The 71,795-nt window shown below is 45.7% G+C and overlaps 3 protein-coding genes across 7 annotated transcripts; 1 reads left to right on the forward strand and 2 right to left on the reverse strand.

Moving 5' to 3' along the window:
- Positions 1-12,590: 12,590 nt before the first annotated feature.
- LOC149460624 (uncharacterized) lies at positions 12,591-15,053 on the reverse strand. The gene is made up of 3 exons (XM_089679449.1): positions 14,958-15,053; positions 12,867-13,073; positions 12,591-12,743 (listed from the first exon to the last, which is right to left on the reverse strand). Exons 1-3 carry the CDS (start codon positions 15,051-15,053, stop codon positions 12,591-12,593), a joined length of 456 nt encoding a protein of 151 aa, XP_089535575.1.
- Positions 15,054-24,007: 8,954 nt separating this feature from the next.
- LOC149460625 (uncharacterized) lies at positions 24,008-28,670 on the forward strand. The gene is made up of 4 exons (XM_089679450.1): positions 24,008-24,180; positions 24,267-24,390; positions 24,507-24,559; positions 26,940-28,670. Exons 1-4 carry the CDS (start codon positions 24,076-24,078, stop codon positions 27,747-27,749), a joined length of 1,092 nt encoding a protein of 363 aa, XP_089535576.1. The 5' UTR covers positions 24,008-24,075; the 3' UTR covers positions 27,750-28,670.
- Positions 28,671-39,359: 10,689 nt separating this feature from the next.
- On the reverse strand, positions 39,360-53,981 carry LOC149460626 (uncharacterized). Of its 5 annotated transcripts, none has more exons than XM_089679420.1 (8): positions 53,934-53,979; positions 47,676-47,775; positions 44,859-44,911; positions 43,973-44,770; positions 43,796-43,882; positions 43,644-43,709; positions 40,704-40,768; positions 39,360-40,162 (listed from the first exon to the last, which is right to left on the reverse strand). In XM_089679420.1, exons 4-8 carry the CDS (start codon positions 44,673-44,675, stop codon positions 39,716-39,718), a joined length of 1,368 nt encoding a protein of 455 aa, XP_089535546.1. In that variant the 5' UTR covers positions 44,676-44,770; positions 44,859-44,911; positions 47,676-47,775; positions 53,934-53,979; the 3' UTR covers positions 39,360-39,715. The 5 variants fall into 5 exon arrangements, with proteins under 5 accessions (XP_089535546.1, XP_089535548.1, XP_089535549.1 ...); XM_089679425.1 differs by lacking the exon at positions 39,360-40,162 and adding an exon at positions 40,208-40,605; XM_089679422.1 differs by lacking the exon at positions 47,676-47,775 and having other exon boundaries at positions 53,934-53,981.
- Positions 53,982-71,795: the final 17,814 nt, after the last annotated feature.

The following is a 71,795-nucleotide window of genomic DNA, read 5'->3' on the forward strand; positions in this document are numbered from 1 at the left end:
CTGAGATCACTTCTCACATAGAGACAGACACAACCCCCTTTCCTATTTCCCCCGTCTCTCCGAAAGAGAACCTAGCCAGGAATATGAATGGCCCAGTCATGTGAGGAATGAAGCCAAGATTCAGCAATACCAATTCAATCCTAGTTCTCTTCATGCACCAAACCTTCCAACTCACCTATTGTGCTGGGCACACTTCTGGCATTGGGGAACAAACACTTTCATTCACTGACACCTTGTCCATTCACTGACACCTTGTACATTCACTGGCACCTTGTACATTCACTGACACCTTGTTCACACGGATTTTGTGTATTTTTTATTTTCCTACAAATGCTACCAATTCCACTGGTTGTTTGTAACATGGGAACCTTCTTATCATCTCCCATAGCCCTCCCCCCATTCCATCCCCTAGGGGTACTGACCCCTGTCTGATCTGTCTACCTCTTTATAATCCCAGATGTATAGGAAGACAGGACTTCAGTGAGGAACATTTCCCTCACTCTGGACAGGAAAGTGGCTTCACCCCCAAGTGAGTTCTCTGATGTCTGTAAAGATTGGACTTATCTGAAAAACATTTTCCACACTCAGGACAAGAATATGGCTTTTCCCCCGTGTGAGATCTTTGATGTGTGTAAAGATGGGACTTCACTGAAAAACATTTCCCGCAGTCAGGACAGGAATACGGCTTCTCTCCCTTGTGTGAGATCTCTGATGTCTGTAAAGGCTGGACTTCAATGAAAAGCATTTGCCACAGTCAGGACAGGAATACGGCTTCTCACCTGTATGAAATTGCTGATGTCTATAAAGATTGGACTTCTGTGAAAAACATTCCCCACACTCAGGACAGGAATACGGCTTCTCTCCCATGTGAGATCTCTGATGTGTGTAAAGATTACAGTTCATTGAAAAACATTTGCTGCACTGAGGACAGGAATACGGCTTCGCCCCCGTGTGAGATCTCTGATGCTTGCAAAGGTATGACTTCAGTGAAAAACTTTTCCCACACTCAGCACAGGAATATGGCTTCTCCCCAGTGTGAGATCTCTGATGTCTGTAAAGATGGGACTTCCTTGAAAAACATTTCCCGCACTCAGGACAGGAATACGGCTTCTCTCCCGTGTGGGTTCTATTATGCACATTAAGATGGTATGTAGAATGGAACCTCTTCCCGCACTCAGTACAGGATAACCTCTTCCCTGTTGGAAGGCCGGCCCGGTCCCGCACAGTCTGAGGTTCCTCAGGATACGAGGAATCCGATGGTCCATCTACACTGGGTGGTGCCGGATGGACATTGGAGGGAGCCGGGTTTTCTCCTGGACTAGACTGTGTGATGTCCTCATCTTCTACTTTCCAGTCTGGAGTCAAAGTGAGACAATCCTCGGAGGTTTTCCTCATCTCCCGGCCATGGACTAAAAGACAAAGAGGATTATTAGACAGGAGCTGATTGGTTCCCCCAAACCAGGACTCCGCCCACATCAGGCAGCTTGGTATCTGAGGAGCTTACAATTCCACCCTCAAGGGAACTAGGAAATGGCTCCTCTGATCTCCTACCAGGTCATTTCTTTATTCATGGACCTTAGTCAGAGAGTGAGGAAACAACCTGAACTGTCTTTTATAGGAGGGACAGTGATGAGGGGATTATAGGACGAGGGTCCCCACCCCCTCTATCACTCATCGCCATCTTCCCAACACAAGAAGTACTGCACTTCCTTATTTAGTCCATGATTTAGTCATGAAGAACAGCGGGGCTGAGCCCCACCAGAGGTCAGAGAGTGAGGATGGGGGGGGGAACAACCAAGATGAAGACTGGACTGATCCTGAAGACCACCATCATTGGGGTATTGGCTCCTCCCTCATTATCACTTTCTGTTTAAGGGTCCAAAGTTGGAGGATGTTATCACATTATTATCACCATGTAAAAGTCTGTGCTCCAATCACATCATCCGATATAAAATGTCCAGCTGGGAGGAAATGGGGGGAACAAAAGAGAATCCATATTATGTGTATATATAGCAGTGGGGGAGGGGGGAGAGCAGAAGTCAGGACTATGGAATGTACAACATAGAGTATATAGTGCAGGGGTCAGGAGTATGTAATGTACAACATAGAGTATATAGTGCAGGGGTCAGGAGTATGTAATGTACAACATAGAGTATATAGTGCAGGGGTCAGGAGTATGTAATGTACAACAGAGTATATAGTGCAGGGGTCAGGAGTATGTAATGTACAACATAGAGTATATAGTGCAGGGGTCAGGAGTATGGAATGTACAACAGAGTATATAGTGCAGGGGTCAGGAGTATGTAATGTACAATATAGAGTATATGGTGCAGGGGTCAGGAGTATGTAATGTACAACATAGAGTATATAGTGCAGGGGCCAGGAGTATGTAATGTACAACAGAGTATATAGTGCAGGGTCCAGGAGTATGTAATGTACAATATAGAGTATATGGTGCAGGGGTCAGGAGTATGTAATGTACAATACAGAGTAGATAGTGCAGGGGTCAGGAGTATGTAATGTACAACATAGAGTATACAGTGCAGAGATCAGCAATATGTAATGTACAACAGAGTATATAGTGCAGGGTCCAGGAGTATGTAATGTACAATATTGTGAGGGGAGTGACTTTGGGTGGGGGGCACAGCCTCCTTTGGAGTGGTGGGTAGACCCCTGCTGCAGCTCCCCATATCCCTCTTATGTGTAAATCACCCTGTGCCTGTTAGGGGTACAGGGTGGAATGTCCTAGTATTGTGTAGACATGTATAGGTGGGGTGTGGGGGTTGTTCATTGTTTACTGCCATGTGGTTTCTCCATTGTTCTATTGTGTCTTCCTTGCCAGCAAACTATTATGGGATGTATGTGTTCATGTATTGTCTATTGCCACATGGTGTATCCCATTGTTCTATTGTGTGTGTATTGTCTACTGCCACATGGTGTATCCCATTGTTCTATTGTGTGTGTATTGTCTACTGCCACTGGGAGTATCCCATTGTTCTATTGTGTGTGTATTGTCTACTGCCACTGGGAGTATCCCATTGTTCTATTGTGTGTGTATTGTCTACTGCCACTGGGAGTATCCCATTGTTCTATTGTGTGTGTATTGTCTACTGCCACTGGGAGTATCTCATTGTTCTATTGTGTGTGTATTGTCTACTGCCACATGGTGTATCTCATTGTTCTATGGTATGTCTTGGTTTGGTGGGGGGTGTTTCCAGCAGCCCTTCCCCCTGATGGGATGGCCTGCTGATGTGTTTCCTGTTACTGGTTGTATTTCCCCACCCTGTGTATATCTTGTGTTTGTGTTAAAATAAAGCAGTCTCACTTCCTGTCTTAAGAAGAGTCTGGTGCTGTCTATTTCCTGTATGGTCAGCGGTGGTGTCCGTGGATAATGTTCGGACAGGGAAGCGAGAGTCTAACAAAAATATCTAGTGCATTCGGGGTCCGGTTCCGTTACAAATATAAATTATACAGTGTATATAAAGCGTAAATGTGAGCGCAATATTAAAAGTGGAAAAAAAGCAGCCAGCATATAAAGGTAAAACCTCAACACCTTAAAATGATAAATAGAAATAAATATGCAGCGCTAAAAACATATATCTTATAAAGGTAAGGGGGGCGCATGCGCGACCAGGACAGGTGATGGCCATGTTCCCCTGAGGCTCCCTGCTTCCCTGGCCTTAGCGACTCACCCATGGCGCAGCATCGGCCTCCGAGCGTCCCTGGGTGAGTCACCTCAGCTCTGCACCCGGCCCCCACGATAAGGGAAGAGACAATGGGGAAGATCGGGCGCTGGAAGCCCTTCTCCCTGCCGAGTGACCCGCGGCCATCCCCGCGGCCATCCCCGCTGCAGTGGTTCCTCACCAGGCCGCAATCCCCGGCCTCTATTACAGCTGAGACCCGGAGAACGAGCTCCGGGCCCCCAGTGGTGGCCGGAGGTACTGCAGCCACCAGCTCTACAGTGCAGCCAGCATCCCCTGCATCCCCACGGTCTCCTAACCCCCAGATGAAGGATCCCGAGCCCCTGACACTGGTAGGGGGGGCAATAGAACACCATTCGTTGAGCCATCCTTCCACTGTTCCTTTCACTCCTCACTCCTCATCTTCTCTCACGGTGTTTGCGTTGGAGGAAAAACGTCAAGTTTTTTTACGCAACATTACCGCCTCTATATCCACCGAAGTGGGCAAATTGGCTTTGGATCTTCGAGGGGAAATAGCTCAGATCGGTGAGCGTGCGGATCAATTGGAGAACAAATTTGATGAATTGGTGCAATACGTCCATGTCTTAGAAGAAGATAACGCGTATCTGAAACACACCATGTCACAAATCCAGCTCCAACAAGAAGATTTGGAAAACCGGGAACGTCGGCAGAACATCCGTATTCGCGGTATATCTGAATCTATTGCCGATTCCCAACTCCGCCGACATCTCTTATCCTTTTTCATCGCAACCGCCCCCATGGTCCCAGAAGCAGATTGGCGCATGGACAGGGCCCACCGATCACTAGGCTCTAGACCTGCTGATGGTACCAGACCTTGTGACGCCATCGTCCGTTTTCATTTTTTTGAAAGCAAAGAAGCCTTGCTAGCCTCCGTACGCAACAAGCCTTCCTTGGAATTTAAAGGGGACAAGCTCCAGCTCTTTTGTGATCTTTCTCCGATCACCCTGGCCAAACGGCGGGCACTGAAACCAATCACCACGCACCTTCAACACCACTGTGTCCCTTATCGCTGGGGATTTCCCTTCAAGCTGGTTGTCTCCAAAGACACTTCCCAAGTTATTCTATGTGATCTCCAAGAGGCGGACTCCTTTCTGAAGCAATTGGGACTACCTCCTCTACCAGAAGACGCCTCCTCATCACCGCCTACTCCATCTCGCCCTTCTGTTACTCCCAAAAAGATTTGGACACCAGTTTGTAGGGGTCGGAAGCATTTTTCACGTACTCCACAATGTCCTTGTCCTCATTCCAGAGATGAGCCTACCTGATGCTCTTCTAGAGTGTTCTCCTGCGGATACTTCGGGGTTGTCCTTTATTCCCTCCCTTCTTCCCTTCCCTACCCCCCCCTTTTTTTTTTCCCCTGGCTGAGCCCTTGCTGGGTGCTTTCATTTGCTCTGATTTTCTGGTTTGACGACTGTTATGTTCGGTTGTCGTGTTGCCCCCGATCCCGTCCAGCCACTGGCCTGGACGACTTGGGTATAGTTGTTTTTCCCAAGTGTATATCCTCACGGATATCTATGTCTTTTATTGTTATGTTTCCGGTTTATCTATTAATGTCATTTGTTTTTTGTTTAGTTTCATCGATGGTTTTCCATTTACCTTTCCTGCTGGTACACATGCTATATCTATTGTTATTTTGTGATGGCTTTGCAACTTATGTCATATAATGTCAAAGGCCTTAATTCTGTTCAGAAGCAGTGGATGGCTTTGAAGGAATTCCAATCTTCAGGAGCAGACATTATTTTTGTCCAGGAGACCCATTTTAAATCAACAGGCTCCTTTCGTTTTGCCTCAAGGTTTTTTTCCCAATCCTACTCGGCCTTTGACCCATCTGGGAAGGCTGGAGTGGCAATTTTGATTCGGATACATTGCTCCCTTCGGGTCGTTTCCTCCAGGGTCGACCACCATGGTCGCTTCATTATTTTAGAATGTACACTCGGTGATCCTCCTCTTATCTTGATGAACTTATATGCCCCGAATTCAGGTCAGTTACAGTTTCTGACACAAACACTCACCAAATTAGGTTCCTTCCTTACTCCACACATGATTATAGGGGGTGATTTTAACTTAATCCTCTCACCACATAAAGATAGGAAGGCTCTTTTTGAGTCTACTCCCTCGAAGCGGCAATGTTCCTCTTCAAAATCTTTTCGTAAGCTGATCAGGGAAAATCGTCTCTTTGATGCATGGCGGATCCGGCACCCCCTTCACAAACAATTCACCTTTTACTCCACTCCTCATCGTAGTTATTCACGCCTAGATCACTTTTTTATTTCAGCTCCTCTGCTCCCCCTTCTGGTTTCCTCTGATATCAACCGTATCACATGGTCTGATCATGCCTCCTTGACCTTAAATCTCCTTTTCCCTACTGTTAGGCCTAAGGTGGGTCATTGGCGCCTTAATGAAACCTTTTTAACCATGGAACATCTCCGTGCTGAGCTTTCACAGGGACTTGACATGTATTTCTGCCACAATGTAGGCTCTGTACCATCCAACTCAACCGTATGGGAAGCCCACAAGGCGGTATTTCGAGGTCTGTGTATCTCCATGGGCTCTCGCCTGAAGAAATCCTCAGAGTGCCAGGACTACCTTAGTCCGCCAGTTAACTTTGGCTGAACGTAGACTTCTTGCAAAACTGTCTATTTCTGGGCTGCGTAAAGTGACCTCTCTCCGTGACCGAATCAAGGCTCTTAATGCCTGTAAGTCCACTAAATCTCTTCTCTGGGTCAAGCAGAAGTTCTATGAATTTTCCAACAAACCTCACCGCATGCTCGTTATTAGACTCAAAGCCCAAACTCCCTCTACACTGCCGGACCATCTCATCCAACCGAATGGGGACCCTACTTATGACCCCCATGTAATGGTCTCCCTTTTTGGCTCCTATTACGAGTCCCTTTACAACTGTTTGACCCCAGATCTCCATCCTCCCCTCACAGAGACTTCTTTCGATAGGTTTTTTAATCCTCTACTATTGCCGAAGCTATCGCCCTCTGACATCTCGGCCCTTAATGCTGACATTTCCTCTGAGGAACTATTTGATACCATACTCTTACTACAAGACTTTCATTGGTATCCTGGCTCCACATCTTCTCTCTCTCTATAAGGATTTTTTCAAGGGTATTACTCCCCAGGTTGACTTTTCCCGTGCATACATTTCCGTAATTCCCAAACCGGACAAAGATCACTCTATTTTAGATAATTACCATCCTATTGCCCTACTTAATTCCGATTACAAGATTTTTTCTAAAATCCTAGCCAAGCTCATACACAGAGACCAAGTAGGCTTTGTTCCTGCCAGACATGCAGCGGACAATACTAGGAGATCCATCAACCTGGTTGACTTGGTTAATCGGTCTGCTACGCCCACCATTTTATTGAGCTTAGATGCCCAAAAAGCTTTCGACCGCCTCAGCTGGCCTTATATGTTTATGGTCTTGGAGAAGTTTGGCTTCCGTGGCCCCTTCGTGGCAGCTTTAGAAGCTCTTTATTCTTATCCTTCCTCACAGGTCAGATTGGCCTCCTCTCTCTCCCCTCCTTTCCAGATGTCGAATGGTACGCGACAGGGATGCCCACTCTCCCCTCTATTGTTTATCCTCTGCTTGGAACCTTTGGCTATTGCAATTCGGTCTCACCCCGACATACAAGGGATATTATCCCATGGCCATGAATACAAACTATCTCTATTTGCGGATGATATCCTCCTTACACTCTCGAATCCCCAAATCTCTCTTCCAGTACTGCAAAACATTTTATGTCAGTTTGGGACTCTCTCGGGTTACAAGGTTAATACTTCCAAAACTGAAGCACTTCCACTCCATATCCCACCAGCTGTTCTCACGTCTCTCCAGGAATCCTTCCCTTATCGATGGTGCACTCATTCTCTAAAATACTTGGGTACTAGTCTCACTTCTACGATTCTATATATGACGCCAATTTCCCCCCCTTATTTACAGCTATTTCTCGCTCCTTGAAATTTTGGGATACCCTTCCCATATCCTTCCTAGGACGCATCAATGTCATAAAAATGACTGTACTGCCCTAACTTCTGTACTTATTTGTGACCCTCCCCATTCCTGTTCCTATGTCCAGACTACACTCCCCCCAGAAATCCCTTCTACATTTCATCTGGCATAATAAGCGACATAGAATTGCACGTAGTGTACTACTCTCTCTGCACTCTAGGGGAGGCCTAGGGGCACCGGATATCGTGACCTATTACTATGCTACTCATCTCCGCTTCCTCGCATCGTGGTCTTATAACCCTCCCAACCTGTGGACTGAGATCCTCTGGTCGACCTCGGCGGTGGACCTTGTCCCTATCTGTCATTTTTTCCTTGGCCCCATGCAATTCTCCATGAGTATCTGGCAGAAATGTAAGACTAGGTTTGCACTGACATCGGATTGCTCCGCACTGACTAATGTCCTCTTCAACCCCAGCCTTCCAGACAGTTTGGCCGTGTCCCGGGTGCTCCCTTGGGTCACAGGTAACCTCTTCCAACTACGTCATTTAGTACACCCCGTGACTCGGAGGCTGCAACCATTCACTTACCTGCAGAAAAAGGATCTACCTTCCCAACACTTGTATATCTATCTCCAGATGTGCCACTTTTTCTCTACCATGTCCCCCACATTGACTCTTGGGAAACCCACTCCCTTTGAGCGTCTGTGCATACAGGGTCCACATCAAAGGGGCTCGATTTCTAATACAAATAAACTTCTTATGGATGCCTCCCCCCTCTCTGACACTCACCACTACATGCGCAAGTGGTCCCAGTTTTTACAATGTGACATCGATCTGATGCAGTGGAGGAAAATTTGGGAAAACTCATGTAAATCTTCTGTCTGTGTGGTTTATAAGGAAAATACATACAAAATGATGATGCTGTGGTACAAAACTCCTGATGTAATCCATGCCTTTAATGCGAATGCTTCTTCCGCTTGCTGGCGTTGCGGGAAAGACCTTGGCTCTCTCTTCCACATTTTTTGGACGTGTGGATCCATCGTTCCCTTTTGGGAAGAGGTTTTGTCCTTTTTACAATTGCTATTGCATACCTCCCTTCCCTTTGAACCTCTGTACTTTTTATTGAGTCTGCCATTCCCAGGTCTTCCCAAAATGGCCAGGAAACTCGCCACACATATCCTGACAGCGGCTAGAAGAAGCATTCCTATGTGTTGGCTATCCTCTATACCTCCTTCGATGCCAACTCTGTTTAAAATTATTGCTGATGTGAGACAGATGGAGTACCTGACAGCTCCACACGCCTGTTCGATTGCTGTGTTCGAGGCAGTGTGGCACCCATGGGATAATTTCACTTCCTCCCACCTTTCTCTAAATGTACGGTTTTGATGGCCTCCTCACTGTTGCTATGTGACACTATGTCTGTATGTATATATATATACACAGTGGGGCAAAAAAGTATTTAGTCACCACCAATTGTGCAAGTTCTCCCACTTACAAAGATTAGAGAGGCCTGTAATTGGCATCATAGGGAGACCTCAACTATGAGAGACAAAATGAGAAAACAAATCCAGACAATCACATTGGATGATTTAGAAAAAATGTATTTGCAAATTATGGTGGAAAATAAGTATTTGGTGAATATGAAAAGTTCATCTCAATCCTTTGTTATATATCCTTTGTTGGCAATGACAGAGGTCAAACGTTTCCTGTAAGTCTTCACAAGGTTGGCACACACTGTTGCTGGAATGTTGGCCCATCCTCCATGCAGATCTCCTCTAGAGCAGTGATGTTTTGGGGCTGTCGCTGGGCAACACGGACTTTCAACTCCCTCCAAAGGTTTTCTATGGGGTTGAGATCTGGAGACTGGCTAGGCCACTCCAGGACCTTGAAATGCTTCTTACGAAGCCACTCCTTCGTTGCCCGGGCGGTATGTTTGGGATCATTGTCATGTTGGAAGACCCAGCCACGTTTCATCTTCAATGCCCTTGCTGATGGAAGGAGGTTTGCACTCCTTATTTTCCACCATAATTTGTAAATAAATTCTTTCCAGATCAGCCAATGTGATTGTCTGGATTTGTTTTCTCATTTTGTCTCTCATAGTTGAGGTCTCCCTATGATGCCAATTACAGGCCTCTCTCATCTTTGTAAGTGGGAGAACTTGTACAATTGGTGGCTGACTAAGTACTTTTTTGCCCCACTGTATATATATATGTGTGTGAAAACTAATAAAAATTGTTAATACAAAAATAAAAAATAAAGGTAAGTATAACCGTATATTATAAGTGGGCGCTGATATGAGCGCAAAAGTAGTGCAGTGGAAATACGTCTATGAATTACGTAACAGTAATAACATGACAGTCCTAGTGAGTCCAATCACAAAATAATGATGTCCATCATGCAAGGTGATCCGTGCTTCGTGACCATCAATACTGGTGCCAAGATCTGGTGAGGTGATGCACTTACCAGAAGTACATATAATATGCGCATTATATGTAAATCCTTATGATGGGGTCATCGGATCTGGTCCGAGGCTACGGGGTCATCAGGCTCAGCAGTGAACAGTCAAGATGATAACTCACACTCAGGGGTCTCACTCCGCTCACAGACTCATCAGGCAGCTCTAAGCATTGACTCCACACTCCTAAATGGCTCCACCTTGTGAGGCTCGCAATAATCAAGCCAAGATGTACTTTGCACCATTTTGCGCTCATATCAGCGCCCACTTACAGCTGCAAGAAAAAGTATGTGAACCCCTTGGGATTACGTGGAGTTTTGCATGAATTGGGCATAAAATGTCTGAATGTCATCTAAGTCACAACAATAGAAGAACACAGTCTGCTGAACATAATACTACACAAACATTAGATGTTGCCATGGTTTAATTGCACATAACATGTAAACATTCACAGTGCAGGGAGGAAAAAGTGTGTGAACCTTTGGACTTAATAACTGGTTGACCCTCCTTTGGCAGCAATAACCTCAACCAAACGTTTCCTGTAGTTGCAGATCAGACCTGCACAACGATCTGGAGTCATTTTGAACCACTCCTCTTCACAAAACTGTTTCAGTGTCGCAATATTCTTGGGATGTCTGGTGTGAATCGCTCTCTTAAGGTCATGCCACAGCATTTCAATGGTGTTGAGGTCAGGACTCTGACTGGGCCACTCCAGAAGGCGTATTCTGTGCTGTTGCAGCCATTGTTTTGTTGAATGACTTGTATGCTTTGGGTCATTGTCCTGTTGCATCACCCATCCTCTGCGGAGCTTCAGTTGGCGGACAGATGGTCATACGTTTTCCTGCAAAATGTCTTGATAAACTCTGGAATTCATTTTCCCATCAATGACAACAATCCGTCCAGCCCTAAGGCAGCAAAGCAGCCCCAAACCATGATGCTCCCTCCGCCATGTTTCACAGTGAGGATGAGGTTTTGATGTTGGTGTGCTGTGCCTTTTTTTCTCCACACATAGTGTTGTGTGTTCTTCCCAAACAACTCAATCTTGGTTTCATCTGTCCACAGTATATTTTGCCAGTAGTGCTGTGGAACATCCAGGTGCTCTTTTGCAAACTTCAAACGTGCTGCAATATTCTTTTTGGACAGCAATGGCTTCCTCCGTGGTGTCCTCCCATGTACTCCATTCTTGTTTAATGTTTTCCTTATTGTAGATGTGTCAACAAAAATGTTAGCATGTGCCAGAGATTTCTGTAGGTCTTTAGCTGACACTCTGGGATTCTTCTTTACCTCATGCAGCATTCTGCGCTGTGCTCTTGCAGTCATTTTTACAGGACGACCACGCCTAGGGAGAGTAGCAACAGTGCTAAACTTTCTCCATTTGTAGACAGTCTGTCTTACCGTGGACACATGAACATCAAGGCTTTTGGAGATACTTTTGTAACCCTTTCCAGCTTCATGCAAGTCAACAATTCTTGATCGTAGGTCTTCTGAGAGCTCTTTTCTGCGAGGCATGGTTCACATCAGACAGTGCTTCTTGAAACCAGTAAACCCAAAACAGGTGTGTGTTTTTTAAGGGCAGGACAGCTGTCAGCAACACATCCAATATCATCACACTGATTGGAGTCAAGGTTGGCTCACTCCTGGCTCCAATTAGCTCTGGGAGAAGTCATTAAGCTAGGGCCTCACATACGTTTTCCTCCCTGCACTGTGAATGTTTACATATTATGTGCAATTAAACCATGGCAACATCTAATGTTTGTGTAGTATTATGTTCAGCAGACTGTGTTCTTCTATTGTTGTGACTTAGATGACGTTCAGAGCACATTTTATGCCCAATTCATGCAAAACTCCATGTAATCCCAAGGGGTTCACATACTTTTTCTTTCAACTGTATGGTTATACTTACCTTTATGAGATATATGTTTTTAGCGCTGCATATTTTTTTCTATAAATTATACAATGTAAGGGTCAGGACACATAATATTGGTATTCAGTAATCAGTGGAAGATTAAATGTTTACTGTAGACAAGTTGCAGAGATCCCACACCGCTGCCTCCCATCTCCTGAGACTGCACTCAGTGACTTGGGTCTGAGACACTACAGACATATCCCTCCACCCGGCACAGCCAGCAGATAACAGAGAAGGTCCCCTGGAGGAGTCAGGCACAAGGCAGGAGACCCCAGTCACATGTCCTGGGTGCCTACATTATGCAATGCTTAGAGTAAAAATCAACATTTTGCTGCCAGCTGAACCCCAGAACCTCCATAAATCCAGTCTAGAGACATAAATTGTGTCTGCAGCACAGAGAAGGAAGATTATCCGAGAGAAATCCAGGAATACAGGACGGGGAACACAGCTCAGGAAAGTGACCAGGGGATTACAGGCTGATATCACCCAGTCCCCGCCCTACTCTGGACCAATCAGTGAGCAGTATGGGTGGAGGAATGGATTTAGTGTTCATGACCCACCTGTGCTGATCTCTGTAGGAGTGTCCTCCTCTATAAATGTCCCCGTTATTCCATCCTCCTCCATAGACTGCTGATCATCCCTCACATACGCCTCTTCTTCTTCTGCTTTAACCTCAACTTTTATATCTATCAGATCTTCAACCTAAACCAACGGAAGAAAAGAAAATAACATCTGTAAGACATAAGCATTAATATTGTTACATCACATAAAAAATCCACACATTGTCTCTATGAACCCATGCTCTAGATGCTCCATCCCACCAACCTTGTAACAATGAGGGATGGTGTGATCTTCCTGTGTGGAATCTCGGGAATACAGGGGACGGGGACATCTCTCTGGTGGGTTCCTGGTATTAGGTGGCTCCATCATCTCCTTGTGTCCTTCTGAAAACTCCTCCATCACTCCATACTCCTCATCCTCCTCTTTATACTCTTCTTTAACATCAATATTATCATCCCCGAGGATTCCACTCTGAAAGATATAATAAAACATTCATTGTAACAAACATGCTGTGTATAAATCACAACTACCAATAATTGTCATCATCTACCTGATGATGGTGAGGGATGGTGTGACCTTCCTGTGTGGAATCCCGGGAATACAGAGGACGGGGACATCTCTCTGGTGGGTTCCCATGACTGGATCCATCTGTAGGAAACACACACACTGACTGAATCCATTGTTTCTATGTGTTTATCAGATGATGGGGGATCTAGGTGGATCCTCCGTACTGCTCTCTCCTTTACAATAAAGTCTCCTCTTACCCGGTGATGTGAGGGGCGGCTGATTGTCCATCATGACGTCCTTGTAGAGATCCTTGTGTCCTTCTAAATACTCCCACTCCTCCATGGAGAAATAGACAGTGACACCCTGACACCTTATAGGAACCTGACACACACAATGATACAGTCACCATCCAGACACATCCCTTGTCTGTTACTGGAGAATGTCCCAGAATTCCCGGCACCGCTCACCTCTCCTGTCAGCAGCTCAGTGATCTCTCTGGTGACTTCTAGAATCTTCTTCTTCTTTCTCTCTTCTATCAGGGAGGGAGGTGGAGGCAATGTGATGTCATATGATCTCCAGACTTCACAGGAGGAAAACTCTACATCTGAACACAAATAGTCACATCAAATGATATTCCCAGAATCCTCCTCACCTCTCTATTCAGGTCTCCATTTATTATAGCCCCACTTGACTCTGGATGGAGGGACATTGGGAGGAGGAGCTGTGAGGTCAGTGTGATGTCATAGGATTCTCTGACTCTGGATGGAGGGACATTGGGAGGAGGAGCTGTGAGGTCAGTGTGATGTCATAGGACATATAGACTCTGGATGGAGGGACATTTGGATGGGGAGATTTGAGGGGTCCTCTGTATGAGGCTCCCATACAAACCAAATCATAGTTCCTGGGTGCGTCCTACCTCTCCTAAACTGAAGAGTGACCTTTGACCTTTACCATCCAGAAATCTATCCGGAATCTGTGGAAGTAAGCTGTCATGTGATCAGGTGACGTGTGGAGGAACGGAGTGTAAATAGCAGACAATTGTCTCCAGAGCCCCTAATGGTGGGGATGGATTTGGAGGCGTGCTGGTGCCAAGTTTCCTCCCCCCAGGGTCACTGCAGGTGTGGAGAAAAGCTGTGTAAGAGGATATGGAGGAGAGATGAGGAGGAGATCCAGGAATCAGGAGAAAGGTCAGGGCAGGCAACAGACAAGTATGAAGACAAGGCGGTTGGCCGCACAAGCAGTGATGTAGGGGATAAAATCCTTTATTGGAATCCTTTACACACAATGTAGTAACACATGACAGCTCCAGGACAGGACAGAGGAACAGAAGACGCGTCACACCAATACAGGCTTAGTCATTACTGATTTTTATTTGTCCAGAACAGCTTTAAATAACATGTAACAGCTGATAAGGATTTGTCTGGAATCCGGGATAACAAAGTATACAACAACATGACATCATTAATATCATGACACATAAAGTGACAACAATCCCTGTAATATATGTGGTTCCTCGGACAGGTCACAGATATATGAAATGGAAACCAGCATGATAAGGAAGGATGAGTGACACCTTTTATTTGTTCAGTCCAAGCAGGGAGGTGGAGTCACTCACAATATAATGAGACAATGAATGAAACAATCCTACATAGACATGATAACATCCCACTCAGCACTCAGCCCTGGAGGGAGGTGTCTGCAAATGACAAATCCAAATCCTTCTGTTTGTATAGAACACAAAAGCCTGTATTGGTGTGACGCGTCTTCTGTTCCTCTGCTCTGTCCTGGAGCTGTCATGTGTTACTACATTGTGTGTAAAGGATTCCAATAAAGGATTTTATCTCCTACATCACTGCTTGTGCAGCCAACCGCCTTGTCTTCATACTGCCCCTGTGACCACGGATCAGGCCGGCACCTACGTGTCTGTGGAGGGGTCATACACATTCCGCACTCACTACAGACGTCTTTTTGTTTTTCCTGTAAGTCAGCTTTGGGAACAAAATATATTATCATCAACTCCTCCCCCTGAAGGGGTTCATCTACGTATTACCTCCTCTGCCGCCAGATCCAGGAACCTCTCCTCTCTGCTTCCTCATTCATGGAACTTCCTGCCCGTACCTGACATCACTTCCTGTCTGTACCTGACATCACTTCCTGTCTGTATTACATAGAGACTTCCTGTCTGGGTAGAAGTGAGATCCTCACCTTGTGGAGCTCAGATAGGTCCAAAACCCCTCCGCTGAGCAGTCATATATTTCTGTCCCCCTTGGTGGGAGTGGAGGTGACCCCTCTATAAGGATCTACAGTCCATACACACCCAGCACAAGGCCGGGGTCACACTACCAGACGCTTCCCAGGGCTGCAGTTCCTCTGAGCTCCACAAGGTGGGGATCTCACTTCTACCCAGACAGGAAGTCTCTATGGAAGACAGGAAGTGATGTCAGGTACAGACAGGAAGTAGAGAGGAGCCATTGGTGGAAGTGGCAGCAGAGGAGGTAATAAGATGTCATGTTCTATTTACACCCAGTAACCCCCATCATGTCTGTCCTCTTCCTCCATAGTCATGTCTGTCCTCTTCCTCCATGGTCACGTCCATCCTCTTCCTCCATAGTCACGTCCGTCCTCTTCCTCCATAGTCACGTCTGTCCTCTTCCTCAGTAGTCATGTCCGTCCTCTTCCTCCATAGTCACGTCCGTCCTCTTCCTCCATAGTCACGTCTGTCCTCTTCCTCCATAGTCACATCCGTACTCTTCCTCCATAGTCACGTATGTCCTCTTCCTCCCTGGTCATGTCCGTCCTCTTCCTCCATAGTCACTGTGACGTCTTTTATCTCCAGCAGATGATGATACACACATATATAGTGTGGGAACCCAGATGAACCCCTTCAGGGGCAGAACATCCCCCACTTCCGGGGCCGGAACATTCTCCTCATTGTGGTGAGGTGGTCTTCTCATAGGAGTGAGCTGAGCTCTCCTGGGTTCGGTTCCAGTGTTGCTCAGTGAACTGGCTGAACTCAATCCTTCCTGAAGTCAATGGCAGCCAATGCACAATAGTTGGGCTAATAGACAAGGGGGTGTCAGACAATCACCCTGAGGGACATGTACAATGCAGGAATCCAGTTGGCCGGGAGCAGGGAGGTTTTAAATGGTTAAAGTGAAACATTATAAATGTCCAACACCTTTAAATGGCATTTCTGGGGAGTGTCCTAATCTTGGGGGGTTTCCTAATAATAGGTGTGTCCTTATCCTGGGGGGTGTTCTTAATCTGGGGCAGTAGCCTAACCCTGGTGGATGTCCTAATCCTGGGGGTTTCCTACTCCTGGGGGGGTTGTCCTAATCCTGGGGGTTGTCCTAATCATGGGATTGTCCTAATCCTGGGGGTTGTCCTAATCATGGGAGTGTCCTAATCCTGGGAGGTGTCCTAATCCCCCCTGTGAAGGGACATCTCTCTGATGTACAGAAAGTGCTGCAGCAGTGCTGACACAAAGGAAATAGTGTTTAACCATTTGCCTACCAGCATCTTCCTGGTTTACAGGAGAGCACGCTGCCCCTTGCTGCTCACGCTGTGGTTGGACACAGCATGAGTTTGTCATCAGGCTTGCAGCCAATGATTGTGGCTGTGAACCTGCTGATAACTGTGGCCAACCACAGCACAGAGATCAGGGTGTTAGTGATCACACATGAAGATCTGGCTGCTTCTTCTCCCTGATCTCACTTACCGTTCAGAGCTGAGATCAGGAAGAAAATCCATCCAGTCTGGGAGTACAATCAGCACACATACACTTGTTAGGCACACAGTGAACCCCTTGATTGCATTCCTGATCACCCATCACCCAACCAGAGTCATTAGTACAGTGACAGTGTACAGTATTATCACAGATCTCTGTATTAGTGTCACTAGTGACATCAGTTAGTGTCCCCCCCAGTCAGTGTCAGTTACTGCCAGTCTCTGATTGGCTGCCACATTATCACAGTCACACTATAAATTGCTGATCACTAGTATACTGTTTCTCTGGACTGGTATCCTGGTCACGGTCAGAACTATACTAGTGTCCCCGATGGAATGGTAGAAATTCTGAGGCCCCTCTGCACTCTGGTATATACCCTTCAAGTAGACTATGCAATAAATAGGGACATTTAGTTCACACATATTACAATACAGGCTTAAGCTGCCAACTGCGTCAAAGTGATCCCTCTATGGCCAGTCCTACACAATGGGGAGAGCTACAAGGTTCAGGTCTGGCTACTGACCCAGCAATACAACAAACAAGCTGGCCAACTGCGTCAAAGTAATCCTCTATGGCCAGTCCTACTCTGCTCTGCGTACGCGAGTGCTACTGTGGACACAATGCCAACATAGGGGAAAAGACACAATGGGGAGAGCTACAAGGTTCAGGTCTGGCTACTGACCCAACAATACAACAAACAAGCTGGCCAACTGCGTCAAAGTGATCCCTCTATGGCCAGTCCTACTCTGCTCTGCGTACGCGAGTGCTACTGTGGACACAATGCCAACATAGGGGAAAAGACACAATGGGGAGAGCTACAAGGTTCAGGTCTGGCTACTGACCCAACAATACAACAAACAAGCTGGCCAACTGCGTCAAAGTGATCCCTCTATGGCCAGTCCTACTCTGCCCTGCCTACGCAAGTGCTACTGTGGACACAATGCTAACATAGGGGAAAAGACACAATGGGGGAGAGCTACAAGGTTCAGGTCTGGCTACTGACCCAGCAATACAACAAACAAGAGATCCATGTGCTCAAATCCCAACAGCTAGTGTGTGCTCAAATCCAAACAGCTAGTGCATGCACTAGCTGTTGGGATTTGAGCACATGGATCTCTTGTTTGTTGTATTGTTGGGTCAGTAGCCAGACCTGAACCTTGTAGCTCTCCCCATTGTGTAGGACTGGCCATAGAGGGATCACTTTGACGCAGTTGGCAGCTTAAGCATGTATTGTAATATGTGTGAACTGATTATCCCTATTTATTGCATAGTCTGCTTGAAGGGTATATAGCAGTGTGCAGAGGGGCCTCAGAATTTCTGGTGTTAATATGCGGTTACACCCCTTTAGCACCTGATGGATAAATGCATGCACTAGCTGTTGGGATTTGAGCACATGGATCTCCCGATGGAATGGTGTCCCCATAAATGCAGTGTTAGCAGGATCAGCCCCGATCACTGCCGCCACTTGCATTTAGCCCCCCCCCCAATAAATGCAATGTCAGTATAATTTTTCAGATCACTGCCATCTCTGATACATTGTCTGCAAAACCAGAGTCAGCAACATCTGAGCCTGATCTCTCCTACCACTAGCAGATCATTTTATTTCTAGCACACAAGCAGTCCCTGATTGCTAGCCAGGAGCTCTTTTTCCCATAGTCATCACTACGTACCTGTAAATTTAGTGCCCAAAATGTCTAAAAAAAGGTTCCCTAGGGAGGCGTACAGGATTCCCAGCATGACAGATGAGAGTGAAGGGGAAGCCTCACTATCAGAATCAGGCTCAGATTATGAACCTGTAGAGAGCAGTGACACCCCAGCAGGTAGGTCTGATGATGGTGAAGAGGTCCCTGCTAAGATCAGGCACACCCAACCCCATTCCCAGGTTGCTGAGGTGCTAGAAATGCAGGATTATTCTCATATGCAGCACAGTGACAGTACTAACACTGCACTACCTTTTGGTGGATTGACAAGCACCAGTGTCCTAGTACTTCCTAGCCTTTTATACATCAGCACTGCAGTATTTCATGGTGACGTGGTGAGTCCCAAGTGCAGTACAAGCTGGCGACGTGGCTAGCACTCGTAGCATTATGCAACTGCATCCACCAAGAATTCAAGCACAGGCCTGTAGAGCCCATGGTGTCCTTCCAGAGGTGCCTGCAAACCTTAATTGGCTTCCCCCAGATTCAGCAGCATCCATCATCCCCCATTCACAGCCCAGGGTTCAGGTGGAACCAGCGAACTTAACAACGCCCCTTGATTTATTTTAGCTGTTTTTCACTGAAGACCTCTACAATTTGATTGTGAACAAAAGCAATCTTTATGCCCAACAATACATCTCTGCCAAATCAAATTCAAAGTTTGCCAGCCTATTCGAGTTCAAACCTGTCACGGTTTCTGAATTTAAAGATTTTTTGGGCCTAACCCTTGACATGGCCCTTACAAAGAATGAATTGTGCTCATTGGTCCACAGACCCGATTCATCATATGTCTGTGTTCTCTGCTGCAATGGCCCCCGATGGCCAGACTACATGGAGAGCAGTGGTAAGATAGTGTGGGACTTGTCACCCTTGTTGAATATGGGGTACCATTTGTACGTGGACAACCTTTATGCTAGCATGCAACTTTTTAGACATTTGTTCCTTCAAGAAATTGGCTGCTATGGCACCATGCGATCTAATCACAAAGGCTTTCCCCAGTGGCTTGGTAACACCCCACTTAGAGAGGGGAAGAATTCTGCTTTTGCATGAAGAACTACTCGAGTAAAATGGAAGGACAAATGTGATGTATTTATCCTGTCTTACATTCACTCAGACACAACGATCCAAATTTACATGGCCTCTGGTGTTGTTGAAAGGCCTATCTGTGCCAGCGTCAGAATACACCGATCAATGCTGCAGCTGACTGGTGTTCCTGCAAAGCAAATAGTTAACAATAACAAAGTAACAATATAACATTAATTAAAAAAAAATATATTTTTTTTTCCTGACTACCTATGATCTTTAGAGACCTGTCCTGTGCTGAATTGTGTGGACCCCTATACTGTGCCATGCTGTACCCTGGAGTTTCTCCCTTTATTCCATGTTTACCACAGATACATAATTTTTGGGGCAACTTTTGTGTTGAGGTAGGTGGGAGGACAGAACAATGCCTCTCATGCAGCCGGCTAACTGCATCTGGATTTGGGCTTTGGGGCCACAGTGCCTTCTGGATACTAAAAGGCCGTGATGATCTCTTCCTGATATTTTAGGAAGGATCTGGTTCTTCCAGTAGCTTTGTAAATAACAAAAGCATTGTATAGAGCCAATTGACATAAATATATAGACACTTTTTTGTACCAATGTCTAGCTCTGCAGGTGGTTAAAAATGGCTTCATTATTTGGTAGTTGAAGTCTACACCTCCCAGGCTTTTGGAAAATGAAGAAAAAAAAATTTTTTTTTATTTTCATCTTTCATTCCTCAAAACCTTGTGACAATAAAATGAGATCTGCAAAATACTCAGCATGCCGCTGGTTAAATACCTTGGAGTGTCTACTTTCCAAAAAGGAAAAAAGGGGTCATTTGGGGGTGCTTGTTCTATCGGAGCATTTTAGAGTCTCCAAAACTGTGATAGGTAGTCAGGACATCCAATGCATAATTAAGGCCCCTTGAAAGACTGCAGGTGATGATTGGATTTTAGGCCCCTGTATGTGGATAGGCTGTACCTGTTTTGGGGTGTAATTCCACATATACTAATGGTATATGTGCAAAATATCTCATTAAAGTGACAACTTTTGTAAAGAAAAAAAAATTGTCATATTTCAAAAACTTGTGGCAAAAAATAAAATCTTCCATGGATTCAACATGCCCCCCCTGCACATACCTTAGACTGTCTACTTTCCAAACAAGATGTCATTTGGGAGGTGTTTGGTGTCCTGGCATTTTAGCTTGAAATGTGATAGGCAGTAGGAAAGTCAGAGCTGCTTAAAAGCTGCGTAGATTCTAGAATATATCCCGTAGTTTGTAGACTCTATAACTTTCACACACAACAATTAATATACACTTACTGGGGATTGTTTTCCAAAGACAAGTAGTGGAATACATTTTGGCCTAAATTTATGAAGAAATTTGATCAGATATTTTTAATAACAGAAAGTAGAAAATATTGTTTTTTTTTATTTTGGTCTTTCTCATTTATATGTAGCGCTACCCCCTCAAGAGCCGCTGAGTATTTTAGGTTCCCTGTTCACTTCTGAGCCCTGGCTGGAGCACATCCCCTGCTGACACCATTGTAATACCTTGGTCAGGTGTCCCCCCTGGCTATAACACACAATAATCACATAGCATTGAATGAATAGTAAATCGACTGATGTGAGAAACTATGAACCGTTCAGGAGAAATAAACAACATATTACAGCACAATACCACGTTAAATAGACCAAATTGTCCTCCAGGACTCAGAGTTTAATTGTTTCTCTCCTACCCAGAGAACGTTCCCCAAACAGGCAGAAAAGGGGAGATTAGGAATGTTAGGCTAGCTCCCTTGTGGGCTCCCAGTAAACAGAACCAGTGCTTAACTCTCTGAGGGTTTCAACAAGCAGAAAGTCCCATATAAACCCCATCACCCAATGCAGGAAAGACTCTCCTGCTGGCTTTGGTGGAGCTCTTTACGTTGGTGTACAGTGGAGGGGTCATCCCTTTTCTTCATGAGAAAATGTCCCTTCCCTGGTGATGAGGACACAGCAAGCAGAGTTCCCCTTCAATAAAGGCAGCAATCTAGGAGTTTACTTGGGTATGGAGGTTACTCAAACTGAGGAGGGTGAGAGCAGACTTCATCAGAAGTATGTCCCTTTAGTGTGAGACTTGGCTGGTGGAACTTTGTGTAGAACAGGCCGGAGGTAATATGATTTTACCTTTTTCCAGTTCCTGCCAATCAGGCCACAGAATCTATTAGGGCTGATATACTGTGTGTGATACTTCAATGGGCTTCTGGTGTAGATAGGCCGCAGCACTGATTGGGCTACGGAGACTGTGTCTCTATGTGGCAGTCTGCATTGTAAGAATCCTGGACTTAAGTAACCGGCAACAACAACTATGGACCCTGTATCACATGGTGGTGTGGTGTGGGTTAGGAACTCTCTCACCAGTCCTTCAAAGTAGTGGTGTGAAATGATGTCCTTGTTGCTGGGGGGCCCCTTTTCTGGCTGTCTTCCCATGGAGATAGTGGTGCCAATGCAGATGTCTCGATCCACCTACATGCAGGATTGACTATCCTGCCTCTCAGTACGATCAACAATCTGGAAATTCCCTTCTCCATTCTCTGATTCAGTCTGATCCAGCCTGAGGCCTCCTGGATCGGCACTCTGTTCTCACACGCACCCAGCCTCTCTTCTCCTCTCCTCCTGGGCTTTTCTCCTTTTATATGCTCCAGCCCCTTTACTTACTGACTTGGGATCTGTAGTTCTATGTCAGCTGAACTGAATGAAGAAATCCTGCTTGCAGCATACAAGTCCCAGCATTCTCAGCGTTGCTGTACAATTTCCTGTGTCAGCTGAACTGCAGAGCACAGCCATCTTGTGGCCATTTAACAATCTACAATTAGTAACAATGCAGTGTGTTACATACATACAAAACCCCCAGTGGTGATCAAATACCACCAAAAGAAAGCTTCATTTGTGTGAAAAATGATATCAATTGCATTTGGGTTCAGTGTTGCAAGACCGAGCTATTTGCCATTAAAGTAGTGCCGTGCTGAACAGCAAAATATAACCTGGTCATAAAGAGGTAATACCTTCTGGAGGTCAAGTGGTTAAACTGTGTGTTATGTCCTTTACTGTTGGAGCGGTAAGGATGTGGAACTCCCTTCCAGAGTTGGTGTGTCAGCGGGGAGTGTAGATACATTCACAAACCTTTTAGATGTGTTTCTTAGGAAACACAATGTAAAGGGATATGGAAGAGGATGGTGCCATAGACACGCAGATACACGCAATGCGGCTGAACTGGAGGGACGAGTGTCTTTAGTCAACCTTACCGACTATGTAACCATTTATCATTCCTTGTCTGCAGATCTAAAACTCATCAAAACCAGTTCAGAGACCAAACAAACCCAACAGAGAAAAGGGGATTTCTGATCCGGCAGACCAAGAGAGTTCTGGGGTCTAAACACTAAACAGTCTAAAGTAAACATGTTCCCGTGGGGGGCGGTAGTTCTTAAGGTATAACTAAAGGTAAAACTTTTTTTTTTAGGTTTAGATTAGAGAGGAATTAGAGCATCTGTCAGTTTTGTATTGTGGTTTGTGCCCCCATTTGTCCCGGTGACCATTATAACCAAGAGTGAAAGAAAGCCCCAAATTTTGGGTTGACATCAGAACACTAATAGAGGGTATATCGTCCAATGAGGAAACTAGTTCTGGTGACACCAGAATTCCCTCACTTTGGGGGATTTCCTCTCACTTCTTGTTTTGACTTAGAGACAGGAAGTGAAGGGAAATCTCCCCAATGGGACGCAGATGGCAAAAACACCTGACAGAGGTTATAACCCTCCCTTACTCTATACAAAATGAAACAAGTGGTTTGTCTTTAGTTACACTTTAAATATCCAGCAACCCTCCTATTCCCCCCTCACATCCACATCCTATTATTGTGTGACCAATACCATCCAAATCATTCTTACTTTCATTTCCCAAAGTTATCCGTCTACAAGGAGACCTGTATAGATCACATGATGGCACCAATGAGGATGGAGGAGGACCGGAGTCACATGACTGAGAAGATACTAAACCTCACCCTGGAGATCATCTACCTGCTGACCGGAGAGGTGAGGATTCTGGGAGGTCACATGACATCACTCTTATCTCTATTAATAAAACACAGACCTGACCGGAGAGGTGAGGAGGATTCTGGGAGGTCACATGACATCACTCTTATCTCTAATAATAAAACACAGATCTGACCGGAGAGGTGAGGGGGATTCTGGGAGGTCACATGACATCACTCTTATCTCTAATAATAAAACACAGACCTGACCGGAGAGGTGAGGAGGATTCTGGGAGGTCACATGACATCACTCTTATCTCTAATAATAAAACACAGATCTGACCGGAGAGGTGAGGGGGATTCTGGGAGGTCACATGACATCACTCTTATCTCTATTAATAAAACACAGACCTGACCGGAGAGGTGAGGAGGATTCTGGGAGTCTAACATGATATTCCTATTGGCTCCTCAATACAGAGATTTCCTCTTCTGAAGTCAGGTGATCATATGACCATCACAGTGCCTCCATGTGACTCCCTAAACCCTGAGAGACACAACATGCAGAAGATTCTAGAAGTCACCAAGAAGATGATGGAGCTGCTGACAGGAGAGGTGAGCGGTGCCGGGAATTCTGGGACATTCTCCAGTAACAGACAAGGGATGTGTCTGGATGGTGACTGTATCATTGTGTGTGTCAGGTTCCTATAAGGTGTCAGGGTGTCACTGTCTATTTCTCCATGGAGGAGTGGGAGTATTTAGAAGGACACAAGGACCTCTACAAGGACGTCATGATGGACAATCAGCCGCCCCTCACATCACCGGGTAAGAGGAGACTTTATTGTAAAGGAGAGAGCAGTACGGAGGATCCACCTAGATCCCCCATCATCTGATAAACACATAGAAACAATGGATTCAGTCAGTGTGTGTGTTTCCTACAGATGGATCCAGTCATGGGAACCCACCAGAGAGATGTCCCCGTCCTCTGTATTCCCGGGATTCCACACAGGAAGGTCACACCATCCCTCACCATCATCAGGTAGATGAGGAACAATCACTGATAGTATCATTAGGATCTGTACATTATCTGCATTGTTACCATTGATGGCATTTTTATTATATATTCAGAGTGGAAACCTGAGAGATCCTAAAGTTGAGGTTAAAGAAGAGATAAAAGAGGAGGAGGATGAGGATGGGGGGATGGAGGAGTCAGAGATTCTAAAGGAACACAAAGATCTGTACCAGGACACCATGGTAGAGTCATCCAGCTACAGGAACCCACCAGAGAGATGTCCCCGTCCTCTGTATTCCCGGGATTCCACACAGGAAGGTCACACCATCCCTCACCATCATCAGGTAGATGATGACAATTATTGGTAGTTGTGATTTATACACAGCATGTTTGTTACAATGAATGTTTTATTATATCTTTCAGAGTGGAATCCTCGGGGATGATAATATTGATGTTAAAGAAGAGTATAAAGAGGAGGATGAGGAGTATGGAGTGATGGAGGAGTTTTCAGAAGGACACAAGGATATGATGGAGCCACCTAATACCAGGAACCCACCAGAGAGATGTCCCCGTCCTCTGTATTCCTGGGATTCCACACAGGAAGGTCACACCATCCCTCATCATTACAAGGTTGGTGGGGCGGAGAACATGGACTTGGGACACTATATGGATTTTTTATGTGACCTTATATTTTACAGATGACATCTTCTATCATTCTTTTGGTTTAGAGTGGAGATCCAATCGATATAGAATTTGAGGGTAAATCAGAAGAAGAAGAGGCGTATGTGAGGGATGATCAGCAGTCTATGGAGGAGGATGGAATAACGGGGACATTTATAGAGGAGGACACTCCTACAGAGATCAGCACAGGTGGGTCATGAACACTAAATCCATTCCTCCACCTATACTTGTCATGATTCCCTTCACATTGATCCAGCACCGGGTTTTGCCTCCTGTCCGTGTTGCTCGGGTTCCTGCCTATCCCCCCTGAACCTAGGTATTATCAAGTCTTTGTACCTGTGTATTAGTGTTCCAGCAACGTGTCTTCATGTGGAAGCCGCACCCCTCTGGTTCCTGTGGTGTTCACTGCTGCTTGAGTATTCCCATATTCTGTGTGCTGTTGGATCCTGTCTTTGTTCTCAGTGTTTTCCCTGTGGCTGTGCAGTTATATTCCCTTTGGTTTCTGTCCGTGGATCCCCTCATTTCCTGTTGCTGTGTGTGTCCTTCTCAGCATTGTTTCCTGTTGTTTGCCTGCAGCCCTTTCCATCTTGCTGAGTCTCTGTCTGCACCATTGCTCAGCATCCCTCCCTCTCCTGCACTTTACACGTGTTCCCTGCATCCTCTCCCCCGGAGCCCCTTCCTAGGTTGCTGCAGTAGGTGACCTTGGTTCCTAGTATCCTGTGTGTACCGCGTGTCCTTCCAGCATGCTATTTGGTTGCACTGTGCCTGCACGGGTGTGTTAGAGAGCCGCAACCTGGGGGCTGCCATGCAGCACAACATCCACCCCTCCAGTGGCTCCGGTGAAGACCGGATGGCTCCTTAGATCCTGCGACTCTTGTGTGCGGTCACACTGCTCCTGTATATGTGAGGACCGGTACCCAGCTACACCTGTTTAGTTGTTTCCACTGGCCCACTATAGATCCTGAGGTTACAGTCCCAGGTATTATTATTATTATTATACAGGATTTATGGCACCAACAGTTTGCTCAGCACTTTACAATATAACGGGAGACAATACAGCAACAATACAGATCAATACAAGAGGGATAGGAGGGCCTGATCCTGGGAGCTTACAATCTAGGTCTTCTCCTCTGATCGTGACAATACTGCTCACTGATTGGTCCAGAGTAGAGCAACCACTGCAATATCATCACGTAAGACACTATTTATGTATCTAGATGGATTTATATTGATTCTGGAGTTCAGCTGGCAGCAAAGTGTTCATCTTCTTCTTAGGTGTTGCTCTACCTTGGCACTTGGGGCATTTGTCTTGGGGTTCTTACCAATGGCCGGATCTAGCAAGATCTGTGGTCTGCTGGCTGTGCCGGGTGGAGGGATATGTCTGTAGTGTCTCAGACCCAAGTCACTGAGTGCAGTCTCAGGAGATGGGAGGCAGCGGTGTGGGACCTTGTACATTCCATAGTCCTGACTTCTGCTCTCCTCCCTCCCCCCACTGCTATATATACACATAATATGGATTCTCTTTTGTTACACCCATTTCCTAGTTCCCTTGAGGGTGGAATTGTAAGCTCCTCAGAGACCAAGCTGCCTGATGTGGGTGGAATCCTAGTTTGAGGGAACCAATCAGCTCCTGTCTAGTAATCCTCTTTGTCTTTGTATTTTAGTCCATGGCCGGGAGATGAGGAAAACCTCCGAGGATTGTCTCACTTTGTCTCCAGACTGGAAAGTAGAAGATGAGGACATCACACAGTATAGTCCAGGAGAAAACCCGGCTCCCTCCAATGTCCATCCGGCACCACCCAGTGTAGATGGACCAACGGATTCCTCGTATCCTGAGGACCCTCAGACTGTGCGGGACAAGACCAGCCATCCAACAGGGAAGAGCTTCTCCTGTCCTGAGTGCGGGAAGGGTTTCAGTTTTAAATCCCATCTTAATTTGCATAAAAGGTCTCACACGGGGGAGAAGCCATATCCCTGTCCTGAGTGTGGGAAATGTTTTTCGCAAAAGTCCAACTTTCAATTACATCAGAGATCTCACACGGGGGAGAAGCCATATTACTGTTCTGAGTGCGGGAAATGTTTTTCAGATAAGTCTAATCTTTACAGACATAAGAAATTGCATACTGGGGACAAGCCACATTCTTGTCCTCAGTGTGGGAAATGTTTTTCAGAGAAGTCCCATCTTTACATACATCAGAGATCTCACACAGGGGAAAAGCCATATTCCTGTTCTGAGTGCGAGAAATGTTTTTCACAGATTTCCCATCTTTACATACATCAGAGATTGCACACGGGGCAGAAGCCGTATTCCTGTCCTGAGTGCGGGAAATGTTTTTCAGGGAGGTCCGGCCTTAACACACATAAGAGATTTCATACAGGGGAAAAGCCATATTCCTGTTCTGAGTGCGGGAAATGTTTTTTGCAGAAGTCCGATCTTTACAGACATCAGCGAATTCACACAGGGGAGAAGCCATGTTCCTATCCTGATTGAGGGAAATGTTCCTCACTGAAGTCCTGTCCTCCTGTACATCAGGGGTCCCACACAACCCTGGAGGTGTATTAGTGCCTTGAGTGCGGGAAATGTCTTCTAGATGAATGTTGCTGGACATCCCAGCTCTCATGTGGGGAAGAAGCACACCCTGATATACACCTCAGATATACTCCATGGCTGATCTTCATCATGGAAGAAACAGTCCATAAGGAGATGAGAGGCCCCCAAAGACGTGGATGAGGTGTGGGACCGGGTTGGCCATTGATAGCAGGAGAAGAATAAAAATGGAGTCATTACCTTTCATTGGCTGAGTACATATTTTTTAAACATTCTATATTGAGTTTTCTAAAGAGATATAGAAAGAAGCAATATGTCTGGGGTGAAAGAGGAGACGAGTACCTCACACTTCTCTCCATGACTTCTGAATTAAAGATAAATCACAGTAACCAATGAAATAATTATAATCTCTCCAATAAAGAAAGAGGAAGGAATCTTCTGGCAGGAACTGACCTGGAGGTGTGACCGGGTGTGATACCTGATCAGAAAACATGGATGGACTCTCTCCTGAGACTTTGTTCCCAACTCCAATAAGTGAGAGGAGCAGAATGTCATAATGTTCCTAGATGTCATGATAAAGCCAAGGAAGTAAGGTTCGGCCATGAGTGCGCACAGACACATCAGGAGAGCAAAAGAATGACAACGTCATGAACCAGAAAACCAAGATATACACGGCCAGATGGGGAACAAGTAACACCTGTTATGTATGCGTGTCCTCAATGCGTGTTCCATACACGGCTGTCTGATCTCTACAATGTAACCACCTTGACAAACCCATCCATAGAAGTAAAAGAAGACAACATAGAGGATTGCTCCAAGGATGTAAGTGTTGCTGCAATAAAAGTGTCCCATCTATTATGGAAATGTTTGACTGAGGCTTGGTTGTTGAGCTCCATATCTACCTTCTCTCTGTAAATCAGAAGACGTAGATCTTTTTAGTGTCTGTGATGGTGGGGGACAAGGCGATAGTCCATTTCTTAGGAATAGCCCTGTGGGCCACCAGTAAACATAATAATATCCACTGCAAGCTCCTGCAGGATTTGTGGATGTGGGTTTTCTCGGCTGAATGGAGAGTTGTAGCTGAGACGAAGAGTAGAAGAACAGGGTCCATGGGCCATGGGGAGTGAGCAGCCACAAACTCCTGAGATGTAGGCTAACACTTGTTCCCAAAAGGTTGAGATACGGGGCCATTCCTGAAATCGGTGGAAGAGAGAGGGCGGGTGCTCACTATATAGTGGATTTGTGGAGAGTTCTTGGTGGATAGAAATGGGATGATGGCCCCATGGAAGAGCTTACATTGAGACTCTCTAGGATTCATTCACCACAAGCCTTTGCACTTTGTTCTATCCTTCCAGTATGTTGCCCACCAGGTTCTCCCCCAGTATGACCTTGCTCTAAGATTTCACAGATGTGGGATGTAGAGGTTTAGTAAAGAGAGAGTGTAAAGGTCGATAGATGTCTGATATGGAGTATTTCCATTCCTGTAGGAAGCGATCCAATATGGAAGTTTGAAAACATTGTTGTTTGGCTGGGCAGCACCAGTTTATACAACCTGAGAGGTGTAGGTAGTAGAGAGAGGGATGGCTTGGCAGGGCATAAGTTGATGCAAGGGTTGGGAAAGATTTCAAAGTTCCTGATGGTTCAAATATGCGTCATACATGGAGGCAACACAGGAGAGCCCCTTAGAACTCCAAATGTTGAAAGCTGCATATTGAACAGCTTGTGGAAACATTGGATTGCCTCTTATGGACAAATATTGGGAGACATGGGGTGACAGGCCCAGTTTGCTCTGTATGTCCCTCCATGTAAGAATCAGATCCCGTATCAGAAGGTTGTGTTGAATACTTGTGGGGAACAATTATATTTTGCAATGCAGGAGAGCAGCTAAGTCATATGGTTGCCCCACTGCCAACTCCAAATCATAATTGGTGTATGAGGAAGCCTGAAGTATCCAATCTGTCCCTATACACAATAAACAGACAAGGTCATACAATCGAATATTGGGAAAGTTTGCTCCACCCTCTTTTTTTGCTCCCCCTGTTTATGCAGTAACAGAATTGTTTGAAGAGGGTACAATAGGCGAGCAATGTTCACCATTTTGAACAGGTGGCATCCCCTAAAAAGCGATAGGAGAAGGTACATCCATGTTTCCATCTCATTTCCTATTTTACATATCAGTGGAGGGTAGTAATGATAGACCGAGGATGGCTCCTTCCCTATCGTAATGCCTGAATATGTGATCTGAACATTTGCTACGTGAAGAGAGACTGCTGGGCCCAGGGAGGGGTGTTGGTTCGAGATAAGGAAAGTATTCCACTCTTAGCAGAATTGATTCAAAGGCCAGAGCACTGTAGGCAGCTTGTGAAGACCTGATGGAGAATGTGAATATCTGCCACAGGATCCGCCATAAAATATAAGAATATCATCGGCAAATAGGACTACACAGAGTTCTTCTTGACCTGTCTGAATCCCATGTATTGGGGCTCTGGAGGAAAGGTAACGGGAGAAAGGTTCCAGGGCAAGGTTGAAAAGAAGAGGTGAAGGGGGGGGCAACCCTGGTGAGTACCCTTCGTGCAGCAATATTCACCTGATATGAGACCTGCAGCTACCACCCTGGGTGAAGGTGCAGAATCCATACTGCTGAAAAGCCATCAGAAGAACCAGAGCAAGCCAATGATAGCTGACATTATCCAAGACTTTTCCAGCATCCAATGTAATAATAGCTCGATCCTCAGACGGGTGTACCTTGCCTTGTTCCAGCTCTGCAATAACTTTCCGAATGTTGGAAGCCACTGGTCTTCCATTAACCTCTTCACGCCGTCCAAACGCAAATGTGTGGCCTTCCGGCATCTGGGCCTAAATGCCAAGCGGCTGTACATTTGCGTTCTATTGAAAAAGTACACATGTGCCGAGAGCGCACGCTCTGCCCACTCCCAGCACACATCCTCTTTCAATCGGGACCTTTCCCAATCATGTGACCGCCGTGATGACTTGTCATGGCGGTCACATAACCCCTAAACCCCGTCCTGTCTCCCGGATTCTGAAACTCTTAAAGGGCCAGGAGGCGCCGGCATGAAGGGGTTAATAAAGCTAACCTGGGCAGTATGGATAAGGGAGGGTAATATTGCAGCCAAGAGGGATGTGACTATTTCAGAGAGTATTTTAGTGTCCACATTTAGGATGGATATAGTTCGGTACGACCCCGATTCAGTGGGGTACTTGCCCTTATTGGAAATCAATTTCATAGTCTTGGTGACCCATTGGAAGGTATGGGCCCCCTCCCAAACCTCGTTATATACTGTCGGTAGCTGAGGGATGAAGAGAGTCCATCATCTTATACAATGCTGGTGTGTAGCCATCAGGACCAGGTGATTTCCCACTAGGTAAGCCTTTAATCACCTCAGACCCTTCCTTTAATGAAATAGGGGCATTTACAGATTGCAGGTGGGAGGGGCCAATAGTGAGTAAATGAAGTGAGTCTAGGAATTCTGTGGTCACCTCAAGGTCTTGGATCTAGATATAGAGCGGCACAAATATCTTCCAGTATTTTATTGGTTTCTTCTGGGGAGGAGACAAGGGTAGCAGAAGTATCCTTTAGGGAGGCTACAGGAGTTGGTTGGAAAGACCCTTTGCTTACCCACCTTATCACCATATTTACACAATTGTGAATCAGCAGAGGAACCATTTACTGTATATGATTACCCAGCCAAGTCCTTCCTGTGTTAGCGCCTCCACTCTGCTACGCAGCCAAGTCCTTCCTGTGTTAGCGCCTCCACTCTGCTACCCGGCCGAGTCCTTCCTGTGTTAGCGCCTCCACTCTGCTACCCAGCCGAGTCCTTCCTGTGTTAGCGCCTCCACTCTGCTACCCAGCCAAGTCCTTCCTGTGTTAGCGCCTCCACTCTGCTACTCAGCCATGTCCTTCCTGTGTTAGCGCCTCCACTCTGCTACCCAGCCAAGTCCTTCCTGTGTTAGCGCCTCCACTCTGCTACCCGGCCGAGTCCTTCCTGTGTTAGCGCCTCCACTCTGCTACCCAGCCGAGTCCTTCCTGTGTCAGCGCCTCCACTCTGCTACCCAGCCGAGTCCTTCCCGTGTTAGCGCCTCCACTCTGCTACCCAGCCGAGTCCTTCCCGTGTTAGCGCCTCCACTCTGCTACCCAGCCGAGTCCTTCCTGTGTTAGCGCCTCCACTCTGCTACCCAGCCAAGTCCTTCCTGTGTTAGCGCCTCCACTCTGCTACCCAGCCAAGTCCTTCCTGTGTTAGCGCCTCCACTCTGCTACCCAGCCGAGTCCTTCCTGTGTTAGCGCCTCCACTCTGCTACCCAGCCAAGTCCTTCCTGTGTTAGCGCCTCCACTCTGCTACCCAGCCAAGTCCTTCCTGTGTTAGCGCCTCCACTCTGCTACCCAGCCGAGTCCTTCCTGTGTTAGCGCCTCCACTCTGCTACCCAGCCGAGTCCTTCCTGTGTTAGCGCCTCCACTCTGCTACCCGGCCGAGTCCTTCCTGTGTTAGCGCCTCCACTCTGCTACCCAGCCAAGTCCTTCTTGTGTTAGCGCCTCCACTCTGCTACCCAGCCAAGTCCTTCCTGTGTTAGCGCCTCCACTCTGCTACCCAGCCAAGTCCTTCCTGTGTTAGCGCCTCCACTCTGCTACCCAGCCGAGTCCTTCCTGTGTTAGCGCCTCCACTCTGCTACCCAGCCAAGTCCTTCCTGTGTTAGCGCCTCCACTCTGCTACCCAGCCAAGTCCTTCCTGTGTTAGCGCCTCCACTCTGCTACCCAGCCAAGTCCTTCCTGTGTTAGCGCCTCCACTCTGCTACCCAGCCAAGTCCTTCCTGTGTTAGCGCCTCCACTCTGCTACCCAGCCGAGTCCTTCCTGTGTTAGCGCCTCCACTCTGCTACCCAGCCAAGTCCTTCCTGTGTTAGCGCCTCCACTCTGCTACCCAGCCAAGTCCTTCCTGTGTTAGCGCCTCCACTCTGCTACCCAGCCGAGTCCTTCCTGTGTTAGCGCCTCCACTCTGCTACCCAGCCGAGTCCTTCCTGTGTTAGCGCCTCCACTCTGCTACCCGGCCGAGTCCTTCCTGTGTTAGCGCCTCCACTCTGCTACCCAGCCAAGTCCTTCTTGTGTTAGCGCCTCCACTCTGCTACCCAGCCAAGTCCTTCCTGTGTTAGCGCCTCCACTCTGCTACCCAGCCAAGTCCTTCCTGTGTTAGCGCCTCCACTCTGCTACCCAGCCGAGTCCTTCCTGTGTTAGCGCCTCCACTCTGCTACCCAGCCAAGTCCTTCCTGTGTTAGCGCCTCCACTCTGCTACCCAGCCAAGTCCTTCCTGTGTTAGCGCCTCCACTCTGCAAACCCAGGAGATGTTCACCTGTCCTTCACTCCAGGCCAGGACCCCCAGAAATCCCCCCTGTACCCATCTCAGGCTCTCTCCTTCCATTCACAGGACTTTTCAGAGGACATCTGACAGGGAATGAGGACATGTTATTACCACCCCCCACCACCTGATTTCACCCTACAATGACACACTACCACATTGTAATTGTGTGCATTGTACATAGTGGTGGTGTGGCCCCATTGAGCCCAGTGGGGGAGCTTGATAAGAGGTGCTGCTTGTCAGACTCTGCACCCCGAGGTAATAATGCTGCAGACACGGCCTGTTAATAGCCCCATCTGGCTGTTATTTTACAGTTCGAGGGCAGAAACACTGTGGCTTAGCTGTCCATTTTTACCACCCCCAAAACCCAACTGAAAGAGACCAATCTCATGAGCAGTGGTATCTAAAATAAATTGAATAACTAGCGCTAACTATGGTGAAATGAAAACAAAAAATTACAATTAAATACTGTAGCCGCTAGTGCACACAACCCATGTCTCAGTGCGGGGAAATTATACATTCATAATATGAAGTGAAAAAATGCTGCGCTACATGAAACAATGGCACAATCCTTATATAACCAAAAAACAAAGTGAAAGAATAAAAAAAATAAATATTAGAAGATAAAATAGTTGAAAAAATATTAATATTGAAAATTGTATTTATATATATATATATATATATATATATATATATATATATATACAAAAAACACACAAAAAATAAAGAATATTTTTAAGTATGAATAAAACAAAAGTCATTCAAAAAATCAAGTTCAATCAATAAAGTGTTCATTCAGTGAACCTTCCTTTGAATAATGAAAAATATGTGCATCTGTCATCAATTTCTGTGCCGAGACATTCTCCACCATGTATCTGCTCCCCATCCTCCACCATGTATCCGCTCACCATCCTCCACCATAAATCTGCTCACCATCCTCCGCCATGTATCTGCTCACCATCCTCCGCCATGTATCTGCTCACCATCCTCCACCATGTATCTGCTCACCATCCTCCACCATGTATCTTCTCACCTTCCTCCACCATGTATCTGCTCCCCATCCTCCACCATGTATCCGCTCACCATCCTCCACCATGTATCTGCTCACCATCCTCCGCCATGTATCTGCTCACCATCCTCCACCATATATCTGCTCACCATCCTCCGCCATGTATCTGCTCACCATCCTCCGCCATGTATCTGCTCACCATCCTCCACCATGTATCTGCTCACCATCCTCCACCATGTATCTGCTCACCATCCTCCACCATATATCTGCTCACCTCACGCAGTGTGACCGCACATTATACAATGTTACGGTGTAGCTGCACTTTTGGTCCCATATGGACTCAGAAGATCAGCTTGCTGAATGAAGACTCCAAAGTAATCTCCCTCCTGATAAGCGTCTTTGTATCAGCCGTATTCCTCATTAATAAGAACTCCACATGGTGCTTTATCCTTTTATACTTTTATTCATCAATTACACATAAGAAATGCTCTCACGTTCCGGAGTTCCGGATTGCACCAGGTATGGTGAACATCCAGTGATGTACTGATCAGACACAAGGTGGCAGTATCATCTCAGCAGCAGAGTCCTGCACATGCTCAGAACAGACACCATCCATCGGGGAGGAGTGTGCAGATGACGCCATGATGTTGCAATTCATCGGGACAGCGGTTGTAGTACTCTCTAACCGACCCTTGGAAGGACATTACAGCAGGCAATAGCATTCACTAAGGGGCCCCCGTGCTTTGCCTTGCCTCATATGATGGATGGTGTCTGTTCTGAGCATGTGCAGGACTCTGCTGCTGAGATGATACTGCCACCTTGTGTCTGATCAGTACATCACTGGATCTTCATCATACATGGTGCAATATACACCTCCGGAACGTGAGAGCATTTCTTATGTGTAATTGATGAATAAAAGTATAAAAGGATAAAGCACCATGTGGAGTTCTTATTAATGAGGAATACGGCTGATACAAGACGCTTATCAGGAGGGAGCTTACTTTGGAGTCTTCATTCAGCAAGCTGATCTTCTGAGTCCATATGGGACCAAAAGTGCAGTTAGACGGTAACATTGTATAATGTGCGGTCACACTGCGTGAGGTGAGCAGATATATGGTGGAGGATGGTGAGCAGATACATGGTGGAGGATGGTGAGCAGATACATGGTGGAGGATGGTGAGCAGATACATGGTGGAGGATGGTGAGCAGATACATGGTGGAGGATGGTGAGCAGATATATGGTGGAGGATGGTGAGCAGATACATGGTGGAGGATGGTGAGCAGATACATGGTGGAGGATGGTGAGCAGATACATGGTGGAGGATGGTGAGCAGATACATGGTGGAGGATGGTGAGCAGATACATGGCGGAGGATGGTGAGCAGATACACGGCGGAGGATGGTGAGCAGATACACGGCGGAGGATGGTGAGCAGATACACGGCGGAGGATGGTGAGCAGATACACGACGGAGGATGGTGAGCAGATACATGGTGGAGGATGGTGAGCAGATATATGGTGGATGATGGTGAGCAGATATATGGTGGATGATGGAGAGCAGATATATGGTGGAGGATGGTGAGCAGATACATGGTGGAGGATGGTGAGCAGATACACGGCGGAGGATGGTGAGCAGATACACGGTGGAGGATGGTGAGCAGATACACGGTGGAGGATGGTGAGCAGATACATGGGGGAGGATGGTGAGCAGATACATGGCGGAGGATGGTGAGCAGATACATGGCGGAGGATGGTGAGCAGATATATGGTGGAGGATGGTGAGCAGATACATGGCGGAGGATGGTGAGCAGATACATGGCGGAGGATGTCTCTGCACGGGAATTGATGACAGATGCACATATTTTTTGTTATCCAAAGGAGGGTTCACTGAATGAACACTTTATTGATTGAACTTGATTTTTTGAATGACTTGTTTGATTCATGCTTAAAAATATTTTTTATTTTTTGTGTGATTTTTGTTTATATAAATTATTTTATTTTTTTTATTTCAATATTAATAGTTTTTCTACTATTTTTTATTCTAATATATATATATATATTTCACTTTGTTTTTTGGTTATATAAGGATTGTGCCATTGTTTCATGTAGCGCAGCATTTTTTCACTTCACATGATGATCATCAATGGACAGCCAGAGAGTTTGTCAGCATTGTAGGATATGAGCAGCTTGCTGCAGTGTGGGTGCCAACAAGTGGCCATATGAAATTGGCCTTAAGCCCTTCTGGTTCTGGTCATCTAGTTTAGTAACCCAAACTGAAAGAGGACTTTGCAATGTTGGTTAGGGCTAGGACTTACTACCAGGGCCTGTACTATGTGACTGTTTAACATCCATGTGTTTCTTGAATGTCAGGGCTCTCATCTTTACTGTGTCTTTTGTTTACTCTTCATGTATTTGTACCTCAGAATGCCCGGGGTGCTATGGGGGAGCTCCAGCCCCCTCTGGATGCAAAAGCCAACATCCCTGAAGGTCAGTTTCTAAACTGCTTACACATATGCACATGTAATGTATGAAGAAGGCTTCCCCTCCCCCTTACTTGTCTCCATTGGTTGGCCTCATCCTGAGTTTCGGATGCCCCCCCAAAGAAATAAAACATTCACACTAAACAACACATCAGGCAGATAGGGGCTTAATCTTCACACTTAGACCTGACAGCTGAGTTGGTCTACATAGGAATACATTAAAGTGTTTTTCTAATAAAGAAAGGACAATAAACCAAGAATATGACACAATAGTCAAGCACTAACCTGACACTCCAGTGAGCAAAAACCTGCTTCCCAATTAACAAGTGTTTGTTCCACTCTGGTCTCTCCACCATCTTAAAGAATCACTCTAATAGATGCAGCTGACACATCCAGCTTCCTGGGAGATGGACTGCCTCCCTTCAAGGACACACCTGGTTAATCACACCGCCAGATCTATAGGAATCTCTGGACCTGTGTGGAGGGAGTTGGGCCACTACCCTCCAATAGGCTCACAGAGTTTGATCAGCTCTGTGCTCTGGCTGTGTAGAATGTGTGTAGGGATCCCCTCCCCTCCCCCTCCCTGCAGCTAATAGAAATCTAGGATAGATGTCTTTGGGAACTCTGTGGAGGAGATAGGTGTGCCAAAGTCATCTGTTGTCTTTACTGATGAGATTGCCCTTTTCACTGTTGTCCACAGATCTATTTGTAGTCAGTGAGCAAACACTTTAATCTAGGCCTAAGGATTCCAAGCTCACTCCCTGGGCCATGAAATCCTCCCAGGCAAGAAATGTAAGTTCTGTGTTCCAGTTATGAGGTGACAACAGCATAGAGTGCTTTCAGGATAATGGACAAAGGTAGACAAGCATTGCATGCTGTTGTTGGTTTTTATTGCAGATAATACATTTTGTTTGGCTTTTTCTACATTGTTCCCCGATCCAGACATTCGTGGCCTCCTGGGCTGGGTGTGCCGACACATCCAGACCCTGGAGCAAGCCCTGGAGGTGGACCCAGCCGAGGACCAGCCTGGACTTGTGGCCTATATTAAGCAACATTTTTAGTTTTTTTTTTGGTTTTAAGATGTTTTATAGTTTTCTATTGATTGTTGGTAATACATTTTCTATTTCTCTTGGACAGTGCCCTGTGTTGTGGCCTTCTTCAGCCTTTGCAGGTCGGCAATCTTCTTCATTGCAGTTGGAGCTGATCTGCATGTCCCTAAAGCATTGCAGGACTCTGCTAGCTCCAGCTGCACTGGACAATCTTGCTTACCTGGAATTTCTGGTAATGTCCAAATGAAGTGTTTTCTGGCAAGTCCAGCTTTAGGACTGTAGCAGATAGGATTGCATGTTTCCGAGAGGTAAACCAGCTCCTTCAATCCTAAGCTGGGATACATAAAGATTGAAGTTGTCTGCTTGCTGTCTGCAGCTACTCCCAATCTTGGTTTGCTTCCTCTTGTGAAATGCTGCAACAGTTACACAGAACACTCCATTCACGTTACATTGTTCACGTTTGGAGTAGATCTTCATTCCATCCAGGGACTTCTACATAGCTTGGTGGAGTGGAGTTGTGCAGACTGCCAAAAGGGGGTGCAGCCAAGTAGACAATGTGTGGGGGGATCCTGTGGCCCAACTCTGTCAAGATGTCTCCTATCACCTCATCTCTAGTTGGGATTGGCATTACACAGAAGTCACATGACTTGAAAGCTGCTCTTGGAAGGACTATCAGTTATGGATGAGACCAGTTACATGCAATGTCCCCTAGAAAAGAAGGGGCCCTAATAGGCAAATTGTCTATCTGCTCCACACATACCACTTGGATCCAACTTGTTGCTCATTCACATGTCAGTGTTTTGGCAACAAGAGGTGGGGAGGGAATGAAGTGAGGAACAAGTGTCCACTGGGCACATAAATTCCATAGGCACACACATCTAGAATCAGGCAGCTAAAGATCCTATGCTCCCCAACCAATCTCGGGGCAAGATGTTACACGGGGTGTAAAGCAAACTTAGTCTGGGTCCAGTTAGTCCAGCATAATGATAGTCCAAACAACAGAAGGCCTTCTTCTTATCTCCCAACTTTTCTGTGTCTCTAGCATTCCTTGGCAGGCTTACTGTGTGTAAGTTGTGTCCTGGTGTCACGCCTGGTGTCCTGGATATTACACACTTCTTGTATAGTGTGTGTCAATGAAGTAGCACAGGGAACATATTTGGACAGCAGTGTCAGTCTCTGGGGGGGTGAGTGTTCCATGCAGGAGTCTTGGCCAAAATCAGCACCCCAAAAAGACAAAAGCTAGCCGACACTTAGAAAACAAGCTGCAATATTGTGTGTTCCCATATTGGGGAACGTTAGCCTTGCCCACAGAGTCCACTGATAATTCTAAGCTCCCTTGGGGCAGCCAAATGGTTAGCAGATAATGGCCAACCGCTACATGTGCCAGAGAACTTGTGTGATGGGGAACAGCTAAAACTATTTGCAGGACAGACCACCAGGTGAAAGCAGCAGAAAGGCCAAAGAGTCTCACCACCAATGCCTCTGGAAGGGTCACCTTTTAGTTTTCTTTCTGAAGTGCTGCTTTTTTAGTGTTCGCTATTTGGAATTATTGGCAGCCATACTCAGAAAAGCGCCTGTGTTGGATTCCCGACATGACCAAGCCACCATTATTACCCCAAATGCATTTCTGACAATTTGAAAGACACGTTCTGCTACTTTCCAAATAATGTTTATTATAAAAAAAAATACAAAATGAATGGGAAGGAGGAGGCGGCTGCAGAGGGGGTGGGTGTGAGGGTTGGGGAGGTACAGTGTGTGGAGGGGCTGGGGAAGAGTGGTGGGGAGGGAGTGCTGGGGGAGAGGTTGAATGGGGGGAATGGAAGACAGGGAGAATGTGGGGAGGGGCATTTGAGGGCTGAGGAGAGTGGGCAGCACGTGGAAGGTAAGGGTGGAAATGGGATTGAGAGGAGGGGCGTGTAGAAACAAGGGGAGAGGATGTGAAAGTGGGGGTGTGGTCAAGGGGAGTGTGAGGAAGGTGCAGAAGAGGGATCCATGGGGAAGGAGGCATACTAGTCTTCGGGTGGGGTTTCTTGAGGGGGCTGCTCCAGAGTGGGTAGTTCCAGAATTGGCACCTCCAAAGCTTGTTCCCCTGCTGCTTCCCGGGTACTTTCTACAGGGGAACTCTGTGGCAACCTTGGCATTGGCCCCAAACAACTACTGCACAGGGGTTGGGATCCTCTGGCCGAAGGTGCATTTTGTTCAGGCCCTGCTTGACATAAGGCCCGGATATCATGACTAAGGTCCTGCAACGCTGCAGTCTGCTCCCTGACCGCGGTGACAAGTCCAAGCAGGGTTTCATGTTGGAGCACCAGTAACCTTTCTATATTACTGGATGCATTAGAAAGCCTCCTTTGCTCCCATAATCTCTCCATGTTGAACAACAGCCTTTCCCCAAGCTTGAGAAGGGGGCCGGGTCCAGGTAGATGGGGTGCCGATCCAGCTGGATCCAATGTTGACTGCAAGGAGAAACAAACGAAAAATGAAAGAGTGTTTAACACACAGCACAAGCGTACAGTAGGACAGGGGGCTCGTCTGACACCAAACACTAGATCATGTTCTTGTCCCACCCCTAGGACCAGGTATTGGTGAATGCCTTTCCCTGACACATTACACTGGATCAGCATTTGACCAAAATGAATGGTTTGGCATCTTTCCCCAGACTGATACCTTCCTGCTGATTTGTCACATGCACATCACTCCCTCCAGCTCCTGACTAAGCAAGGATCCAAAAAAAGTAAGTTACACATCACCTTGCCAAATCCTGCCCAGCCAGGAACGGAGTTATACTCTAAATGGGTGACTCATTAGGGAGAACATCTGTACCATCTCTTACCGGAGGTTCAGGCAACTCAGGTGGAGGTGACGGCATTTCACACAAGTTTGGAGTGCCTGAACTTCCCTGCACCACAAAACAAAAAAAAAAAAAACATGCCATTTCCCAAATACACATGCAACATGCATTTGTACATCCCCCACCCATTACAGCAGTTCCCGTACCCCAACATCAGATGCAGATTCTTCTCCCACTCCAACAGCTGGGGCCTCCAGGGGCAAAAGATGATCTGCAAATAGAGTTCAAGATGCTGATTAGTAACAGATACTAGTTAGGCTGTATGTATGATGTGACATTTGTGACCAAGGTTTGAGGGATTGCTCATTGGTATGTTCTTCACCCAAGTTTATCCAGAGAAATAGGACACTGGCAGCCACAGCCCAGGAGACTGGTAGGGAGTAGAAAGAGGCATGGTAAGGCTCAGGAGCAGGGGCCATAAGAATAAGGGGCCACCTTTCCTGCCAAACAAGGAGGCAGCTGTGTTAGGATGGCTCCATTATGCCCATAAGCTACTGCAGCCATTTTGACCATGGGCTTCAAACATTAAAGCAAAAGATATAACATTTGTCATTAAGGCAACATTCCAAAAAGGATTCAATAGGTTATAGAAGGGTCACCCAGGGAAAAAAAGGGGTCGGGTCAAATCTAAATGTTCCCCAAAATATTTCCAAAACCAAATGCATGTAAATGCACTGAAAAGAATTGTTGATATAACTGTTGATCTGAAGAGACCAAGAGCAATGCATCCAAAACTCCTTTAATCACTTTTAAACCGCAGGTCTCCTGCAAACTCAATGTGAAAAAGAAAATAATGAACTCATGTGGCAGTCTCAGAGTATCCAAAAACATTAAACAGCCTTTCCAGATGATTGGAAGCTGAGCTACAAAGGGCGGGGCCAACTCAATATTGAACCCTACGGACTAGGACTGGGATGCCATTCAAGTTCATGTGTGCGGAAAGGAAGTCATCCCAGCAGTGTTGGCAATATAGTGTATTTGTCAATGAACTATAGATTAGTCTTTATGATGCCTTTTGGGCTTTCCACCGAGATTCTCGGTGGATAAGTCTGGCAAAGGAATAGATCTTCCTGCTAGTCATGTGATGTGCCAAAATGAAGCAGTCTAATTATTGGCCCCAAGTTTACATAAGAGGCCCAAAGCATTAGTTAGGTTCTATTTTTTTTTGGGGGGGAGGAGCACTTTAAAATGATTTGCCCCTGGGGATTCCTTTTTCAAGAATTAGAAAAATGAAAATTTTGTGTAATTTTATTTGGATCTGGTTGGGTTTTTGGACTCCGGGAAAATGGCCCCAAGAATTCTCAGTCTTGGTATGTATTTGATTTGGCCTCTACATTTTGAGCAATGGGAGAATGGTCGCCGTCACTTGGAACTTGACGATTGGGTGAGTAGCTACATTTCTTGATGTTGACCAAGTTTTCCTATGCTGAAGTCCCAGATCACATGATGAAACAAGTCAGGAGAGGGGCCCACTAGATGTTACTGCCAGCAGTGTCAGCACAGCTTTTATAACCACTAGCCTACCCGGCACTTAGACCCCCTTCCTGCCCCGGACAATTTTCACCTTTCAGCGCTGTCACACTTTGAATGACAATTGTGGTCATGCAACACTGTACCCATATGACATTTTTATCCTTTTTTTCACACAAATAGTGGTTGCTTCTGGTGGTATTTAATCTCTGATGGGTGTTTTGTTTTTTGTGCTATAAACAAAAAAAAGAGCTAAAAATTTTAAATCGAAAAATTTTTGTCCTTGTTTCTCTTTTTCAAACAGGTAATTTTTCTCCTTCACTAATGTGTGTTGATGAGGCTGCACTGATAGACAGCACTGATGGGCACTGATGAGGTGGCAGAGATAGGCAGCACTGATGGACACTGATGAGGTGGCACTGATAGGCAGCACTGACTGGCAGCACTGCTGGGCTCTGATCATCAGGTCAATGATCATCAGTGAGCTGGTGATCGGTGCCGATCCGTCCTCTGCCAATTGTCGGTTATCTGCAGTACTTTCCTCACACTGTGACAGCATGAGGAAAGTGCAGCCGATAACCGGCAACTGCATTTACTGGTGATCTGCCGTGATCACGTGGTAAAAGGCCGCTGTGATTGGCCTTTTACCACATCACGTGATCAGCTGTGTCCACAGCGACCCCTGAGATGGCTGGGTGTGCACCCCCAGGGGCCTGTGGGAGGGCGTGTTCTGGCAGGATGTCATAGGATGCCCTCCCTGGACTGTAGCCAAATGACAGCTACAGTGCGGGTGACAAGTGGTTAAACACTTCTCTGGAAATCTGCATCCTTAAGGGGCCAATAAACTCATTGAATGGAAATGTAAACAATCATGAGCTCTTCTGGGCTTTACTTTTAACAAGGATTTGCCTGGAGACCTGCGGCCTTAAAATGAGACTTACTGATTCCAAGTGAAGTGGAGGAATGTTGCCAGTTCTGCCACCCATAGTGGTGACCAAAGTGTGTTTGACCTTCCCTTTGTGTGGCTCAAACCTGAAGGTGAGCGGCACGATTGGGAGGTGATGGGTCCCTGTAGTGGATCATTTCCTGTATATTGAGCAGGCATGATATATGATGTCACTAAACACCAAACACATTGGATATTCTGGGACTGTCAGAGTTCAGCATGTTGACGTCGGTCAGATTACATGTATGTGTTTACATGCGTGGAATGTTTTTGTGTCTGGGAGAAGTTGTGAAGTTGCGAGGACGAGTCTGATTTGGAACGCTCAGGAGATGTCAGCTAGTTAGTGATGTTTGGAACTTTATTGCTCTCATCAGTTAGTTCCCCCATTTGGTTTGGTGGGGTTACCTGCTTTTCATGGTTCAGGGAAACTGGTCCCAGGACATTTGGCAGGGATTAGACACATTTCTGTGTGGTAACAGTTTTTCACATTGATTTCTCTAGGGGTTTGAGCGCAATACAGTGAGGAACCCCAAAGAAATCCAGCGTGTTGTGGAGATATATTTGTGTTCACACAGAGTTTAGCATTGGTTTGTTCTGCATTCCTAAGAGGATGCTCATTGGCTCATCCTGAGTGATTATGATTGTTGTAGACAAGCACATTAATACATACCCAGATCTTCCTCCATTCCTGGCTGCAGTGGGGGGAGCCGCTCCTCCTCCTCCTGCTGATGTTGTGCTGTGAATAGGACATTGACATGTGAGATGTTTGATGTTCTAGCAGCCTGTTCAACATTACGGGGGGCATTCCCAATGAGTACTTACCAGGAGGGAACACCTCTGGATCAGCGTATGCGTGATCTGGCTTGTCCTCTGATGGGCTGGCTGGGGCTGCCCCTGCCTCGGGATTGGCTACAACACAACACAAAATGAACAAATGTTAAATGTTAAAAAGATAACACAACTTTGAAGACACAATATGGACATGTGTGGTGTACTTACCACTGTGGCAATCATCATTATCTCCATGAGCCTTCACCCCAACAATCGTGTTGAGGCTAATGATTGGCAGAAGTGCCCGTTCTGTCTGAGACAGGACCTGCAGATGGTCAGGGTCCACCCCATGCCTTGTAACATGTCCCTGCTGAGCCCACAGAGTCAGCTTCTCCTTTAATCTCCGCCTCAGATCACGCATACGCTTCTTCACGTTCTTGAGGTCCCGGCGTAACATCCTGCCCACTGCATTTACGGCCACCATGATTTCTTTCCACAGACGGTCCTTTGCTGCCTGACCACTGCGGGAGGGCCTGTGCCCCGAGATGCGTTCAGCCCGTTCTACATAAGCAACCACCAGGGCCCAGGTCTCATCGCGGGAGAAGGGTGGAAACTTGGGCTTGGACCGGGACCTTCTGCCTGCCCTTGATGTCCCTTCTCCTGGGCTCAAAGGGGAGGCATCAGACCCAGGTGAGGTACTCAGCTCAGCTTCCGCCTCTTCTCTGAAGGAAGCCTGGCCCCTTCTGCCACCAGCTTGTGACCTTCTCATATCATAGCCAGACCTCTGGCCCTCTATGCCCCCCCTGGCCCTAGTGGACCCCTGGGCCCTAGTAGCCCCCCTGGCATCACGGCCAGTAGGGGGCCTAGTATCCCCCCTGGCACCATGACCCCCCCTGGAACCCTGGACTCTTTGCCTCCTTGGGGGTGCCATGGGAGGACAAGTGGGCAGTGAGTCTGACTAGGTGCTGTTTGCAGCAGAAGCAGCAGGTCCTAAGTGGTGGGATGTCCGTGTGTTAGTGTGAAAATCTGCAACAGAAAAAAGGGACATAAGGGCAAGGGTCAGTTGTCTGGGCTCCAAAGACAGCACATGCCCTGGAGGAAGGGCCACACTTACCAAAAGAAACAACTGGCCCTCTTGGCCCAAGGGGGGGCAGATACGTCAAAATCCTGCAATGAGAAAAAAGACAAAAGGGCAATAGGTGTCTGGGCTCCAACTACAGCACCTGCCCTGGTGGGGGCCACACTTACCAAGACAACCAAATGGCTCTCTTGGCCTGGGATGGAGGGGGGGCAAAGTATTCCAAAATCTGCAATGGGGAAAAGGACATAAGACATATGGCCTCCAGAAAAAGCCCAGGGCCTGCTTGAGGGGGACCCCAAAGACACGTAAAAAATGCCAACACAACCAACGTGGGGGGTGATACATTAACAGGTCTAGAGGAAGAAATACTAGGTTTGGCCAGACAAACGCCACATTAAGATAATTAGAATATGGACAGAGCCACAAAAAAATCAATCAACCAATCAATGTGCAAATTAATATGCAAATGTGAAAAGCAGCTCACCTAACCCTTAACCAGGTGTGCATATAAATAAAAAACAAGGCAGCGCTCCTTCTTACTAGATGACCACAGTGTTTAACCAATCATATGTTAAAATCAATAAGAATAAAATAAATAATCAAAAAATATTCAAAAAGTAAATTATCCCCAACAAAAAGTGTCCTTATATGACTTTTTTAATAAACTCGGAGTTGTGAAAAAAAATTTTTTATAAAATGTCGGCCAGTGGCGTACCTTTCCAAAGTGGACACTAGGCTCAAGGTTGGCCACCTTGGCTGTGGGCTATCTCAGCAACAGCCCTCTTGGTGGCCGAAGCGGACAAGTTGTCACTGGGTCAAGAGATCTATGTCAGGAGTTCCACACCACATTCAGGCATTGATGGATTATAAGGGAAATCACTGGTTTACTAACAGCCGGATGGTCAAATACCAGGCCATCCTGTGTGAAAATCCTCAAATCCATTTAGAGACTAACACTCTGAACCCCGCCACCCTGCTCCCCACCTCAAAAGAACCCCTAATACACGACTGCCTCCAGGTAATGGATGAAGTCTATGCTAGACTTGAGACAGTCCCTTGGGAAAGCCAGATGTTGAATATTACATTGATAGCAGCAGTTTCGTAAAGGATGGACTCCGCTATGTCGGTTATTCAGTGGTCACACAGGAAACGGTGATTGAGGCAACAGCCCTACCACAGGGGACCTCTGCACAAAAAGTGGAATTAATTGCCCTGACCTGAGTGTTACAACTAGCTGCAGGCCTAAGACTGAATGATTATGTGGGCTCTAAGTATGTCTTCCTGACTCTTCATGCTCATGGAGCCCTGTACAAGGAAAGAGGACTCATCACATCCAGGGAAAAGAGCATCAAGTATGGGACAGAAATACTAGACACTTTGGAAGCAGTATGGGCCCCCTCGGAAGTTGCAGTAATACACTGTAGGGCTCATCAAAAGGGAGACTCCCAGGAGGCCAAAGGCAACAGAAAAGCAGATCAAGCAGCCAAAGAGGCAGCACTTCAGTGGTCCCCACAACAGATTATGGCCCCTCTGTTCTCAGTACCACTCTCTGAATGGGACCCAGTCTATACAAAGGCAGAACAAGAATGGATAGAGACTGAACCTGGAAAGTACAGGAAGACTGGTGGTATCAACTGCAGGATGGAAGAATTGTCATTCCAGCTACTGTAGCAACTGAATTAGTGACAGAATTCTACAAGGGAACACACAACAGGCAAAACAGCCATTGAATAGGCCCTAGAGAGATATTTTTACATTCCCTGTCTATCCACGCAAGCACAAGCAGCAGCCAGTAGATGTGTGGAATGTTCCAGAAACAATCCGAGACAAGGGCCTGTACCAACTCCCAGAGTACAAGCAGTAGGGCCTCACCAATGGAAGAATTAATGGTCAACTTCACTGTTATGCCCCCTTCAGGAGGATATAAATATCTGCTGCTGGCCGTCTGCACCTATTCAGGCTGGGTGGAAGCCTGGCCTATATGAACTGAAACTACCAGAGAAGTGGTCAAATGCCTAATACAGGAAATTATCCCTAGATATGAAGATCCCTCCTCCATAGGCTCAGACAATGGTTCTGACTTTGTTCTGCCTTCAGATATTTGCAGCCATACTCAAGACCACTTGGAGACTACACACTGTATGCAGGCCTCAAAGATCTGGAAAAGTGGAAAGAATGAACCGCACCCTAAAGTTACAACTGGCAAAACTCTGTCAGGAAACCCAAATGAAGTGGACCTTGATGCTGCCCATTGCCTTGTTGAGAATCTGGAGTACTACAACAAAGAGGACAAATTTGTCCCCTTTTGAAGTACTATATGGTAGGCCCCCACCCATCATTGGAGGTATCAAGGGAGACTTACACCAGATAGGAAGGGTGGTGAACCATGAACTGTTACAGAAATTGGGGGAGAACATGAAGGATATAGGGAAGTGGGTTCAAGAGAAACTCCCCATACGCCTGTCCAACCCCATCCATCCTTTTGCACCAGGAGATGCAGTGTGGGTAAAGGAGTGGAACGTAATCCTTTTAGGGCCCAGATGGAGGTCCTTACACTGTTCTTCTATCCACTCCCACAGCCATCAAGGTGGCCAAGGTGACCCCCTGGATACATCACTCCAGAGCAAAGCGAGCTGCTCAGCCAGGAATCTGTGGGATCATCACAGATTCCTGGCTGAGTAAAGCAGACCCTCAAGACCCCTTAAAGCTGAAGCTGACCAAAGAGATCAGAAGGAAGGACTCCAGCCCTGCTCTCAGCACATACCTGGAAGCTGTTGAGTCTACACATGGTGGAAGAAAAGGTTACATCTGACCAGAAGGAAGGACTCCAGCCCTGCTCTCAGCACATACCTGGAAGCTGTTGAGTCTACGCATGGTGGAAGAAAAGGTTACATCTGACCAGAAGGAAGAATTCCAGCTCTGCTCCAGTCACACCTGGAAGCTGTTGAGTCTACACATGGTGGAAGAAAAGGTTACAATCAGACCAGAAGGAAGAATTCCAGCTCTGCTCCAGTCACACCTGGAAGCTGACTGGCCAATGAACAGCACAAGATGGGAATATACACCGATAGGATGCCTGATAAAAATGTTTTAATAAAATGCTGGTAGCCATAGTAATAACCCTGACTAGAACGAGAGGGGGGAGGGCAGGTCATGTGACCCATGTATGGAGACTACAAGAGTAGGATCTGTAACCACTAGAATGTTACTATGGCATCCTCATTATCAAGGTGAGGGAACAATGACTGACACTTGTGTACATAATGAAACAATGTATTCAATGTGCACGGTAGGGAACCAGGTAACCTGTTATGACCCCACCTATAGACCCACTAAAACCTGGTTGACCATATGGAGATACAGCTCCACAGGCAAGCTGATAAACCGTACCCTGATAACCAATCCCAATGCTGCAGCGAGCCGGATCTTTGATGTATGCTCTGCTATTAACCTAAACTATTCCCCCAGGAAAGGTTGCGGAGGGGGGGTTAGAATGGGAAAGGGAGTACCTGGCAAATGATAAGTATATTTGCTTAGGGAAGCGAGGAAATGGCTGCAATAATGAATTCTGAAATGACTGTCCTCAGTGGAGTTGTGTAGCATGGGGAACATGGGGAGAGGAAAGTCATGACGCCAGCCTTTAGTCCTTGCCTAGCTTATCCAGCTGTTCAATAGTAAGACTGCAATCCATGTAATGGCCATGTGGTAATATCAACCCCTAGATGTCCAAGATCAGTAAGTCTGCCCTTAGACCCTTATGATTTGGGTAGTTAGTGGTTAATTGGTGATGCTTTATCTCATTCAAACTTTCACTACGATTGCATCAAAGGGGGGAATGTGGTAGCACCCAGATATGGCAGAGTTCCCCTTTAAACCGTAACATTTCTAACAGGATCTGCTTGCAAGTCAGAAGTGGTGTCGCGCTCCACTACCAATTGCAAAAATGTGAATAAATAAATATTAAATAAATAACAGTCCAGCTTCGAAAGTGTGCATAATATACACTCTATTGAAGCTGGACTATTATTTATTTATTTACATTTTTTCAATTGGTAGTGAAGCACGACACCACTTCTGACTTTATATTCTATGACACAATGGTATGAGGATGTGTATAGTGTAAGCGAACCACTCATTTTCTCATATTTCTTTACACAATTTTTCTGATAATCTTATTATTGTATTGATTTTACCACACAGTATTGGTAATATTTAAATATTTTAGCATACACCATAGTAGCTCACAAGACCCCACACTTCAGTATCTGCTTGCAAGGCTTTTGGCTCATAGTCCCTCCTCACTTATTTCCTGTGAATACTGTGTACTGGCTCGTAGCTGGTATTCTTATCTGCAGCTGCTGTCCAAGGTTATTCTGCAGAGTTTAGGAACCCTGTTGAAAATATAGAAAGTGAAAGAGGAATGTATGTATTGTGACGTAATCATTGGTATATACGCTTGTAAGAAGTTTTCTATAACTCACTCAGCTTTGCAGGCTTGTGCCCGGCTGGGTCAAAACAGCGCTGTTTTTAATAAATCATTTGTATTCCTCAAGTCCATGCCTGGAGTTTTCTGGTTTGCCATAATTGCTACTACAATGCTTTATCCATTAGTTCCAAAACACATGATGGCAGAGGTGTCCTCAGGAAGGCACCTTTTTACATCTTTGGTGGCATTGCCCCAAGATTCAAAAGTTTTTGAGGGATATTTCCCCCTGGATCCAGAAAACGACCTTTCAACCTATTGATTTCACCCCTCTACACTATCTGTTTCATGGCACCCCTTCCTCAATCCAAATGTATAAACATAGTGTTACTCTGCATCTTTTGAATGCTGCTAAGTGCCTAGTACCATGCCTATGGAAGCAGAGTAGATGCCTTACAGTAGCAGAGTGGAAGCAAGAGGTTGAAAGGGTCTATCAGGCCGAACGCTGGAACCATACTGTCAAAAACAACCTTGAGAAATTTCATGGCATTTGGGATGGGTGGTTGTACTACTCTATGGAATTAGAGGACCCAGTTGACTCTCCTCCAGATATGGGCTCTCTACAATTCTCAATCCTTTCCTTGGGTCCCCCATCTGGGCTTCCAGACCCCCCCTCCCCCAGCTGGTATTCCTCTGCATGCCTAGACCCAGAAACTCTATGGCCAGCTTGCCATGTGGTGGGTCTCTCCAAGGTTCTGCTCCCTGAATTGTCCCCCTCCTGTTTCAGCATGAGCATCGTGCCCTCAATCCTGTGTTACTATTCCTATTCTACTGGCCCTATACGGCCTCTAGTACTCTTTCTTTTGTTCCCCTCTTTTATTTTTCTTTTCTCTGGATTATTTTTATATGCTTCGCCTTCTCACACGAGTGCTGAGTTTCTGCAAATGCCCTTTGTGCTATATAATGGTATTTTTACTGTCTAAGTTTGAAGTATACGGGGGCAAGTTTGATCCTTCGCCCTGAGATTGGCTGGCCTCGAGCAGAGACGTAGCTCCTGCGTGGCGGTCAGATCTATGGGTGATACGTTTTGTGAAGCTTCTCGCTGCCATAACAGCGGGTGGGGGGTATGTGGCATGTCATCTGTACTGTACTATGTGCTGGACCTATACTTGTATTACATCATTGTACGCTGGGTCTGCTATTGGAACCTTTTCTAATATTGATATCTGCCCTATATGTTTCTGTGTGTCTTTATCCTTACTGTTTCTTTACCTTCTATTTTTAAAATCTTTAATAAAAACAGATTATACAAAAAAAAGAAAAGAAAAACATAAAAGTGGATGACCAGCAAGGCATGCGTATCATAGGTAAATATTCAAATCAATCAGGGCAGATTTTCAACATCATAGATATTGGACCATTTTGTGTGAGGACAAATATCTATCACAGATCCTATCTACAGACCCCAAGATAACCTACAGACGGGGGAGGAATTTGAGAGACATGTTAGTACATAGTCATCTAGAAAAAACCTCTAAATCATCAATGAAACACACTTGGCTGCCTGAGAAACCAAAAGGTAGTTTCAGGTGTGGTCACTGTAAGGCACGGACTTTCTTCAGCAATACCAAGGAGTTTGTTACTCCTAAAATTGGGGAGATTATTAAAATAAGAGATTGCTATAATTGCAGCGCAGAGGGGGGATTTATGCTTTAAAATGCCCATGCCCCCTAATATATGTAGGAAAAGCAATTTGCCCCTTTAGGAGAAGAGTTCTTGAACATGTGAGTGATATTGCTCCAAACAAGGGTAGACCAGTAGCAGGACATATGATACAAAAACATGATGGTAAGCCGGATCTCTTAGACTTTTGGATTATTGACAAATATAATCTGGGTCCTAGAAAAGGGGGCCGAGATAAATGTCTTTTGCAGAATGGATCTTCCGTTTAGGATCAAGGGCACCTCATGGTGTTAATGAAGGATTTACCTTCCTTCCTTTTGTGTGTGATGGGGGGGCATTTTGATGATCATCTCTATATATAGAGGTGAAACAAATGATAGGTGCCATTGTGCCACCGTGTGCAGCTGAGCACAACTTCCAACCTCTATGTGACCTATTTTGGTTCTTTGTATCCCTGACAAAGCTGTTTTCTGGAGTGAAACGTAGAGATTCTTTTTTTCTTTGGGAACACTTTTTCAATGCACATGGTAATCACTCCGCTCCCTTTTTTTGGAGAGGTTTGCATTTTACAATGCATCATTTGCATTCCTCAAGACAGTGAGGTATTTTTTCTGGATATGGTGATGTATGGGGCTTATCCACGAGAGGATGACATTCAGGCCTGTGGATGAGTGTACCCATATTACATATATGTAACAAGATAGATTATACAATCCAATTAGTTTTGTCCAGGGGGGGGAACTCCATTTCCTTAACAGAGATTATAGAGTCAAGCTGATAGGCTTCTGATCAAACTACAGGACCTCCTTGTATGCCGTCACTTCATCTAAAATGGGATTATATAAAGCCATCAATTACAGCTGAGATACATTGTTTATATGTTTGAGTAAAGGTTATATATTTTAGATTCATCAATTGGCCAGATGGTGCGAAGGGAAACATACCTTCGTCCAGTATAGATTTTTTAAACTCTAGATCTGAACACAAATAGTAAAATCAAATGATATTCCCAGAATCCTCCTCACCTTACCATTCAAGTCCCCATTTTATTAAAGCCCCATTTCAGTCTGAGGTAATATTTCCCCCCACAGGACCCCCACATTCCATAGGTTAAAAATGTGTCAATTATGGCGACATTACATACAACACATGACAAGCAGTTCAACTTTGCTACTGAGGATGCCAGGATGCCTCCTAAGAGCTATGAGGTCAGTGTGATGTCATTGGATTCTCTGACTCTGGATGGAGGGACTATAGGAGGAGGAGCAGTAAGGTCAGTGTGATGTCAAAGGATTCTCTGACTCTGGATGGAGGGACTTTGGGAGGAGGAGCAGTAAGGTCAGTGTGATGTCATAGGATTCTCTGACTCTGGGTGGAGGGACATTGGGAGGAGGAACTGTGAGGTCAGTGTGATGTCAAAGGACATATAGACTGTGGATGAAGGGACATTGGGAGGAGGAGCTGTGAGGTCAGTGTGATATCATAGGATTCTCTGACTCTGGATGGAGGGACATTGGGAGGAGGAGCTGTGAGGTCAGTGTGATATTATAGGATTCTCTGACTCTGGATGGAGGGACATTTGGGGGAGGGGCGGTGAGGTCAGTGTGATGTCATAGAACATATAGATTCTGGATGGAGGGACATTTGGATGGGGGGATTTGAGGGGTCCTCTATATGAGGCTCCCATGCAAACCAAATCATTCTTCTTGGGTGCGTCCTACCTCTCCTAAACTGAAGAGTGAACTTTGACCTTTACCATCCAGAAATCTGTCCGGAATCTGTGGAAGTAAGCTGTCATGTGATCAGGTGACGGGCGGAGGAACGGAGTGTAAATAGCAGACAATTGTCTCCAGAGCCCCTAATGGTGGGGATGGATTTGGCGGCGTGCTGGTGCCAAGTTTCCTCCCCCCAGGGTCACTGCAGGTGTGGAGAAAAGCTGTGTAAGAGGATATGGAGGAGAGATGAGGAGGAGATCCAGGAATCAGGAGAAAGGTCAGGGCATGCAACAGACGAGCGCATCCAAGAGACCAAGCCGGGGTCACTACACAGAAAATCAATCCAAGGAAACAACAGGCAGGACGAGGAATAGCAAGAAGGAGCTGAGAGACAAATGAGAATATTGCTCAGCCAATGGGAGATGATCTCAGCATGACTTCCATCATGAAGGAGATGAGGGGGAGGGGAGGAAGTCACTGAAGGTGACCATAGATCCATGGAAATTCAGCTGGTTCAGCAGGGATCGCTCACATTTCCATCCATGTGTGGCCACTGCTGGATAAAAGCCACTATGGAGGAAGAAGGCGGACGTGACTATGGAGGAAGAGCACGGACGTGACTATAGAGGAAGAGCACGGATGTGACTATGGAGGAAGAGGAAGGACGTGACTATGGAGGAAGAGCACGGATGTGACTATGGAGGAAGAGGAAGGACGTGACTATGGAGGAAGAGGACGGATGTGACTATGGAGGAAGAGGACGGACGTGTCTATGGAGGAAGAGGACGGACGTGACTATGGAGGAAGAGGGCGGACGTGACTATGGAGGAAGAGGAAGGACGTGACTATGGAGGAAGAGGACGGATGTGACTATGGAGGAAGAGGACGGACGTGTCTATGGAGGAAGAGGACGGACGTGACTATGGAGGAAGAGCACGGACGTGACTATGGAGGAAGAGGACGGACGTGACTATGGAGGAAGAGCACGGACGTGACTATGGAGGAAGAGGACGGACGTGACTATGGAGGAAGAGGACGGACGTGACTATGGAGGAAGAGGACGGACGTGACTATGGAGGAAGAGGACGGACGTGACTATGGAGGAAGAGGACGGACGTGACTATGGAGGAAGAGGACGGACGTGACTATGGAGGAAGAGGACGGACATGACTATAGAGAAAGAGGACAGACAGGATTATGGATGAAGAGGATTGACATGACTATGGAGGAAGAGGACAGACATGCTGGGGGGTTACTGGGTGTATAGAGAACATAACATCTTATTACCTCCTCTGCTGCCACTTCCACCAACGTCTCCTCTCTACTTCCTGACTGTATCTGACATCACTTCCTGTCTACCATAGAGACTTCCTGTCAGTACCTAACATCACGTCCTGTCTGTGCCTGACATCACTTCCTGTCTGTCTTCCATAGAGACTTCCTGTCTGGGTAGAAGTGAGATCCCCACCTTGTGGAGCTCAGAGGAACTGCAGCCCCGAGAAGCGTCTGGTAGTGTGACCCCGGCCTTGTGCTGGGTGTGTATGGACTGTAGATCCTTATAGAGGGGTCACCTCCACTCCCACCAAGGGGGACAGAAATATATGACTGCCTAGTCCAGCCTTTCTCAGCCAGGGTTCCTCCAAAGGTTTCTAGGGGTTCCTTCAGCAATAAACAATTCCTGTCTCTTAGTAACAAATGGCATCAATGATCTGTAAAATCCATTTCTTGGAATACATCACAGGACACGAAGCATCTTTATAAATCCTTCCTAACACTGTTATGCCCACCTACAGGTGATCGGACATTGGCAAACAATAGACAGGACGTCCCCTTGTAGAGCAGATCTCTGACATAGGAAAGGTTTGTAGCAAGCCATAGCCCATAACAGGAGGGGACGGATCTCTGGGATTCCTGAGGGACTCCAAGAAATGGATTTTACAGGTAAACCACAAAATGTCATTTTCTTTGTTGCACATCACAGGACACAGAACATCTTTTACATTCCTTACTAACAGGGATGTCCCACCTAGAACATGAGGGGAGGACAACAAGCCAACAGGTCCCAAAAACAACCAGAAATAGGAAAGAACCTCATGCAGCAGCCTGCAAAAACCAATGTGTCCTGTTGGTTCTATTGACCCTTAGACCCCTGGTCTAAGTTCTCTGTCACTCGTTCTGTCTCCTCAGGCCTGGAGAAGCATTGGTTACAAGTAATCACACATGAGACCGTCTTATAAGTAACCAAAAACTTCTAATTTATTCCACAACGAAAACTCTCTTATATAGTACAATATAGCGTTAACTTTCTCAAGAATAAGGAATGTCTATAATATTACATAAAAACTTATCTGCTACATACAATAGAATCTCGCTAGATACTTTTCAAGGCTGTGAACATGATCTTTCTCAGGCATTGTAATTAGTTATAAGTAACAAACAATTATTTTCTCATGGAACAGAAATATTTGACATTTAATTGTATCATAACAGAAACAGGTGCTTGTTAATACAAAGAAATAGTTGAATACTTTCACCGTCTCTACCAAGGCTAAGCTAAGATAAAAGATAGAAGAATTTTGTGAGTATAGTTCTGTAATACATAACTGACATAGCATATTTTCATTAACTCATTCTGGTTATAATACAAAACAATTAATCAACATGGAATATAAAATGGAGTGGGAAAAACAAAATGACAGACCTAAAAGACATACATTTCCCTTCAATCCCCTCTTAAAATCATTATTTACATATATGATTTTACTTTCCCTTATACAACATAGTTCTTTTTCTGCTTCTTTCTATATTTGGCTAGATAACTATTGTACTCTTTGGGTTTTGGGTTCAGTGGGGCAGTTTGTTCTTAGATCTCTTCTGCATACATACTCATACCTATTCCTTTGTTCATAAGCTTCTTAATACACGGGAGGATGCATCAAACCACAAAACCTATGGTAACTAATATAATCAGGATAATAACAAGCTGCACTAGTGTGTTTCCAGCTAGTGAACCACTCAAAATACTGATCCCAAAAGTTGTCTAAGCCGGAGTTCTTCTTAAACTCTATAGACAAGTCTTCAAGTTTCTTTATGACTAATGTGACTTTGCCATTTGGGCCTGTGTTGTTTAGGATATAAATGCAACAAATGTCTACCATGTCTATGTATTTTCATGTACCACTCTTCTCAGCTAGAATCATATCTAGGGCTATCCTGTTCTGGAGTGTCATCTGTGGAATGGCTTCTAATTGTTCAGCAGTTCCCTTTAGGACATCCCTAGTATAATTAGCAAATCTTTTTTGATTATATTAAATATAATTTATCCTATCAACGTTCTTGTTTACGGTGACAATGAGAAATATAGACTCAAATCCAGTTGCTGCTTGGTCTTTTTTTGGCCTTGAGTTCATCTGGAACCCCTCTTGGTACCCCTATGGCATCTATATATACATAGCTAACATCATGTGCAGTATGATACATATTACACAACCAGAGTAAGTGGGAGTTATGGGAACATTGTACACTTTGGCAGTAATTAATAATAAAGGTGACAACCTCAGTATTTGATGAATTATACCACAATATGGTGTGGCCTGAATCCTGTATTATCACCACTTCACCATGGCTAGATGCCAACAAAATCAGTATGATCAGGAGAAAGTGGCAGAATCATGGTCCAAAATTGGGGAAGCAGTTCATCTTCTTCAGGGTCAGGGTTTTCTACCCCCGTTAGTACCCCTTTTCCTTGATTGTCCTGTTCAAGGTCAGGGCTTTCTGCCCCCGTTAGTACCTCCTTTCCTGTTTTCCTTGGGTCTGGTCCTGGGCCTTTCTCGACCAGCTTCGCTCTGGAAGCATGGATCCAGATGGAGCTATGTTCAGTGAGAATTGCTGTTCTAGTTACTGCTACGACCGTAGTTTCTGGTCCATAGACGAAATCCTGCTGTTTCTTGTTTCTCGTCAGCTGTTTCACCACAATACGATCTCCGGCCTGGAATGGGTAGGTATTTTCCTGTAAAAAAAACGGAAACTTGCGGATAACATCGTTCTCTTTTTGTGGGATACATTTCTTGCCATCGGGAAAACACATCTGTGACCACACAAGCTGGTTGTTGTCTTCCCTTTTGTTGGGGTATGTGTGTAAAATCAATTTGAAGATGTGTAAAAAGTGTTGTGGGGTAAGGCAGGTGTTGATGCATGGCTTTATTTGGGTTGTTTGGGTTACTCCTGATACATGTGATGCATCTTTTTACATAATCTTATTCTAACTTCGCCATTCCTGTGATATAAAAATCTTTTTGGAGTTGTTTTAGGGTTGCCTTCCATCCTATATATCCTATCCCATGGTATTGTGCAATGTATATCAGGGTGTGCAATGTATATCAGGGCATTACACCGTGGGATGCATGGTATCCCCTCTTTGCAGATTAATCCAGTCCTTGGATTCTTCTGTAAAATAGGGTAGCACCAGTCTTCGAGCTCCTTTGTGAAAGCTGACTACTACAAAGTTGTGATCAATTGGGAATCATCTGGGAGGATGGGGCACAAAGTGGGTATCTGCAGTAAAACAAATTATTATTGAGCTACCTTTTTTGCTTCATAATCTGCTAGAGCGTTACCTTTTGTTATATCATCGTCCCCTTTGGTATGTGCTCTGCAGTTTATGACAGCAAGTTCCTTGGGAAGTGTGAGAACCTTGAGCAAATTGGCTAATAGTTGGGAATGGGCAATCTTTTTCCCTTCCGCTCCTATGTAGCCTCTGAGAAACCATAATACACCATGGTCATACACTGTTCCATAGGCATATTTGGAATCCGTGTAAATAGTGACAGACTGATCTTTGTACAATTCACATGCTTTAGTGAGAACAATCAATTCAGCAGCCTGGGCTGATTGAAAAGGGATTGGTCATTTGGTCTAGTACAGGAGCCATCTATGAAAACAACATCAGCATTTGGAAATGGAATCTTTAATAAATCCAGTCTGGGTGAAATATTAGCCTCAATGGATTTGAAGCAGTCATGAGCCTCGGGTCCCAGATCGTTTGACAATTTGAGACCCAACAATGCCTTTAGGATCATTGCTGGACCTGAGTTGTTTGCGCTATACTTGATATGCAACATGGGGTTGCTCATCAAGATAACCTCATATCCGCTGAGTTGTTGGGAGAACATGTGCTGAGTGTGTATATTTCTTAATAAAATAACTACATTATGTGTAGTGTGCAATATCATAGGGTGTCCTAAGGTGAATGACATAGACATCTCCACAGTCATAATGTAAAATGCCAACACTTTGAGACACACAGGCATGCCTTGAACCTGAACTGGCACCATTTTTGAGAAAAAAAACTACAGGGCGAAGTCTGCCTCCATGCTCTTGGGCGAGTACACCAGCCATGGTCTTACAATTGTCCCTTGCATACACATGAAACATTTTTACATAATCAGGAAGGCTAAGGCCTGGGGCAGTTATCATTGCATTTTTCAAATACACATATGCATCAACCATGTCATCTGACCACTTAACAATTTCTGACATTTTCTGGGTTGTGACTTGTCATAATAGGAACAGTCAGGTATCCACTGGCGGCAGTAACCAATGGCTCCAAGAAAGGTGAGCATGTCTTTCTTGGTTTGTGGGCGGGCAAGTTTCAGGAGAGCCACAGCTCTCTTTGGACTGACTTTCCTTTCCTCCTTTAGTAAACACAAAACCCAGATATTCAACACTTGCTTTACACCATTGTAGTTTTTTCTTTGACACTTTGTATTCACTTTCAAAGAAACATTTCAACAAACTCTCCCCATCCCTCAGGCCGGCCCCCTTAGTGAGACTGCAGAGACAGATAACATCCGTGTACTGCAGCAGGACTGACCCATAGTCCGGTGTCCACCCCCTCAGAGTGGCCTGGAGAACAGTTGAGTAGACTACAGAAAATCTACAAAAAACCCTGAGGCATTAAACAGAAAGCAAAAATGGGCTGTGTCTCTGCATCAACAAGGACGCTAAAAAATGCATTTGCTAAATTAATTACTGAAAAACATTCAGCATTAGATGGTATGGCTGCAAAAAAAAACGGAATGTCAAACACCAACAGAACAATATTTTGTAACACAGTCAATGTCCTCTATTTCTAAACATTTAATTATTAACGTGTCTCCTACAGTGAGAAATTGACATTGCTTAGTATTGCCACCTTGTATCTGGTTCTACCTGCCTTTCCAGGACTGAAAATTTTATCTATTCCTGCTTTATTTGCCAAGTCTACTAATAGGGACCCTGATATCTCTTTTAATCCTTCAGCAAAAAAAGGTTTCCTCATTCTGTGTGGAATCAGGAATTCCTTGGGTGGGGGTTAAGGTTGGTCTTCCACAGCGTCCTGGACTGGGACAGGGGATGGAGCTGTGGATTGGATTTGCTGCTGTGCTGCAATAAAAAAAAATCACGTCCTCTTTGGAAAAGGAGGGATATATTCTGACAGTTCGGAGCTGACAGTACAGAGCGGGTCTAGTAACACATAAACACTTATCACTCTCAACAAAAGACAGACAATAAGAACTTAAATATTGACTCTATTTCAATTACTTCGACCCGATCACTTACCAACCAGGTTCACTTATTTGCATAAACAAATTATCTTATACTATATGCATTTGATAGTAGAAGCAAAGAAAAGAAAGTTGGTTACCCTCAACAGACTAGTTAAGACTCTGTAAATTATACCTAGACCCCGTCTAGGTATTTCAAATGTAGACCCCGTCTACATAAATCACCTTTCCTTATCTGAGTCTCCCGGAGACTCAATGAAGTATTCCGGAATACAATTGAAAGGTTGTCCATAGCCCCTGGCTATCAGTCTTTATAGTCAGTTTCAGGTAAGGACGCGTCGGGGAGATTGACTTCATCTCAGAAAAAACAACAGACATACACATACACACAGTGATAGTTGAAATCAATCTCTCAAGTTTATTAGCGGGAAGGAAGGTCTATTTACAATATCTACAATAACGTGACTATTACTATCATAACCTTTATAATGTATCAGCAACCCACATTTACACAATGTACATGTCATTACATAGACCTCCCAGTTGGTGTCACCATGCGTTCACCTTTCTCAGGTCAACAACCAATAAGGTCTAGCTGAGAGGGTGGTGCGTCTTACACCTTCTGACAATAGGTCTTCAGTGATTTCGGTCTGTACACTTACCACCTCAGACTTACTACTCATACAAAACAAATTATCTTATACTTCTATATATAGAAAATAATAAACTTTAGACACAGAATGAGTGACTATAGGCAATCTCCCTGAGATTGCTTAGTCTCCCTGAGACAATTTTTTTTCTCCCTGAGATTTCTTAGTCTCCCTGAGACAATTTTCACTAACACTCCCGGAGTGTTGTGTTCCCAGAACACATATTGGCTTAAATGGATATCGGACTAATCAGAGCCTCCCAGTTTCCTTATATCCAACTTGTACAGGTTATATAGAAAATAATTCTACTTACCGGACAAGTGGATGGTCACTGAGCGGGTGATTCCGATATCCCGGACGAGCCCCCAAAACTGTTGGTTCTATTGACCTTTAGACCCCTGGTCTAAGTTCTCTGTCACTCGTTCTGTCTCCTCAGGCCTGGAGAAGCATTGGTTACAAGTAATCACACATGAGACCGTCTTATAAGTAACCAAAAACTTCTAATTTATTCCACAACGAAAACTCTCTTATATAGTACAATATAGCGTTAACTTTCTCAAGAATAAGGAATGTCTATAATATTACATAAAAACTTATCTGCTACATACAATAGAATCTGGCTAGATACTTTTCAAGGCTGTGAACATGATCTTTCTCATGCATTTGTAATTAGTTATAAGTAACAAACAATTATTTTCTCATGGAACAGAAATATTTGACATTTAATTGTATCATAACAGAAACAGGTGCTTGTTAATACAAAGAAATAGTTGGATACTTTTACCGTCTCTACCAAGGCTAAGCTAAGATAAAAGATAGAAGAATGTTGTGAGTATAGTTCTGTAATACATAACTGACATAGCATATTTTCATTAACTCATTCTGGTTATAATACAAAACAATTAATCAACATGGAATATAAAATGGAGTGGGAAAAACAAAATGACAGACCTAAAAGACATACATTTCCCTTCATGTCCAAAGGGAAGAGTCCTTAGTGACTCTAACATCCACCTGGTAACATCATAAAGAGTGCCCCGAACACCAGGTAGAGGCTTCACCAACATGATACACTGAAGGTAGGTAGTGTCATCCCTTATAAAGGGGGAACCTGTCCTTTCATACTGGAAACTGGAGCAACAAGCCGACAAATTCAGGGAATAAACATAGACATGGAAGCTGCGGGATCCTTCTATTCGGTCCTCAGGAGCCACAAAGAGAAATCCTGTTGCCAAATTGCGGCTGTCAACTACAGGTAACCTGATAGACAAACAAATACCCAACGTGATAAAAACCTATTCCCCCAGTTACTGAGCCTGAGGGCAAAGGGAGGCAAAACACTGTCCCAGCTGAGATGAGGGTAAAGGAAGGTAATACGCTGTCCCGGCTGAGATGAGGGTAAAGGGAGGTAATACGCTGTCCCGGCTGAGATGAGGGTAAAGGGAGGTAATACGCTGTCCCGGCTGAGCTGAGGGTAAAGGAAAGTAATACGCTGTCCCGGCTGAGATGAGGGTAAAGGAAGGTAATACGCTGTCCCGGCTGAGATGAGGGTAAAGGGAGGTAATACGCTGTCCCGGCTGAGATGAGGGTAAAGGGAGGTAATACGCTGTCCCGGCTGAGATGAGGGTAAAGGAAGGTAATACGCTGTCCCGGCTGAGATGAGGGTAAAGGGAGGTAATACGCTGTCCCGGCTGAGATGAGGGTAAAGGGAGGTAATACGCTGTCCCGGCTGAGATGAGGGTAAAGGGAGGTAATACGCTGTCCCGGCTGAGATGAGGACAAAGGGAGGTAATACGCTGTCCCGGCTGAGATGAGGGTAAAGGGAGGTAATACGCTGTCCCGGCTGAGATGAGGACAAAGGAAGGTAATACGCTGTCCCGGCTGAGATGAGGACAAAGGAAGGTAATACGCTGTCCCGGCTGAGATGAGGGTAAAGGAAGGTAATACGCTGTCCCGGCTGAGAGGAGGGTAAAGGGAGGTAATACGCTGTCCCGGCTGAGAGGAGGGTAAAGGGAGGTAATACGCTGTCCCGGCTGAGATGAGGGTAAAGGAAGGTAATACGATGTTCCGGCTGAGATGAGGGTAAAGGGAGGTAATACGCTGTCCCGGCTGAGATGAGGGTAAAGGAAGGTAATACGCTGTCCCGGCTGAGATGAGGGTAAAGGGAAGTAATACGCTGTCCCGGCTGAGATGAGGGTAAAGGAAGGTAATACGCTGTCCCGGCTGAGATGGAGGTAAAGGGAGGTAATACGCTGTCCCGGCTGAGATGAGGGTAAAGGAAGGTAATACGCTGTCCCGGCTGAGATGAGGGTAAAGGGAGGTAATACGCTGTCCCGGCTGAGATGAGGGTAAAGGGAGGTAGTACGCTGTCCCGGCTGAGATGAGGGTAAAGGAAGGTAATACACTGTCCCGGCTGAGATGAGGGTAAAGGAAGCTGAAAGAGACTGCCAAGGCTGAAATCTGACTCTTGATTATACACAAGGCCAGGCACACATTCACCCCCCACCCCAAGAAGGAAACCAAGACACGGACCAAAACAAGGAGGAAACCTCTTAGGTCAACAAAACACAAAATATGATTGTAAAGTCCTGCAGGAAGTTTCCCTAATTTAGAATTCCTAGCCTTCAAAAGAGCAGAAACAACAAAAGGCCTCGATACTTCTGTCTCTCAAAACCTTTTTGGCTGCAATAGTTAATCCAGTATGCCCACTGACACCATAAGGCTGGAAAAATCAGTTTTTGTAACAGCAGGGCTTGACTATCTGGAGATCCAAGGACTTGGGCAGAATCAAAGAAAAAAAAATGAAGAATGAAGTATGGAGGGGAACAGTTCCAAAATTCTATGGCCTGGTTCACACTGCAACAAACAGCTGCCAGAGGTCTTTACTGCTCAGCCTTTGGGCTGGGTACGTTCCCTTGCCGTACCATCTGGTAGTCTTGTGTAGCGCTTCTTCAATTTGCTGGACCATCTGTGTGGTATTACATTACTACCTGGTAGACTATTTTGTTGTGCTTTGTCTTGTTATCCCGACTCTGCCCTCATGTTCCCCAATAAACACCCACATGTTGGGTTTTCTGTGATATACCTCCATTTACTCTCTCTTTCTCTCTGCACTCCTAGTTCATCACAAACTGGTTGGCAGCAGCAGGACAAGAGCACTGGAGATGGATGACAAGAATCTGCACACCATGGATAGATGTCCCAGCCTACAAGAAAAGGCTGGAGAGTTGGGTCTCAGCTACAGGGAACTTCCTAAGAACAGGTGGTCCGGATACTGGAGGAAGCTGGTCAACAGGGGTTGAGCATGAACATGGGTCAGGCACCATCCTTGGAGGATGTACCAGAGCTACCCAGGAAAGCCAGTAAGAGCCCATGGGTTATCTGGTACTAGAGATGGCCATTCTGAGGGAGGGTGCCATGACAGAAAGGAAACTTGCAGTCACTGAAAATACACAAAAGAGACAGAGTGGGAGGCTGCAAAGAACAGAAAAGCCACCTCTGTCCCTGTCCCTGTGGTAAGGGAAAACCTCCAGCAAGGACTTTAAGCCCTACCAAGAACATACTAGAGATGAGGAAGGGTTCGTTCAGGACTTTGAACACCAATGCAAGCTGCTGGAAGTACCTCCCATGGACTGGACCTGCCATGTGGTAGGGATGCTAGATGAAGGGGCTGCTGAGGCCTATCACATGATGGATCCCCTAAAGAAATGCAGCTATGAGTACATAAAAAGGGCAGGGATGGCAGCAGTATCACATATTCTTATTGGGACCAGTTTCAGACTACCCCTCACCTCCCAGAGACCTCTTTCAAAATGTGCATAAGCTGTCTTTAGCCTGTTGCCGATTGCTGGCAGGGGAGAAATGGACCTCCCCTGAGGAAATTATTCACATGATCCTGAAGGAGCAGTTGTTGTCCAAGTGCCTCCCTGAGCTCCGACAGTGGGTTTGTGAAAGGAAACCCATCACTCTAGAGGAAGCAGCAACCTCCCCACTGCTGGATGAGTCCCCAGATAGTGCATCTGCCTCAACCAAATCTCTCATATAATCCAGTTCCCCCACAGGAGGCCCTCCAGCCTACTATAGAGAGTGTCAGGGCTCCGGGTAGGACCAGAGGTGTGTGGACTGACACAGGGAAACACAGGCTTCAGATATAGTATAAACAATATAATTTATTTAAGACTAAACAATACATAAATGCAGTGCAAGTCTAAACATAAACACAGTGCAAACAAACCAAACCAAAACCCCCAACAGATAACAAAAGGACAATACTAAGTGTAGTCAGACGGGCCGGGTAGGTAGCAAACGGGCAGGCAAGGTACCAAAGGAGCAGACTGGAGAGTGGTTAGGAATAGCAGAGGTCAGGACAGGCGGAGTTCAATCAGAGTCAGGGATCAAGCAGGATCAGACAGGAAGCCGACAGGATGCAGGTAGAGGGGCTCTTGGGAAAACATACACCAAGGCCCTGATTGTAAGTCTGGCCATTCCTTATATGCAACTCCTGTAATCAGCCTCAGGTGTTTTGGCTGACTGCAGGAGTGAGCCTCTGGTTGCTGAGAGCACCCGCTGGCCAGTCCTGGTACTGCAACCCACAAGGCAGGTGAGTCCCACCACTATTGGCGAGTCCATTCCTGACAGTACCCCCCCTCAAGGAGCGGCCTCAGGATGCTCCAAACTGTCCTAAATGGGCAAAATGTTCCACCGCCCGGATCCGGTAATTGGCGGGATATCAAGGACAGGTACATCAGGCTGGGCACCGGGCGGAGGCACATCAGGCTGGGCACCGGGCGGAGGCACATCAGGCTGGGCACCGGAAGGAGGCACATCAGGCTGGGCACCGGAAGGAGGCATATCAGGCTGGGCACCGGGCCACCAGGTGGAGCAGCGGGCACCGGGCCACCAGGCAGAGCAGCAGGCACCAAGTCATCTGGCAAGACAGCGGGCTCCGAGTCATCTGGCAAGACTGCAGGCTCCGAGTCATCTGGCAAGACTGCGGGCGCCGAGTCATCTGGCAAGACTGCGGGCGCCGGGTCATCTGGAAAAACAGCGGACGCCGGGTCATCTGGCAAGACTGCGGGCACCGGGTCATCTGGCAAGACTGCGGGCGCCGAGTCATCTGGCAAGACAGCGGGCGCCGAGTCATCTGGCAAGACAGCGGGCATCGGGTCGTCAAGCTCGATAGCGGGCACCGAGTCATCTGGCAAGACTGTGGGCACCGAGTCATCTGGAAAGACTGCGGGCACCGAGTCATCTGGAAAGACTGCGGGCGCCGAGTCATCTGGAAAGACTGTGGGCACCGAGTCATCTGGCGAGACTGCCGGGCGCCGAGTCATCTGGCAAGACTGTGGGCGCCGAGTCATTTGGCAAGACTGCGGGCGCCGAGTCATCTGGCAAGACTGCGGGCGCCGGGTCATCTGGAAAAACAGTGGACGCCGGGTCATCTGGCAAGACTGCGGGCACCGGGTCATCTGGCAAGACTGCGGGCACCGAGTCATCTGGCAAGACTGCGGGCACCGAGTCATCTGGCAAGACAGCGGGCGCCGAGTCATCTGGCAAGACAGCGGGCGCCGAGTCATCTGGCAAGACAGCGGGCACCGAGTCATCTGGCAAAACAGCGGGCACCGAGTCATCTGGCGTCAGGGTATCAGGCTGAATTGCGGGTGCCAGGGCACCAGGCTGAACCACGGAAGGCGGGTTCTCAGATGGCAGGCTGACCGGTTTGGATACTGGCAGGATGGTACTGGTTGGAAAGAATTTTCGCTTTTTCCTGGTTTTAGTTACTGGAGCACAGGAAGTAAGCACAGGTTTGTAAGTGGATAGAGCAGCTGTAGGCAGAGAAGAGCTGGGGGATGGAACAGAGGAGGGAGCAGTTGCTACAGAGGACTTCTTTACAGGGTTAAAGAAAGGATAGGTGCAGCGAGTGGGAGCAGAGGACTGATATGTGGTAGTTAGCAGAGTATACTGGGCATTCACTGGGGGTGCTGTCGGGGATGCAGGAAGAATGCCTTGAGCAGAGGAATGATGTTGTAAGCTGACTGAGGCTGGGTGCAACAAGTCTGACCATGTCTGCAGTATGGGTTGAACAAAGCTCAGCTTACACAAAGCCTGTCTGGTCAGAGACTGCACTGCGTTTATACAATCCCTTAGTACCTGTTGTGAACATGCAGAATAACGCTCCAGAAAGTAATCCACATCATCCTCTAATAACCATACCAGGGACTCTACCTGGTCTGCACTAAATGGCGGCAAAAATTCATCCCTGCTTTCAGGGGTACCAGATGAAACCAACTCTGCACAAACCTGAATCAATGGCTGCACCTCAGTGAACTCTGTGCCTTGATCTACTAGAACATGAGCGATCTGTATACATTCTAGCAGTTGATCCCGGGGATACTCCTTCAGGGTCTGATAAGCATACTCTCTGTCATCAAACACTAGCAGAGACAAATACACAACCTCATCCAGATCCATCCTTCCCAGCAACAATAAGCCAAGATGGCTTCCCTGTGCAGCCACTTCTGGTCAGGATTGGCCTTGGTGTAATGTCAGGGCTCTGGGTATGACCAGAGGTGTGTGGACTGACACAGGGAAACGCAGGCTTCAGATATGGTATAAACAATATAATTTATTTAAGACTAAACAATACATAAATGCAGTGCAAGACTAAACATAAACACAGTGCAAACAAACCAAACCAAAACCCCCAACAGATAACAAAAGAACAATACTAAGCGTAGTCGGGCAGGCCGGGTAGGTAGCAAATGGGCAGGCAAGGTACAAAGGAGTAGGCAGAGTGTAGTCAGACGGGCCGGGTCAGGAACAATCAGGCAGACAAGGTACCAAAGGAGCAGACTGGAGAGTGGTCAGGAATAGCAGAGGTCAGGACAGGCGGAGTTCAGTCAGACTCAGGGATCAAGCAGGATCAGACAGGAAGCCGACAGGATGCAGGTACAGGGGCTCTTGGGAAAACATACACCAAGGCCCTGATTGCAAGTCTGGCCATTCCTTATATGCACCTCCTGTAATCAGCCTCAGGTGTTTTGGCTGACTGCAGGAGTGAGCCTCTGGTTGCTGAGAGAACCCGCTGGCCAGTCCTGGTAATGCAACCCACAAGGCAGGTGAGTCCCACCACTATTGGCGAGTCCATTCCTGACAGAGAGACTCTGCTTTGGCTGTGGAAAAACCAGTCACTACCAGGCCAACTGCCCTGCTAAGAAAAATACTCTTGGGCCCACCTCTCTCAAGCTGGTGCACTATGTGGATATGTACCAAGCTTCTGAGGAAATGCCACTCCAACCCTAGCCCTCTGGTCACCCTTGGACAGTCCACACTATGGATGTGGACAACCCAGGCAACTCCAGGCTAGATGCCCAAGGAGATTCCACCCTCCCCAGACTCAAAACACTTGCACTGATCCCAGTGTAGCACTGGTGCCAGAAGAAAAGTGTCTTTCATCAAAGTGAATGGATGCTTCCAATAACAACCGGTGCCCTTCTAGGAGTCTGTGGAGTCCAGCCCCAAGCTACGGCAGCAGCAGTTACAGGAGCTCTGCGTAGATGTACAAAAAGTCATTGGTTTCTATGATACAGGCACTTTCTTGACCATCATTGATCCGTGTGGTGAATTTCTTCTGTTGGGGTAATGGAAGGACTTTCTGTTGACATTCTCCAAGGGAATGACCTGGAAGAACTTAATTGTCAGTTTCTAGGGAGTGTGACCCAGAGCTCTAGGAGTAGAGCACAAATCTGGGACAGGCTTGATGCAAGATGCAAATTCATCAAGGATCTACCCAGTTAACTATGTAAAGGCTCAGGTCAATCCCACCAACACCCCAAGGTTTAGGGGAGGATCTCTTGGTTTGGAAAACAGGTGGAGACATAAAGGAAGAGCACCCCAGACTTGATTCTGTAGATGGAGACAGCGGGGTCACATGCAGGCTAATTGTCCCAAGAGTTGTAGGGAGATGTCCAACTTTACAGCTGCAGTTTGGTGTAGAGATAATGTTAGTGGATCAAATTATCCTCCCAGCACTTCAAGTGTGTCCATCAGCCAACCACTTCCATACCCCAAAGTGATGTCCTGCTGGAAAGAGCTTTAATAACCATGTGGCCCTCAGATGAAAAGCCATCCCATGGATACTTTTGTAGTTTTGCTGCTGAACTGGGACATGTACCTTGCAGAGGCATGTTGAGGCCTCTTGCTGGTACATGTTTGGAAGGGGCAGGGGTTGTAACAAAGGGCAGAAGTATTTTTTTGTGTGTTGTTTGTTGAAGCACAGACAGCATTGTGTCCTGTAGCTGGATAAAGCCAGATGGGCCAGCAGCAGGTTTGGATGCTTAAGGCTTGGCTGAATTCAAAGGACAATATAATAACCCTATGCTGGCAGAAAGGGTCAGACGTTTCTGAGATTACTTCTGTGATGGACACACAGGACTGAGGGCTGCATGTCTTCCTAGAAAGAGGTTACCTGGTGCACAGAGTTGCTGAGACAGATAGCTACCTGGACACTGGGACTCTGCTCTACTCTCTGATCTTCTGGCAACTTCTGTCTCTGTGGTCCAGATGCTGGGGCAGGACACACAGCCTTCTGAGGACCTGTGATGTGCATATGAAGAACCTCTGCCCACCAGACCTCCTGTTCCCTGCCATGCTGCCTGGACTTCCTAAGTTGGAGCCTGTAGAAATTATGTAGCTTAAAACAGACGTCTCATATCTTTCATAATGACAGCAAAAGTCATTTAGAAGTAATTTTAACTTCACGTGTGAATGAAGCTTTAGAAAACAGGTGTTAAAGATGAACCATGGTATATTCATGTCTAAGAGGTCAGCAGGTCATAAGCTTAGTTTTAAGAATAGCAATTGGAATGTAAAAAGATATTGGTATGCAGTAGAACAAAGAAAGGATATGTCTTTTATAAAGAAAATCATGTCTAATCCATAATATAGTTAGTTGGATAATTATTTCATATAATCAATTTATTAGTTAGGAATAGTGTGTGATAAGTTTAGTATCAATTATTGTTGGTTATATCTATGCATTTATGTGACCATTATCCTTTCTAAAGATATGTGAAGCCATTATATCAGATGACAGTATCATATATTTCTGTCTTCTAAGAGGTTTTCAAATAACGTCATACTAAGTATAGTTTAGAAGGTTTACATATATGGACACTAAGAGTATATGTTTAGAAGAAGCACAAATAAGGGTTTTACTTATTTAGCTCACACTGAATTAGGAAATAACTGTTTAGTGGGTTGGTCTGGTAAAATATATATAACATGTGCCTTAGAGATAGAGAGACACATACACTCACTCACACTCATATATCAAGACATTATACAGCTGACACGCACTGACATATTTGTCTCCTGGTAAGGCCTGCAAAGCCTTGATACACCTGTTGTCTTCCTTGCCGAGACTGAAACACTTGTCATAGAACAGACAAGAGATTAGACATTTCTCCAAAGCTTATTTCTTTTTCCATAATCTACAACTTTTGTTATATTTTACTCTGTATTTTATTTTATCTTTTGTATTCATTTTTGATGCCAAGTGTGCATTAAATAAAAGTCACACTGTTTTAAGTCAGCCTGGCACTAGAACAATTTGCCTCAAACGCCTAAAGACAGACACTTAAATAATATAAGTGTCACGATATTTAACATTTGGGTAAGCCAGCCTCCGCCACCGTTTTTCCGGGTTTTTCATTCCTTGCTAAAGGGGGAGTAAGCACAGACTGATCAAGTCTTGGAAAAACACGGTGCAAAGAACCTAGAAGTGAAGGCGTTTGTATTTCGTCAGACGTTGACGAGAGGTCCAGTGACGGAGCCACCGGCTGAAAAAAAGAAAATCATCTGATTACGGTGAGTAAAAGTTATGGAATTTATTGATAAACTAGCTATAGAAAGCAAGTTAGAGTTTAAGGATGTTTCTTTATATCCTGATGATGGTAAATTATGGCAGTACATGTACAAGGAATGTTTACAGGCCAATGTTCAGATAGATAAATCTAGATTTACTGTAAACAAACAGCATAAGAAGATATCTAATATCTTAAAGTTGGTAAGAATATTCAACAAAATGATTTTGAATATTGATTTACCTGCTAAAAGTGTTTCTACACTAAAGCAGACAGAATGTAGCACTGTACAGAACACAGAAATGCATGAACATTTGTCTCAAGATCCTCTTAATTGTCCAAATTGTGACATACTTTGTAATTACATAGAAAATCTTGAGGAGCAAATTGATTCTAAAACAAATCTTTTGTTAAGACTGCAGAATGACAGAAAAGAGGTTGCTGTATTAACAAAAGGTGGTAAAAAGACTGATTCTAAACAGTCAAAGCCTCAAGCTTCCTGCATTCCTGAAATGGGGGAAGATGACGCAAATGACGAAGCCGAAGTTAGAAAGAAAAAACTACTAGACCGTGCAGCTAAATTAAAGTTACAAATTCATGATCAATTAATTAAAATTTTAAAAGATATTCCAGCGTATGACTCAAAGGTCGATGCCTTTTATAATGCGGACACCTTCGAGTCTTATACAGATCGTTATCACTTGACTAACGAACAGCGTAACCGTATCTATTATCTTTGGATACCTGCACATTTTGCTAGACGACTTGTGCAATCACCTGTTATTGACGATGACGGACAGGAGATACATAGTGACGCATCAGACAGATTACGACAATTGTTGTTATGTACCACAGGTGAGGAAGTACCTTCTTTAGAAGTACTAGACTCATTACAGACTTCAGTTAGAGAAGACCCTTATGAATTTAAAATTAAATTCACAAAGGCATACAAAATGGTCTTGGGCGTAGATGATGAAAACGATACAGGGATGATAAAAGCATTTGTAAAAAAATTTAAATATCTTGATCCAACTTCTTTGGCCATTGTGCAAGATAAAACTTCGATTACAGATGCTTGTTCATTCATTGATAAAATCAGAAGACAAATGAAACAGAACTATCTCAAGTCTAAGATAGCTCTGGTTCAAAATGACACTTTAAATAGGAACGGTCAAACTGCAGCTAAGACAGGAATGACTGCTCTTAGTAAAAGTGACAGATACAAGCAGGTGAGACAGAGAGAGCCAATAACTTGTTACTACTGTCAAAAGCCTGGACATTTAAAATGGAAGTGTAAAAAATTCTTAAAGGATATGCAGATAAAGGATTCAAGAAATTTAGGTAAAGAAAATGGACTTATTTCTCTTGAACCATCTGCTCCTCCTAGTCAGAAGGAAACTCAATCTTCTTCTCCCTATGCTCCTCTGATAAAACAAATCAGAGAGTTATCGGTCAGCAGCGGTTTGACTGAAAAGAACTTGCAGTCAACCACTGTTAATTCAGCTCCATTATTGCCTACTCCATGACTAGACAATAAAAAGGAAATAAAATCTCATCATCTAGAATATGTAACACCAATATGTCTAGATAAATGTGGACGCCCTTACATTAAAGCAAAATTGAATGGACAAAAGCTCAAGTTTCTAATTGATACAGGTGCCGAAATTTCTATTACTGGTGTAAGATTACCTCTTTTGACAGATGCAACAGTATGTACAGTTGTTGGATTTAACGGATCAGGTAATTCGAAAGCTTCAATGTGTAAAAATGTTTCATTTGAAATCCCTTATTATTTGGATACTGAGATTGATATTTGGTATTGTCAAGGTGCAGAGAATATCATTGGGACAGATATCCTTCAACGCAGAGGTTGGATAATTGACCTTGGTAATGGCATTGTATGGAAAGGTTCCATTAATCGTAAGCCTGTGGTAATTGACCCAGCAGATTACTGTGAGGTCGGCAGCATCTGTTTAACAGAAGTGCTTGCTGCAGACCATAAATGGCCAGATAGTGGTGACAATCAACAATTAGAACAATTGGTCAAATCATACAAAAATCTTTGGAGCCAAGGCAAAAATGAGGCCGGTC

Source organism: Staurois parvus, unplaced genomic scaffold (assembly GCF_062004578.1).
Source record: "Staurois parvus isolate SC_StPar_1 unplaced genomic scaffold, SC_StPar_1.0 ptg000224l, whole genome shotgun sequence".
NCBI classification, from domain to species: Eukaryota; Metazoa; Chordata; class Amphibia; order Anura; family Ranidae; genus Staurois; species Staurois parvus.

Excerpts from the sequence above, each read along its gene's own strand:
- LOC149460624 (XM_089679449.1), bottom strand. The coding sequence starts at position 15,053 with ATGTGTATGACCCCTCCACAGACACGTAGGTGCCGGCCTGATCCGTGG. Across the intron at positions 13,074-14,957 it reads TTGGCTGCACAAGCAGTGAT|AGTGGAATCCTCGGGGATGA; the intron begins GTAGGAGATAAA and ends TATATCTTTCAG. Across the intron at positions 12,744-12,866 it reads CCATCCCTCATTGTTACAAG|GTTGAAGATCTGATAGATAT; the intron begins GTTGGTGGGATG and ends CCGTTGGTTTAG.
- LOC149460625 (XM_089679450.1), top strand. The coding sequence starts at position 24,076 with ATGACCATCACAGTGCCTCCATGTGACTCCCTAAACCCTGAGAGACAC. Across the intron at positions 24,181-24,266 it reads TGGAGCTGCTGACAGGAGAG|GTTCCTATAAGGTGTCAGGG; the intron begins GTGAGCGGTGCC and ends TGTGTGTGTCAG. Across the intron at positions 24,391-24,506 it reads GCCGCCCCTCACATCACCGG|ATGGATCCAGTCATGGGAAC; the intron begins GTAAGAGGAGAC and ends TGTTTCCTACAG.
- LOC149460626 (XM_089679422.1), bottom strand. The coding sequence starts at position 44,675 with ATGGCACCCCCAAGGAGGCAAAGAGTCCAGGGTTCCAGGGGGGGTCAT. Across the intron at positions 43,710-43,795 it reads TCCAGAGGTGTTCCCTCCTG|CACAACATCAGCAGGAGGAG; the intron begins GTAAGTACTCAT and ends TCCTATTCACAG. Across the intron at positions 40,769-43,643 it reads AGGAATGGAGGAAGATCTGG|ATCATCTTTTGCCCCTGGAG; the intron begins GTATGTATTAAT and ends CTCTATTTGCAG.